Below are 50,908 nucleotides of genomic sequence, written 5' to 3'. Positions count from 1 at the left end.
CTGTTCTTGTTTAAAGTGTGAAATTGAATTAAATGTCAAAGTGCAGGAGCTGTCAGCTGGCTGACATCAGGCTTATACACTTATTTTGTTAAGATATTTTCTGTGTGGAAATTATTCTGATTCCAAAAAAGGAAATGTTCTCTTTGTTACATTGTGAATTGGAGGTAGGTAAACAAATTGGACCTAATCCATCAGAAGGATGAAATAGCTCTTTAAACGTGAGTCTAACAAATAAGAAACCAACTTTATTGTTGTAATTTACATTCTCCTTTCAACTCCAGAAAAGTAAAAAATAAGAACGAGCCGTGTTATAATCGGGACATATTACAATATTACTGTTTGTGTGAATCAGACTGCCACTAATTGGCCCTTCCTTGAGTGTTTTCTAGGCACAGTTTTGCTAAGTGATGTCATTTATTTCAGCCTGTAATGTCGCACTTCCGCGTTTAGGGCACTTCCGAAATGAATCACCTCTGACAATATGTTTCTAAAATAAAGAGAAAACAAATTTCTTTAGTGTAATCTCAGATTTACAGTGTGAAGTTTGGCTCATATGCCACATATGCCCACTGGTTGATGCCACACAAGCTGGGGGTCCTGCGTGGGCAGATGACGTCCCCGCCTTTACGCCCGTGTCACATCAGCTGCAGTTCTTAATATCACCAGAAATCCCTGCTCTATACGAGGTCGTTACATAATCACAGCTTCGCACTTGATTCATAGTAGCATCTTGTTATAGTTACAAATACACAAAAACAGATACAAATGTATCTAAGAGAAAAGTAAACTGACATCAATATTTAAAGGAATAGTGTGGGTTATGTCAATGTGGTGTTCAGATTAATATGGAGAATTCTGTTGATATAGGATAAATAAAAGCTATCCTGCCTATGTAAAGTTAAAATAAATGTTTTTACTTTATCTTCTTATTTTCGTATTAGTAGAATTTAATTAACATTTTACTTATTTGCTAATTTCAGAGCTTAATGATACACTGTTTATTAAGAACTTTTCCTTCCAGCCACCTTAAGACAAATGATAAGTTTTAAATAAAGAAAATGGTCTATGATTTAAATATTTGTACGAATTCTATTGTCAAAGAAATAAATTGTTAAACTGAGTTTCTATGGTACTACTTTTTTAAATTTGTTTCCAGAAAATATTTCTTGAGCAATTCTTAAAGAACAACTTCTAACTTCTTACTCATTTGGAAACATAGAAACTTTAGAGAAAATTAGAAGAAACAAAGGAAAATCCATAAATAAATAGTTCACTTTTAAGTAAACGTCTTTTTTCAGTTTAATGTTACAAAAATAAGCCTGAGCTCACAAAAACATTAAAAAAAAACGTAAATAAATTTATCGTCAACATGCACTGTACTTTAGGCACATCATGAAATAAAAAAATTAACTGAAGAAAATAATAACTATAACAAACGATGGAAAAGATCTAATTTTCGTATCTCTCCACTTCTATGATCTCACTTTAAGACGTACCGACATTCACGCAGCACGCACGGAAGTCCAGCCAATCATAACATGTAACCTCATCTTGAAGCGCAGGACCCCGGGTTGATCTGGCAGGCCGAGCCGAACCTATCTGGTAGCTGCACCGCCACGAAGGTCCAGTATTTGCTCGGGAGGAATGTGGTAGGCGGGGCCGCGCTCGGCTGGTGTCAAACTTTGGGAATGACAGGAGTGCTGCGGGATTCGCAAAGAAGGGGAAGTGTCGCCCTTGCTGGCTCTGTTTGGATTACTTTGACTTGTTCTCATTTGCAGTTTCTGGTGGATTTAGCACCTTTTCTACAGATAATAGCCTTAGCAGACTCTCTCAGCCATGTCCGAGGACCTGAGCTCCCAACCCTGGTCCATCGACAAAGATGATTACGACCTCCTGGAGGTGATTGGTATGTGATCATTAGCTTGTTAGCATGTTGTTAACCGGCAGTTTGTAAATGTCTCACTATTAGCTCACCCAAAGCGGAACTACAGCGCTGAACTCTAGCTTAGATAGCTGGAAAACGAAAAGACAAGCAATAAGCTTTTATTTTTCTAAATCTAGGCTGAGCTGAAGGCATTGGGAGAGTTGGCAAATCTAGCTGTGTTTTGACATGGAAACAGAATAATTTACGAGGCTGTAAACAGGCATTTTCAACGTTAACGTGCAGCCAGGATCAGACTATTTGCTGGAAAATAACCGCTTTTGTTTGTCCTCGTGATACTTTCTTAAAGGTCCTTTTATGTGCTAAATCAATTAGAGAAACCCGAAACAAGAGTTTCCTGCCTGACTTGGCCTTAAAAGTGAGCAACCACTGCTACACAGGGACATTGCATTTTAAAGCTTCTGTATCAGCCGTATTGTTAGTGCTGCATGATAAGACAGTTACTTAAACTGTGTTCACGCCCATCCCACTCACTGGGGAAAAAGCGATTCACGTTTCTAAGTTGGGAGTAGCTACGTGACTGAAAACAAAATATGCAACTTAATGAAGTGAAATAATATGCACACTACAGTAGAAGTATAACTTTTTTAAAAACGGTGTAAAAATGCAAGCACCATCTAAGTTGCAACACATGATCACATATTCCCAAAGTGGGGGTCGTGATCTCACTGTGGGTCGTGAAACATCCCGTGGACGGTCTTGTGATGAAGTCATTTAAAAGTCAAAGATGGTTGTTACACAGATTAGACGCACTGGCTCTTATGAGAGAGCATATGAGGCTAGTGATTTAATGTTTTGGGTTCACAAGGGAGCTAATTTTTTAATAAAAACTGAAAATGCCAATATGTATTTTTTTTTTTTTCAAGATCACAAACTATTTTTAAGAATCTAATTTGTGTAGAATAGTTCACTCCAGGTTTAACTTGACCAACTTAATTCTAAGGTGGCCCTAATTCGAGAAAAGCAAATAAATTCTCCCTGTTTGTGCTTTTATAAACATAATAGGGGCTTAATAAATGTCAAATGTTTTTTTTTCTGTATTTGGTTTAGAATTATTTATTTCAGTTTAACCAATCTAAGCAATTAAGATTTTGAAGTAGACATGATTGAATACAGTCCAGACTCATTAAAAAATGCTCAAACACAGCACTTTAGCACTGATAAGAAGCCATGTAGCAGATGCTAACTTTAACATTGTTGTTATTAACAGTTAATCAGCCATAGGTTTCTCACACTCTTTCTTGAGCCATTAGATTTCTTTTTCTACCAGTTACTGATGGGTAAAAATAATATCATAGTTGTTTAGACTGTTCATCTGAACAATTAAGACCTTTTTTAAATGTCATATTAGGAATACTTCAGGACTTCAATTAATTACTGTTGAGATCTCAAATCAACAGTAATTGATTTTGAAGCACAACATTTTGGAATTACTGCTATGGTGCTGATGCATTGTATAGCCAAGAATGATCTGTTTCTTAGCATTGGTAGACAGCCAAAATATTTTATTAGTTTAGCATTCAAATGTGTATTGTATGTTTTGTATCTAACATGCTATATCTTTTTCTGAGAATACTTCTTCTAAGTAGAAGTTGTCAACCTGCATCTCTGAAGCTGCATGGGGCTCTAAATAACTTTAAGCACATAATTTGATCAAAATTTGTAGTTTTTTTATACATAACTGATTAAAAAGGCTACTTTAAGCATGTGTTCTTTGGTTTCATTAAATATCTCTATAGAATTTTAAAATGGTGTCAGAAATAGTCTTTTTTTCAGGCTTTTTTTGTAATTTGGCCACAAGCTATTCTTCTTTTTATAATTTTTTTCCCCAAAAATACAGAAAGGCCCATTAAAAACATTGTTGTTTTTATTTGATCAGAAAACCTAGAAATAATTGTTTTCTAATGATAAAATGAAGTTTATATAAGCAAGATATATTACTGCTGCACAATAACTCATTGTCAGTGAATACAGCATTGCAATTTTAAAGGACTGCTTGGATGCAATATTTGGTGTTTCAATTGTCATGCATTCATATTCGCCATAATGATGACATATTTGCTTATTTGATAGAATCTAGTTGTCCCTTAATGTCCAAAGAAGATTAGAAGATGGCTGTCAAGATTGAAAGCTTACTGTAATATGTTTTTCTTTCCTGATATCAACTGTAGTCGGTGTACATCAGCTTGTAAACAATGGACTCTGAGTTAGATTTTATGAATTGATAGAACCTCTTTGATGACAAACAGGAAAGTTTTTCTATTGAAAACAGAATATTAGACATATTGACATCTGACTCCGTCTTCTAAATGTGTGTTTTGAAAGTTCTCCAGAACTGTTTGGTTGCTCCATGCAGACCAGTTGTGTTGTTTTCACAGAGTCCATAGACCGAACTTCCTGTTTGTAGGTATTAGAATTCAGATTATTGAACTGCTGCTTGAAATAAGCCAGTTATGTCAGAGCTTTTTTTTTTTTTTTTAATTTGCTAATCTGTGTAATGGGGCTTTAACCTGACTGAAAGGAATCATTTGACACTTTCCTAGTTGCCATCATGAGCAAGGCTTGATCTTAAAGTGGCATACTGGCTCTTCAAACTGCTGATCTTTCTTTCTTTTTAGACTGAGAGGAGAATAAAAGTAACATATAAGAAAAGTGTTGTCTTCTAAAATGAAATAGTTTGTGCCATCTTATGCAGTTTACCTAACCGACAAATGCTTCCTTTACAGAGGGTATGTATGTTTTCTATAAAGGGTGCTTTTTCAAGTCCTATGTCAATCTTAAAAAAAAAAAAATGTCTTTGCGAGTTTTAAATACTTGTAATTTTTCCTTATACTTTCTTGGAAAGTTCAAGCCCCTCAAGATAACAGCTTGTACTTTTAGCTTGCACTCAGAGATAAAGACTCTCTTGTATAGAAACCAGTTCTGTGGCTTTTTCCTGCGCTGCGTTAAGCACAACTTGCCCATATAGGTTTGAAGCTGTTGAGGTTTTGGACCTGTAGCATGGTGACTTTAAACATATTTAGGGATAGGGATCACTGTCTTAATGCAGGGCTTTAGCAATTATTAGGGCGGTTAGCCTAGATTCTATTTTATTTTAGGGATATGCTAAAACTAGCCAGAATTTGTTCCCTAAAAGTAAAGAAGGTCGTTTAGTTTATATTTCATCTAAACAGGCACAGATCACTTTGGCAAATTGTCTCCAGGGTTTCTCTGAGAACATTAAACAATAAAACTGCTATTATTACACATCTTCCTTTATTTACACTATTCTGTCTTCCCTCAATGTGTTTTTTTATTTAAAAGTTTGGTCTGAGATGTCTCAGTTTCTCCGTTTAGTCATCTCCCTAAACTGGATTCACTTATTGAATCCTGCAACCAGAGTTCTGAATCTCTCACAATTTTAGCTCCGTTAGTTGTTCAACTTTCAAGTGTTTTGAAAAGAGTACTGTAATGACTAAGACCTACGTGTCAATGCAGGGTTTTCCAGCTTCTTGTGTGTTTGAGACTAAACTGAAAAACTTAAAATTTCACTAAAATATTTCATGCTTTACTTTAAATCATAGACAATGTTACACATCTTATCTACTCATAAAGAACTAGATGTGAAGAAATAATTAAAAGACAAAGGTGGTAGATTCATTAATAAAGCTGAAGGTTAATGCTTATGTTTTAAGGCAGTCAAGTGCAAATGGTAAAGTTGAGCAACTTTCCTATAATACATTCAGTTGACTTCCAGCGCTCAGTTTTAGCAGCCGGAAAGATCAGATCATATGTCTCTGGAGAAAATTCTCAATTTCAGAAGGTCTTTTGCGCTCCTGACTTTACTCTTTTATATTTAAAAATATTTAACTTCTTTGCTCGGTAATTACTTCGGCACTGAAGACTGTTGTTGCCAGTACCATGTGGTAGTGGTAGTTAATGTCTCAGTGCATCTCCATTTTCAGTTTGTATGTTTAAAAAAAAAAAAAAAAAAGTTAGAAACACGCCCACAATTACTGTCTAGAACCAGAAAATATTATTTAATTTATTTAAAAAAAAAATCTCTTAATTTGTTTTCTAGATTTTTAACAATACTTTCTTGAAGGAATATATAGCACTTATGTGGGCATTTTTAAAGACAGCTAAACCACATTAACAGTTTAGACATTTCTTACATTATATCCCATCTTTCCACACATCTTACTGAAGGCAACACGCTTGATCGGAGTTTGCCATCTCGTGTGTGTGCAATTGTTGAATTTGAGGATGACTTTGTGACCAGCAGAGCTATTGTTTTGGTAACTTCCCGAGGGAAAAGGGGAACTTGTTATTACACGGTTCACGCCCACTCTTTTTCATCCCACTGAGCTCCGGACAGAGCTCATTGGAAAATAGCAGACCTGTCTCTTCAATCCTGGATCATACTTTGCATCGTTGGTCTTGGCAAATCTGCTATGGAAACTTTATGCTCCCACTGTTTGTATCCAGTGGCAACCAAGTCTCCTCCCTGTTCTTTACTCAGCCCTCCTTATGGTTTTAAAAGCCACAGCAAAAGGACTTCTGCTCTAATATGACGGTTCAGGCTGCATCAGGTTTTAACATGCTGCATCCTGCGCAATTGAGGAACACATGCTATAAATCAGTGGGTACTGATGTGGTTGGATGTTTTACATTTGAATACCATTTGGAAACTGAAATCAGGTATCTGAGAACGTATAATATGAAAGACGCCTGACGTCGAGCTCTAAGCTGGCTTGGGGATGAGGGGGAAAGATACTAAAAGCTGCTGCCACACTGCTGCTTGTTGCTCATCTTGGAGGAAACTCACACATGAGGAACAAAGTTCACTGCAAGTGTAAGAAATTAAAAACTAGGGAAATCTGAAATTATTTTAGTCTATTGATTGGGTGAATTTCCACTATGTGACGTGAGCTTTTTTTTTTACTCCCCTGTACATTATTTCCAGTAACCTTGTTTGACCGTGTCAGTCAATAGCGTGTTTTTGCTGTGGGGTCCACAATGGAGTTTTTTACGTAAATCCTGTCCACTGAGACTAAGAGTGTCCTCCTGAAAACGTGTCACTGAGCTGGAAACAATGGCTGGCAACCGCTGCAATGAACCATGGAGTCCCGCACGCAATAAAAAACAGTGAAATCAGACCAGTGCACCATTAATCTCATGTCGTTTCATAGCAGTTATGTGCAGAAATGTACTTTTAAATCGGCTGCTTGGATCCTGACTCCCAAGGGCTCCCCATTAACAGCAATGAAACCAAATGATTGTTTCACAAAAATGACCCTATATAACTCATGTAGAGTCATTACAAAACTTATGGAAATGTATAAAGTAAAGAAATTTTAAAGTAATTTTGCCATCACTATCTATGTTTACTTGAGGAAAGGAAAGCTCAGTCAGAGATTACAACTAGGGGTGCTAAAGACAAAGCGCTAAGTTATTTCACAGCGGTTGCATATAAAACCGAATCAAAATCACTTCCAGTCAAGAGGACGTTTGAAATAGTAATAAAAGCTTTAACAATGTGCTATGACGAAGCATAAAATCTGTAAATTGTCACAGGATTACTTTTTTGTTCTCTAAAAATGGCATTGATGAGCTCATTGTTGTGTGTGCTTTTTGTTACATTTTTATTGGCTATGTTACTTAGATGTTTCAATCTATTTGAGTACAAGCACTGCAAAACACTGTGCTGTACGGTAAGCACATCTAAACAATAAAAATCTAAATAATAGCGATTGCTCCTGTTGTGTAGTGTTTTTGAATTTGTTTTTGAAAATATAATCTGAGTTTGATCTGAGACTGGAAAATGCTCAGCTAATAAGAGTTATCTTACATCTTTCTATAACAAAACTACAGAAATTTTGTTGTGGAAATACAATTGCAGAATTTTTAAGATCCATTTAGGAAGTGCTTCCTCATTACCAAGAAAGTTTTTTCCTGGCATGTTTCTCAATTTTATGAAAACATTGCTTTCCCATTCTACAGCAGTTTCAAACCAGTTTAAGCATTATGTTAAATTTGTGTTTAAAAATGCAACACTTGAATAAGTTGCGGGTAAGGAACAAATTTAGCTACTTGAAAATAAATAAAAGACGTGTCTTTTTAATAAACTCTAAATAAATATTGATTATTACAAGCTCTAATTCAGCAAATGACTATCCCAAAGGCCATATAACTATTTAAATTATAAAATTGGCCTAAGTTCTTCTATATTATTGATCAATATGCATTATTAGAACACAGTGTACGGCTCTAGGTTAAAATATGAAACATGCATCAACAAAGTAGCATGTAAAAGAATAATTTTTGTTTGTTACTGCGCAATAGCCAGCCCCGCCCTCTCCTCACAACTCCTCGGGCTGACTACTGAACCAGTTCTCTGTCTAACAGGTCCGGAAAATCTCTAAGACCCGGGTCTTACCCTGAATGTGATCTATAAGAGATAATCTGTTTAAACTGGTGGCGAAAGAGACACGTCTAGCACTGACTGCCTCCGATCCAGAAGTTATGACCCTTTTCAGTTAAGGAACAACCAACTGAGTAGCCTTCGCAGCTGTATAATTCCAATAACCACTTCTGTTAACGGCAGTTCTCTTTCTATTGTAACGGGCACTTGTTACCGGCTAGATTTTATTTAGTGACTAAGACTAAGATAATCACAGGGTCATTATTTTTCTCTCACCAAAGGAAAGTCTGAAGCCACCACATTACTAGAATCATGAATACTGATTTTACTATAAATAGAAGCACTTTAATTCAAATGACTCAATTAATTTCAATGTCCACAACCTAATCAGAATTTTTAAAATATATGAATTTATTAAGCAAGCTTTAGCAGGGAAAATGACAGGCATACAGAATTTACTTGTGATTACCATACAAAGAAAATCAATATAGTTTAGATCAATTCAACCTTTACCTAACAACCTCCCTACACTGTCATCTATCTATCGAATAGGCTTTGGGGTGTGGCACAACTCATACTCATCGATGGTATCGGATCTTGGCAACCGGAGTCCTTGTAGTCCTTGGTCAGAGTCGTTGACTTTAAATCCTAAATCCTCTTTGGAACCGAAACAAAAATGAACTGTCTGCTTCATCCAGCCGAACAGCCCTTAGTCGATCCTGTGACTTTTGTTCAGTTCCCCAAGTCCGTTGAGATGTAATTCTTTGAAATCGCTGGGTAGAGTGCAGAGTTTGGAAATCTAATTAGGAACCAAGACAATGGGTCGGTGGATCTCGCCCTTTGGTCCGGCGTGAGGAGCTCCGTTGTCCTCCTTGTGAGGCGCTTTTCTTGGTTCCAGGGCGTAGTCCTCTGCTGGTCTTCTTACCACACTAGTGTAGAGTCTCAGCGCCGGCGACGAAGAACATCGTATCACCTCGGTCTCACATTTTTATACGTTTCTGCACTTGTGGGCATGTACCCCAGATAGAGAGAGAGAGAGCAGGGGTGCTGCTTGCGTTTGCCCGCCTCTACACTCAGGCCCCAACCGTTGTGGGAGATTGCACACCACTCTGGTGACATTCGTGACTTGGGTCATATTGACCCTGTTGCGAGATAACGTGCTTTTGACACCTGCGACTATTGGAAACTTTCTCAAGTGGCAGGCATACTTGTGACCTGGCAGTTGCACAACTAAACCCACTCTCATGTTCTGACATTTGCAGTTTGCACCCACCTCAGCCTTCCTTCTCTTTCTTTGATTCTATACTTTTATCCATATAATTAACTTTAATCAATAAAGTTTGTTTTATATAAAACATCAATTCATTACATTAGATTATTTGATTTTGGTTCATCGTTACAGAAAACATACTAAAATACAGAGATTACACATTAAGCAATCACTATTAATCAACACACAAAGCTGTAGCAGTCTCCTAGGCATTTTTATAGAAAAGAACATCTGTAAGCACATCCTCATGACTGCAACCAGGCCCCAACTCTTAGCTCAGGCCTTCGCCCTGGTTACTGTTGAAGGTTGCGAAATAATGCACCTGTGACACTTGTGACCTGGGTCACTTTGACCCAGGCACGTAGGACACGACTCCTTTCCGAGAAAAGGAGCAACTGCATCCTCCAAACTCACATCTTCGCACCGAGAGTTGCTAAAGTCGCACCCACACCCCACTTTTGCTCAACAACCTGTTTCCAAATAAGGTGTTGACCATCTCTGCTCTCCTGTTAGTTCCTCTTTCTCCCTTAACCTTTCACCTACAATCTACCTCCAACACATCAGTGATCTTTAATTGCAGTTACACCTTTGACACCATTTCAAGTTCAGAGTAAAAATCACATTTATAACATTTCAAGTTCAGAGTAAAAATCACATTTATAACATTTCAAGTTCAGAGTAAAAATCACATTTATAACTTCTTTTACTTCTCTGATTTATCATTCTTTTATAATGTTATGATAACCATAATTTATCAGTTACTCTTATTATAATCTTAATGTGAGTTATTACAAATGTTTTTTGTAAAGAAACCAAGAATAATCCATGATTCTTATTATTTGATATCTTTCTTTAAAACTTTCATGCTTTGAGATAAGTAATAGTCTGAACTATTTTTATAAAACTGCAGGCTGGAAACTTACTTCCTCTTTTTCCAGGAAACTGCTTTTCCTGTTTCATGACTTTCTCTGTCTTGACTATGATTTCTTATGATTAGATAGAAAAAAGTAGAATTAAAGCAAAGTTTGCAGGAGACAGAAACAACACACACAACCAAATTGATTTTATTGACATTTAAGTCTAATGTTGGGTCTAGATTTTACTTGAGTAATTAATTTTAAAGATAACTTTATTTATTTTTACTGTTAAACTAAAATCTCCAGCATGGGGAAGTGGGATGATCTCGGATTTTCTTGACACCCCCTCCACGAGGTCAGACCTTTCCCATGCTGGGAGACCATCACCCTCCTGCAGTTCTGCGTCGTCATCGTCTGGAAAGAGAAGAGGTTCTTCTGGGATGTGAAGTTGCAGATTCTTCATCCTCAGTTGTCACAAAGGGCTCAGTGTAGTCATCAAAACTCCACCTCTTTTGACACCCCCTCCTTGGAGTTTTAATTTCCCCCATTAGGTGATGAATGTCGAAGAGAACTTGGATCGCTCTGATTCTTCCACAGGAACCTTCGCTGGATGAACTGTCGTTTCTTCAGGATGTGGGAAGGAAGAAGGCCTCAAAAAAAAAAAAAATCTCGAACATTCAGCAGAGCAAAGCAAAAAAAATAAGCAGCATGACGCTTTCCTCGTAATCGTGGTCCTTTTCCGTAGCTGTGGTCTTTAAGGGGTACTGGAGTTGTCGGAGGCATCAGGAATTGTCCAATTAAAAAAAAAAACTGCAAAACTTACAGTGCTGAATATCCAGGACAGGTGCTCTAGATATCAGGACGAAACAGTTGCCAGATCCTTCTAGGTGTTGGGTCTGACTTCAATGCTTTGTTACAGGGTTGATCTTAGTAATTTCCTATGACGCCACTTCTTCCTCACGACTTCAGCCCCTTTTCCAGTTTAATCCATCAGTTTGTGACAGGAGTTCTTCTTTAGCATAGTCCAATTTCTTCACGGCCCTCCCAGTCCAAAGCCTTGAAGTTGTTCTTCTAATTACAACCACCCCCCCCACGGTGGCCAGTCCGAGATAGGGTGGAGTATTACATGATTCACTGGCCATTTCACCGGCTTCTGTTTCTCTTTAGTTAGGAACTGGAGTGAGCTGCTCGACTCCTTGGATCCCTTTCTTCATCTGTAGTACTGTGTTGCAGTTCAGTACTTACTTTACAAAATCTTGGGCGTTGAACCTCAGCTTCATCACCGTGGCTGTAGGCCGATCTTGACTCTCTGCCCTGTTTCCAATGACACTTTGAGCTGCAACTTCCCTTTTTCCTTCTCTGGGCAAAAAGGAGAAGTGTCTTCGCCTCCTGCTTTCTGTGACGTGAACGGAGTTCCTCTGCAGGGAAGACCTGCTCTTCTAGCAGCTGTCACTGTTACTGAGTCCATCAGAACCAAGAGGTATTTCTCACCTCTTTTTCCTGTTTTCCCCATGGGGCCCACAACATCCATGCAGACTGAGCCCCAGGGGACTGTGCTCTTGATGGTCAATCCCTCCAACCGCTGCCCTCGGCGACCTGCGTTGTATTGACCACACACTGCAGTCCCTCAGCACGTTGGACCTTTTTCACTGGGATCCAAAGCTCTTGCTCCTCCAGCTCACGGGTAGATCGCACGCCTGCATGTCCTAGGGCCTCATGCACACTGCGCACAACCTCGTCCACGTACTCTTCTGGGACCTCCCAACCTTTGGGAGTACTGTCCCACTTCTCGGTATCGACAAAGACAATCTTCCGCTGGTGGACATAACAGTCCACTCTTCTGGGACCTCCCGACCTTTGGGAGTTCTGTCCCACTTCTTCATTCCCACGCCAATGAGCTCCCTCATGCGTGCGCCGCTGATGCTCCTCGTCCGTGTTGTCCCCTCGTCGTCTGAGCTGCTCTCATCCTGATGTCGTGGTCGGCGCTGATGGTTTCCTCTCCGTGCTGTGAAGCTGCCGGGCTAAACTCGGACAGCTGGGCTCTCCGCGACAACCAGTTGATCGCAGCCGCCTCCATCCCTCCTCCTCAACCTTCCGCTGGGGTGCTCCTTCCGCTTCCTCCAGACGGTCGGTCGAGGACTTTCCTGGGCTGGTGACGGAGCCGGTCGAGACGGTCCTTCTTCCTCGACGGCGGTCAGGTCGATGAGGTCCATGTCCGACGTCCCCAGCTCTCCGACGGGGGTTCCCATCCTACTCGGGAAACGGGATGGAGCCTCAGCTACATCAGATTCCTCCTCCTTCGCAGCTGGAGCTGATGCTGGTTCCCGCTCTTTCTTCTCCTTCTTGTAGAAGTAGTGATGATTGAAGAACATGCGCTGATTTGGCTCTGTCCTGGTGCCGAATCCATCACAGCAGCAGCAACTTCATTGGAGTTCTCTGTAGTTGGGACCTGGAGAGCTTAGACTGCTCCCCTCCTCCACTTTGTTCCTCTTCTTCGTGGCCGGAGCCACTTTCTTGTGGAATTCCTTGCTTCGATTCAGCTCTCGCGTATCCATCTTCTTTTTTAGTATCCATTCTTGTTCTTTGTCTTCGAGTTGTCTATCCCCCAAAGCCTCTCTTAACGTTATCGAGCAGGGATGGGTCTAGACCGGGTTGGCTACTGGCTTCACTGTCTGGATCTGGTCAGGTATCCTCAGTAGAAGCTTTCCCTCACCTGTATGCTATACAGTTACTGCAAGGGTTGTGACTGACGGCCCTGCCAGTCACCACTAGCTCCTCTCCCTAAGAGCTAGCCACTAAGTGAGCTATTCAGAATCACACATCTGTTTTTACTGACTTAGTACCTGGGGCCCTCCTACTCCGTTGGACTTGGGCCCACCCAGGGACGCCATGTTTGTTACTGCGCAATAGCCAGCCCCGCCCTCTCCTCACAACTCCTCGGGCTGACTACTGAACCAGTTCTCTGTCTAACAGGTCCGGAAAATCTCTAAGACCCGGGTCTTACCCTGAATGTGATCTATAAGAGATAATCTGTTTAAACTGGTGGCGAAAGAGACACGTCTAGCACTGACTGCCTCCGATCCAGAAGTTATGACCCTTTTCAGTTAAGGAACAACCAACTGAGTAGCCTTCGCAGCTGTATAATTCCAATAACCACTTCTGTTAACGGCAGTTCTCTTTCTATTGTAACGGGCACTTGTTACCGGCTAGATTTTATTTAGTGACTAAGACTAAGATAATCACAGGGTCATTATTTTTCTCTCACCAAAGGAAAGTCTGAAGCCACCACATTACTAGAATCATGAATACTGATTTTACTATAAATAGAAGCACTTTAATTCAAATGACTCAATTAATTTCAATGTCCACAACCTAATCAGAATTTTTAAAATATATGAATTTATTAAGCAAGCTTTAGCAGGGAAAATGACAGGCATACAGAATTTACTTGTGATTACCATACAAAGAAAATCAATATAGTTTAGATCAATTCAACCTTTACCTAACAACCTCCCTACACTGTCATCTATCTATCGAATAGGCTTTGGGGTGTGGCACAACTCATACTCATCGATGGTATCGGATCTTGGCAACCGGAGTCCTTGTAGTCCTTGGTCAGAGTCGTTGACTTTAAATCCTAAATCCTCTTTGGAACCGAAACAAAAATGAACTGTCTGCTTCATCCAGCCGAACAGCCCTTAGTCGATCCTGTGACTTTTGTTCAGTTCCCCAAGTCCGTTGAGATGTAATTCTTTGAAATCGCTGGGTAGAGTGCAGAGTTTGGAAATCTAATTAGGAACCAAGACAATGGGTCGGTGGATCTCGCCCTTTGGTCCGGCGTGAGGAGCTCCGTTGTCCTCCTTGTGAGGCGCTTTTCTTGGTTCCAGGGCGTAGTCCTCTGCTGGTCTTCTTACCACACTAGTGTAGAGTCTCAGCGCCGGCGACGAAGAACATCGTATCACCTCGGTCTCACATTTTTATACGTTTCTGCACTTGTGGGCATGTACCCCAGATAGAGAGAGAGAGAGCAGGGGTGCTGCTTGCGTTTGCCCGCCTCTACACTCAGGCCCCAACCGTTGTGGGAGATTGCACACCACTCTGGTGACATTCGTGACTTGGGTCATATTGACCCTGTTGCGAGATAACGTGCTTTTGACACCTGCGACTATTGGAAACTTTTCTCAAGTGGCAGGCATACTTGTGACCTGGCAGTTGCACAACTAAACCCACTCTCATGTTCTGACATTTGCAGTTTGCACCCACCTCAGCCTTCCTTCTCTTTCTTTGATTCTATACTTTTATCCATATAATTAACTTTAATCAATAAAGTTTGTTTTATATAAAACATCAATTCATTACATTAGATTATTTGATTTTGGTTCATCGTTACAGAAAACATACTAAAATACAGAGATTACACATTAAGCAATCACTATTAATCAACACACAAAGCTGTAGCAGTCTCCTAGGCATTTTTATAGAAAAAGAACATCTGTAAGCACATCCTCATGACTGCGCAACCAGGCCCCAACTCTTAGCTCAGGCCTTCGCCCTGGTTACTGTTGAAGGTTGCGAAATAATGCACCTGTGACACTTGTGACCTGGGTCACTTTGACCCAGGCACGTAGGACACGACTCCTTTTCCGAGAAAAGGAGCAACTGCATCCTCCAAACTCACATCTTCGCACCGAGAGTTGCTAAAGTCGCACCCACACCCCACTTTTGCTCAACAACCTGTTTCCAAATAAGGTGTTGACCATCTCTGCTCTCCTGTTAGTTCCTCTTTCTCCCTTAACCTTTCACCTACAATCTACCTCCAACACATCAGTGATCTTTAATTGCAGTTACACCTTTGACACCATTTCAAGTTCAGAGTAAAAATCACATTTATAACATTTCAAGTTCAGAGTAAAAATCACATTTATAACATTTCAAGTTCAGAGTAAAAATCACATTTATAACTTCTTTTACTTCTCTGATTTATCATTCTTTTATAATGTTATGATAACCATAATTTATCAGTTACTCTTATTATAATCTTAATGTGAGTTATTACAAATGTTTTTTGTAAAGAAACCAAGAATAATCCATGATTCTTATTATTTGATATCTTTCTTTAAAACTTTCATGCTTTGAGATAAGTAATAGTCTGAACTATTTTTATAAAACTGCAGGCTGGAAACTTACTTCCTCTTTTTCCAGGAAACTGCTTTTCCTGTTTCATGACTTTCTCTGTCTTGACTATGATTTCTTATGATTAGATAGAAAAAAGTAGAATTAAAGCAAAGTTTGCAGGAGACAGAAACAACACACACAACCAAATTGATTTTATTGACATTTAAGTCTAATGTTGGGTCTAGATTTTACTTGAGTAATTAATTTTAAAGATAACTTTATTTATTTTTACTGTTAAACTAAAATCTCCAGCATGGGGAAGTGGGATGATCTCGGATTTTCTTGACAATTATAGCTAATTAAAAATAACAATTAAACCCTTGAGCTTTATTATTGGTCCAAAAATGTTGTCCTGATTATAACTCTTGCAGGATTTGAGCTACCTAGCCCTTTAAGACTCTGGATTTGATCTGTACTGTAAAATGTTAAGATGTTCCAATGACTTTTGTGCCAGAATAAATAAGTCAAGCTGCAGAGTTAAACACATAGAAAGTGAATACTGATCCTTTTTGGTATACCTCACACAGTTTAATATAAATGGCAAAAATACTTATTATGCGTCATCCAATACTTCCTAAAGTTTCCCCGTAAGAAGAGTTTTCTGCAGCTTTGCCAACCATTTGTCTTTCTTACACAAAACCCTTGAGTCAGAATAGAAATATCTCTACTATATTTCATCATTGTGAGCCAAATTACAGAGTCTGGGCCGGCGACAGATGTTTTTATAGACTTAAGTTGCGTTTTGTGTGCAGAGTGGAGCACATTGCTCTGACCAACAATGCTGTTGTCACTCAGCTTTTCACAATAATGCTGCCTCATTCTGTTTAGGTGCACTGATGTGACGCCAACCTGCCTCTCTTTGGTCTGTGTGAAAAAGGCCATTGTTGCTCAAACTCTCCTATCTTACTGGCCATCTCTTCAGGTTTATCATTCTGATTTCCTTTCATTGATCTCTATCAGTGCTTTGCAGCAGAACTGCAGCTCTAAATGCACAGACCTTGCAACACCTACAGTGCAGACCACTTTTGTTGGCAATAAAATAATGCGTTTTTCTTTTTTGTATTACTGTAGCATAATAAAAACCGACTTCTCATTTACATGCATTAATCTGCTAGTTAAAAAAAATGCTAATTAAGCTGCAATTATTGAAAAACAAAAGTCACCAGTGGTGCAGTGATTTTTATTTTAGACTTTTCAACATGTTCCCTTTTAGACAGAGACCTATATGTGTTGCTATAGAGTTCTGGTTCATCCTGTGTTCCACACCTGAATTTTGCTCTAGACCTTTCTGAGCATTGCTGAGCAATATCACTGTGTGTGTGGGGGGGTGGGATTTCTTGTGGTGAAAATTACAGATTTGTTGAACTCTGTGAACTTGTGTGCGCTTTGTAATCCTCCCATGAAATTCTATCTCTTATAATAGTCTTTAAGTGCCTCGTTTGAATGCATTTGCTGAGCCAGTATATTAAGATTTTACTCTGTTCATTACTCCTTTGGGTTATGCTGTTTACCCGGACAATAGGCTGCGTAAAAAAAAAAAAAAGGAGAATAATAGGACCGCAAACTGACGACTCCCCAAAGACCAAACACGTTAGCTGGGTTGAGCCCTCACCAGAGGGCACTGAGGCTGAAACAGTCAAGAACATTGTGGTTGTTGTGCTCCACTCATGTAGTGCCAGTTTATGATACAATGTTCTCTAAAGGGTTCTCATATCGAGGAAAACATGCTTACCAAAAACATTGACTGCTTTCTGAAAAGATCACGACTGTTTTGGCAATGTTTGTCCAACAGATTTGTGCACGCTTGGTCACATGATCTGCAGCCTTTAATTTAATATTTTTTTTCCTGAATGTCTGCATGTGAGGCAGGTTTTGGCACAATCTGAAAAAAAAAAATAAAATATGAGTCTATAAAATTTAAAAGTAAAAGACCTAATTTGGCAACTACCCTTCTTTGTTCTTTATTTTTTTACTTTCTCGCATATTTTTAAATTCTTAAAAATAATTTACTTTATTCTATTTTTTCAAGTAAAAATGAGAAATTGGGCCTCTACTTTGCTTTACGTATAACTAAATGAAAACAGTGTGGAAACTTTGTGTAGTGACTTTGCAGAAAAAAAAAATCAGACAAGCTATAATATTTAATGTGGTCTCTATTTCACCATGAGCCAACTTTTGCAATCTGGGAACATAAAATAACAAAGAATCAACTGTAGAGTTTTGTTTTTCAGCTTATATGATTAATACAGTTTAAGCTTTGAATTATTATTATTTAAAAAAAAAAAAAAAAAACTTTTCTACTTTTCAAGTTGCCTTTATGTCTCTGCCAGAAGGCTTTGTAGATTAGATGTTGGCCTCGATCCCGCCTGTGGTGAGTTTAGCTCCTTTTTGCTTCCTTTGGCTCTGATAGAATAGCTTGATCATCTAATTTTTTTTATTTTTTTCCATCTGTGACGTTGGTATACATTCCTTAATACAATTGCACATGGTGTTAACCTGATACTGTATACAGTGGCTGCAATATTTTTCACCTGTTTATCTTATTTTAATTTATTTAACAAAGGTATAAAATTGTGGCATGAATTTGTGTCACTGTGGAGATGTTAATTTCTCCTCATTATGCAGCCTCAAAAAGTCACACAGCCCAAAAATTTTGATTTTGGACTTTTCTGTACTGATCATAGTTCTTTCGCCTGCACAAGCAAACACACACACATGAAATTCAGATCAACCACGCAACAAATGCAACAGCTGCGACAATGAGCACTGATTTCAGGAGTTTGGCTTGACTATTCATAGCCCTTTAAGCCCAGCATTCCAATTCATTGTTGTAAAGGATTTTTACAACCGGTGCTACAGGGAAACGGGCTCACTGTGGTTCTGCCCCATCAGCAGCCCGTCTCCAGGTACTCGTTTGGTGTTGGTCCTGGCTAAAGGTGCTGAAGATGGGAGATAAATTTTCAGCCCATTAGCTTATCTTGACAATCCTGTTGAATGCCGGCCAGACAGAATCAGGAGAATAGACCATTGTGATCTTAGGAAATAGGCCTTGCATTTTTCAGATGTTGTTAGGGATAAATAAATGATGCTTAGTATTTGGATCTTCTAAGGAAATTGCTGTTTTATTAGATTATTTGAATCAGCAAGCATTTCTTTTTACCCCCTGCCTTTCATTTATTTATTCTTTAAATAACAGCCTCTTTTCTTTTTTTTCCCACTATGCTGACTTATTGCCTGAAGACATATTTCATTTGATTAAAAGAAGCTGGATTAAAATGGTACATATCTACAGGGACAGCTTTATTATTTCATTAAGATCTGCAAGCTTTTTTTTTTTTTAAACTCCTGTTTTAAACCTCACTCCATTTTTGGACCAATTAAATCCTTCAAACAATGAGCACTTTGTAAATGTTTGGCTGTCGCAGTTATGAAGTTAGGAAAAGCTTACTCTGACAGGGAAGGAAGCCTCCCAGCACATTTCTACCAGAGATCCAGTGAAAATAGCCTTAAGCTCATGGTGTAAAATAAGAGCCGTGAGGGGGAAGTTAACTGACCTCACACGATGCAGAAACAACAGGCATGCCTCTCCTGCAGAGGGTTTTATCAGCTTTTAACTCTTATCAGACGGCGCTCCAAACCGAAGAGCCCGATCTTGTAGGATTTACAAAAAGCTTCCTTCAAATAATGTTGTCATCCTTTGCTTTGCAGCAGTAACTCTCCATGATCACTTTTCTGTTTAACTTCATCAATCTTTCACCATAACGTGGAGGATTTTTGACCTAACTCCTACTTGCATCACCTTTTTTTTTTGTTCAAGATTTTCAGACATTCATTTCTACACAGCTCTCTAAAGATCTCACCACAGCAGTACAATCAGGTTGAGGTCTGACCTCCTTGATTCTTTTCCTTATCAGCTATTTTGTTGTAGATACCATTGAGTCAACAATGGTATCTTATTGTTGACTCAAATTGAGCCACATTGGAATACTTTATTAATGATGTTGCAGTATTTTAGTTTAATCATCCATCTGGGATGTAGAGATTTGACTGAGATGCAAGTAGAAATTACGCTTCATTAAATGAATAAAACTGGTGCATGTTAGCAAAATGACATTAAGGTCTCCCTTTTGTGATACTTTTGGACTTGGGCTGGAGGATTATAGAGTGGTGCATCCTGTTGAATTAACTGAAGGAGCTCCTGTTATTGGCCACAATCTTTAATTGAAATGTAATAATAACTTTATGAAGCTACTAGATATCACTTTGGTTCAATGTTGCAGTGATACTGTTTTTAGGAGAGATCATGCATAAATATGTAGTCTGATAAGGAATGCACTTACTGACTGCATGAATTAAAAAGGATCATCAGTGCCTCCAGTGCGTTACAAGTTTTAACCTTATTTACTCAATGAAGCGTTGTATTCTAGTGTCATCCTTTGCTTCTATATACTTTTCTAACTTTACCCACCTTTCCCTAGTTTGCCACCTTAGTGGTGATGTTTGAGTTTAAAGACAGAGGTTGCAAACAATTGTTTTTTGTTTTTTGGAGAGAAATTAGTTTGAGACAATGAAGCAAAGGGGGATTCTAGGGCTCAAACACCTAACACCAATTTCCCCGACAACAGAAAAAAAGCCTCATTAGAAGCATAAGCGCGTCTTACTGTGGTCTGGATCTTGTCAAGTCTCAGCTGGAATAAAATTAAGTGAAGAATTTGTTTGTTTGTTTGTTTTTTTCCCCCAGGGAGTGGAGCCACAGCAGTGGTCCAGGCAGCCTACTGTACACCCCGAAAGGAGAAGGTTGCCATCAAACGCATCAACCTAGAAAAGTGCCAGACCAGTATGGATGAACTCCTGGTAAGTTGGTTCTTTTTCTTAAGTCCAATTGTAGTTTTAGATTTAGTTTAAGAAATCTGTATTTGTTGTATGTGTGTGGAATTTATTCTACCCCTGCTTCTCATTACTCACTTTCTCTGGGCATGCCTCCAATCGATCCTGTCACTTTAGACACTATTCCAGTTGTTCCCTAAAAGTGGGGCTCCTCTTACAGACAGCAAGCTGTGGGAGCAGCCTCTCACAGCAGCGTCTTCATGTCAGACAGTTTCAACCAGTGTTGCACTGCAGGTAAATGCATATTTTACTGAACGACATGTGGCTGACTTGGCTCCAGAGGGAGTGACATTATGTCCCAATTCATAAACATTCTTTTGCACTTCAAAATAATCGGATGCTTGTTTGTGGCTCCGGTTCATGAACAGCAAGTGGTTTCATCTGTATTTGTCAAACCGTGTTGGCTCAAAAGAGTCTTTTCTATTCAAAATCAATCTTTTTATCACTTATGAGTGTCAAAATATGATGCTGTGATTGAAGTAGGTCCGGTTTGAGGTATTATAATTTAGTAGAAGTTAGATTTACCCTTCTCTTTCAGAGAAGGATGAGTAATGTGCGTTTACAGCCCTTCCAGGTACTCTACCAGAAATCCGAGATGGGATCTCACAGGAAATAAATATTGTGTAAGCCTACACGCATCCTTCGAAGATCATGGCCCGAGAAAACCGGCAGCCAGGCTGCTCAGTACTCACCGGCAACACTAAACCCTTCCCCACCCCCTTGAATCCTGCAGAATGAATCAGGGGAATGTTGCTCCCAGATTCTCGGTGGAGGAGGTCACATGGAGTACTGCGCGATCGGATTTCCTGCTTGTGGTTTTCCTCCCACAGCTCCAAAGTGCGCTGGGTGCCCACTTAAAAGGCGAGGATGCACGAAATTGAAGCCAGATTGTCCCTTCCAAGAACTCTGCTTTAAAGTAGGCTGCAGAAAGTTTTTTGCCAGAGCTTTCAGGTATTTAGCCACGTTTCTGAAAATCTTTGATGGTAGAGAAGCAATAGTACATCATTTCTCTGGGTTTACTTTTGTAGTTTTTCCCCTTGTATGATAATATACCAGGCTAGTGCTCTGGAGGGATGGAGTAGAGCAGATATTATGGGCACTTCTTTTAAAATGTAAGGTGGCAATATTTAAATATTCTCTTGCATTTATGGTGCTCGGCAAAACTTTTATACTTTCAATCATGTTAAAATCACAAGTTTCAATGTATTTTGTTGGATTTTATGTAATAAACCAACACAGAGCAATGGACAATTTTGAAGTTGAACAAAAGGACACATGTGTTTAAAGTTTCTGAACCCAGATTAACATCTCAGAAGTGTCATGTGCTTTGATGTCAGTAAATACAAAGTGCAACTGTTTACCTTCAAAACTCAGCTACGTCAGTCCAATTATGTGTTATTTTAATTTGATACAAGTCCAGCTTTTCTCTGAAAGCTTGAGATGTTTTTTTTAGAGAACATTAGTGAACAAACGGCGTCACGAAGATCACGGGACATGGCAGACAGGCCAGGAAAAAAGTTGTGCTGAAATTTAAAGCAGGTTAAATTCTAAAACAATATTCAAAACTTTGAACAATTCAGAGCGAACTGTTCAATTCTTTGTCTGGTGGATATGCAGAGATTCACAACTTGGGTGTTGACAGGACGTCGACTGCAAGTCACTGTTTTCAGTTTTTTCCAAAAAAAGGAAAATGATTTATTAGATAAAATGTAAGAAAAAAAAAAAAAGTGATATCGGAGGGTGAATAATTAAAAGTGAAAGTGGTTGTTTAATCTGAACAAGTCTCAGTTCTCATAAAATGACTAGTCAGCATTAAAGTTGCACTTGAGTATTAGGGATACAGAGTAAAATATTGCCCTTAATTACAATTTTACTCTCCAAGTCCTTATTATTGTCCAAGTATAAAAAATTGTTTCTCCATTTGAACGCAAAGCGGAAGCAAATCAGGCACTCTTTGAATCACTAATCTGAGTCAGAGGTTGCCTAGACTACTGATGATTTAGCATTGATGTTTAAAGTTTGTCTGAAGGGCCAAATCTGCTGACACAATGCCAACCAGAATTGCCAGTTCTACTTGAGTGTTTATTCTGGTCATTTGGTTTTCCTGATGCTGAGAGCACTCGCTTAACCGGGAAGAAATCCAACTGCTGGCGCCAAGCGGGCGCCCGTGTTGCAGGCACACATGTTGTCCTCAAGTCTGACGCTCTTCAATGTTCTACCAGCAACCGTAGTGGTCAGGGGCTTTATTACTGGCAGTCAATCTGTGGTTGGTTAACAGCATGGCTTTATATTGCATCGCTCTCACGCTTTGTTTAAATGATGGACAGAAAAGCAACACTGTGTTCCTATTTTTAATCAGTGATTCTTTTTATTATCATTTAAAAACCACTGGGCTATCTTCAGAATGGTTAGACTCTCAAATAATCAGTTTTGTTTATAGTTATATGTTTATATATTGTCAGTACATATTGAAATATTTTGCAGTACAGCACCCTCTTCATTTCCACATAGTTTTTGTGTGTGTCCTTGTGTGGAAGCTGCAGAGGGATTGAGTCATAGTGGATGTGAGGCACTCTGAGTAACCAGAGGTGATGTAATACTGCTTCTATAGAGGCCTCTCTGTGTGTGTGCCATCTCTATGGTTCTGTAGCACCAGTTTGTGACCCTGCACTCTATTCAGTTTGCTACAATAGGTCATTTATTTTCCGCTCACTTTCAAAGTTCTCAGACGTGGCAGCTTTTTAATAGATCTAAAGAGCTCTGCTGTCGAAAAATAGAAGTGGGAAGATTTATTTTTTTTTTTAGGTTAAACTGGTTCAAAGGCTGCTGCTCTGTTATCGTACACAACACGATGTTGCACCAATCGGTCAGTTTCAGTTCTGTTTATGAAAATAAACACATCTCACACACATTCAGCTCTGCTAACACTATTGTAAAAGCTGATTGTTTTCTTGCATTTGTACCTTCAGCTCAGAACTGGAATTTTGGCTATAAAAATATTAACAGTGAGTAGTGTTTCTGTGTAGGATAGATGTCAGGAGCTTATTGAGAAAGATTAGGCAGGGGCTGACTTTTAGCATGACCTGTCACTTTCTCAACTACTGGAAACGACGATTTTTCTTGTTGAAGTCATTGATATCGTAGCAGTCAGGTGATCGGTCATAAAAATAAACATACAAGAAGAAGCACAATAATAAAATAAATGCTACGGAAATATAGAGGAGGAAGGTTTATGTAATAAACAAAGGATGAAATAATACAAATTAATTAAATAAAAATGTTTGTAATATCCCAATAATGGTTTTCTACAAGTTTAAAACAAAACACTTTTGTGGATAACAAATTTTCAGCAACAAGGCAACTGAAAACGCATAACTTGATTAGAAGGTAAATAAAACAACAAAAAAGCAGTTGTCTGAGTTCTCATGAAGACCTGTGAAGACACTGATTCAACATATGGTTGAGATCTTGAAAATATTTTTCAGGTGATTGAAGGCTGATTTGGTAATTATCGTTATGTGTCTCTGAAAGTTCTGAGTCCATTGCTACACCCAGATTTCAGGTCTGATCACTAGTTTCTTAGGTCTAAAGATGATGATTTAACTTTTTATTTTAAAACGCACAAAATAAAAATGATATAAAGAATTTAATGGAATCAAATATTCTGTTTTTCTTTAAAAATACGTTTTTGTGTCTAGATTGACACCAAAAGTGGGACACAGTTGGTCATTTTACTTTGTCCTAATGGCCTTCACAGCACATCAGATTACACAGGTTAATGAATGACTTTAAGTTCATAATTTAATCAAAAGATAAGAAAACTGTTTGCGGTGTGGACGTCTTTGTGTGCAGAGACAGAGAGGTGTGTCTGGTCTACTTTCAAAGTTAGATAAAGGGGGAATAACAACTGCTGGGAATGCCTGGGTTAGTATTCAGAGCAGTTGTTGCAGCGCCTACTCATAAAACAAAAGCTGCATAAAAACACTGATAAAATGTGTGGGAACATGCGTTATTGTAATAAAACATTTTAGTTTTAATACAATGCCAAAACATCATATTATAATGTAGGATATTTTGATTGAAAGTATTATTTCCACAATTGTTTCAAAAGAAATTAGTTTTATTTAGAAAGAATTTGTCCCATTCTCAGTGTATATGTAAAAAGATAAGAAACTTTGCCTTGTTATTGCATATTTTATTTTTACAGGTTCATCTCCTCACACAACTGTCACTTTACAGCTGTGTGCGAGGTAGACCGAGAGGTCAGGAAGATTTAAGAGAGAAATGTTCAGTTTGTACTCAACCTTATTTTGTCTTGCTCTAACTTGTAGCACTTTTTTATGCTAAATGTACTCTGAATCATGAAGTTATCCTGCTGAAGGGATTCCTCATTGAAGTGCCAGACTGAGAGCCACAGCTTCAGTAGTGATGACTCTGCAGCAGAACCGCTCTGCAGCTAATGCACAATGTGTAAGCTAAGCATTTATGCTGATGGAGTATCTGACTTTGATTACATGCAGTTTTTTTTTTTCAGAGACATCTATTGACTGATGTCTTTAACAAGTCTGCTTAGCTTGAGAATTAAAATGCCTCTCAGACCTTCGGTGCACCGGTTATGTTAAATTAATTATTTTACACACACATAAAAAAAAAAAAAAAAAAATTCCCTTCTCACCCACCGCGGGTGGTGATTCTTCTTCCTCTTAGCTCGGGTCCTCTACCAGAGGCCTGGGAGCTTGAGGGTTCTGCGCAGTATCTTGGCTGTGCCTAGGACTGCACATTTCTGGACTGAGATGTCTGATGTTGTTCCTGGGATCTGTTGTAGCCACTGGTCCAGTTTGGGGGTGACTGCCCCGAGGGTCCCGATGACCACAGGCACCACTGTGGTCTTCACCTTCCAGGCCCTCTCCAGTTCCTCCCTTAGGCCCTGGTATTTCTCTAGTTTCTCATGCTCCTTTTTCCTGATGTTGCAGTCACTTGGTATTGCCACATCCACCACAACGGCTTTCCTCTGTTGTTTATCCACCACCATATATATATATATATATATATATATATATATATATATATATATATATATATATATATATATATATATATACACATATATATATAAATTCTGAAATTAAGAAAAATGTGGTAACTTTCCAGAGTTGCATGGATCTATCAGTAATACCAAAACATATTTACTCATTAATAAAGTTAGTGTTATGTTATATACATGGCCGGTGGTACTGCACTTTAAAAAGGTTTTGAACTTGATTTTTATTTAGAGAATAGAAAGTGAAACACAGGAGTCGCAGCATCACGTTGTTTGTTTTTGCTGATGGAGGATCTGGTACACTTTAGAAAATAGATAGGCAACTTGAGTAAAACGTACTGTAAAAATCAAAGCAGCATCTCAACATGTCACCCAGAAGTTAAAGGCCGGAGACTAATGGGTCTTTCAAATGAACATTGATGTTAAGCATGCCACCAGATTAGTCTAAAATTAGCTCAAGGATAGTAAAATCTTTGTTTTAGTGCAAGTGGTCTGCATACCTAGCTCAGTTACACCAGTTCTGTCTGTTGTTATAGTGGCGTTACAATGAACAGGGTTTTTAAACCATCTGATTTCACCACCTGTGTTTTTTTTTTCTTTAGCCATGAGATCCATCATGTCTAAGTATTCCAGTACACACACAAAAAAAACAAACCTCTTCAAATCAGTGATCCTACTGCCTAAAGTCGGCTGTATTTTCTGTCTCGAAGGAAGCTCGTCTCTCTGTGAACAACTTTTGGTTTGGTGGTAAAGTGATGAATTAGTCGGCTATGCCAGCATTACCTCAGCTCTGCTGCTTTCCAGGCAGACACACACACACAGGGACACACACAACCCACGTAGCAATACAGGCGATAACAAAGCTTTAAATCTGTTTAAAGAGCTAAGTGCTGGCAGTGTTTTTTATGCCTCTGCATAGCTGTGCATTGCAGTGACATAGCAGGTTTCTTTTGCTTGCTGATGTCACATCAATTCCAAACATCACATTAAAGAAAAGCAGAAGCTTTCGGGATTTGGTTTATTTCTTTCTTGCAGTAGTCTTACAGTGTACAAATGAAAGTTTCTGCATCTGCTCTGTTTTTTTTTTTTCCCTGTATTTTATTTTCAGACATATATTAGCATACTGCCCCGATTACATAGTGTCATTTTCTGCACACTGTGAGAAATGTTCAGATTAAGGATTGTCTCTGATTTAAAAATGTAAATAACGGAATGATGACCATCTTATGCCAAGACATTTCGGATTATTTATGGGGTATTTTTAACATGGATTTCTTTGTGTTTCCTCTAACAGAAAGAGATTCAGGCCATGAGCCAGTGCCACCACCCCAACATTGTGTCTTACTACACATCTTTTGTTGTGAAGGATGAACTGTGGCTGGTTATGAAGCTGCTCAGTGGGGGTAAGTGAACATCATTTGTCATCTCATATCTGCCAAATCAAAGTCCTGGCTACTCCAAATACGGTGCCTACATTATAAAATATATATATATATATATAACAAAACAAAAGAGGATGAGGATAGTTCACTTTGTCTTGCTAGTTTTAATGTGATGATTCTTTTAGATGTCGTTCCCGTGACGACAGGGTGCCAACCAGAGGAGCGGGTTGACTTGCTGCCTGTGATTTAACTGTTATTACAGGAAATGTGACGACACACGTTTTCATTGTATTCCCTATGAGCTGCAGCTCTCTGTGGTCTTTAACTTGTTTCAGAGCTAATGACAGTGCAGAGGTAATAACAGCCCACATGGCAACCATGTGGCAGTGCTGCAATTACCAAGTAAAAGGAGCATGAAGCGGAGGCCCCCGTAAGGAAGAGATCATCAAAATCAGACGGTTCCATTTATTTGCATCAGTTATTTAATTTAATTATTAAATTTAAAACATATGACTGATATGACTCTAGTTGTGGTTTCCCATTAGTTATGAAGTTATTCATTTTTTTCTCCAACTTGTTTTTGTTAGAAACGCACATTTTTTTCTGATTTTCATTGATGATGGTCTCTTCCATGAGTATTCGTGCTGCGCCCCTTTTATATTTTACACATTTTCTCATGTTACAAACCCAAACTTAAGTGTAAATTATCTGTGTTTTATTTGATAGATCAAGACAAAGTAGCGTATAATGAAGCAGAACTAAATTGAAATATCCTTTAAGACTTTGGAATTACTAAAAGTCTGAAAGTGAATACAAAATTAATGTCGAATTTCATTTGACAAAAGATGAATGGTAATTTTCACCTGCTTATGCACTTCTTTGGTTTGGTTTGCCACACAAACTCCAAACAAAACACGTGTGATCCTAGCGCTGAAGTATGAAAACTGTTGCTGACATTCTCAGCCCCTCCCTGTGTTAACTTTGTCCCGGTCTAACGGCTCATGCCCAGGTGGCACACCAGGCTTAGTTGCATACAAGCCCCTTGGCAGCCGCTCGGCAGCTGAGCTCAGGGCGCCGTGCCCACCAAGCGACGCTTGAGCAGACAGCCAGCCTCACAGCAGGAGCAGACGCAACCTAAGATGGCCTCGTTCCCTCTTATCCCCGTTAAACCGAAGCTCTTGATGTTGAGCTTTGTTGAGTGGAGCAATTAAATGATAGCCGTGGCGACATCTGCCATGGAAACAGACCTTGTTGAGGTTGAGTTTATTAGAGCATCTCTCCATAGGGTAGAGCATGCCAGACTAGAGAGAGAACAGCCCCTGCCTGATTGTCCACCCTCTAACTCCATCCTGGCTTCTGTCTTTTGCTTTTTTTTTTTTTTTTTTTTAAAAACGGTTAGCCAGACATTGCCCAGACTTTTTTTTTTTTAGTATTGAGAATGGCAGAAAAGAGCATACCTTCAGGTCTGATTCCTGATTTAAAAAAAAAAAAAAAAAAAAGAGTTGAACCGCATTTAGATTAGTTTAGCAATAGTTTTGATTTTTGGACGGATGAGTACAAGTTGAGACTCGTCAAAAATACTTCATATTCCCTCAAGACTTGCAGTGTCTGAGAACAAATGCTCTTTTGAATTCTTCTTCATGAAAAAATAAAAAATGTAGTCTGTTTTTTTTTGGTTTTTTTTGCCCAGTTATATTTTCTTTTTTATTTTACTTTTTCCTGTCGGCATGTGGTGCCAAATTTTGCTCAAATTTCAACCATCTCTGCTGAAAATTATCTTTTTTTTCACTTGCTAATCTTTTGAACTGGCATTGTAGTAAATGTTGATGTTGAACAGACTGAGTATCTCTCTGGGCTTAAACTAAAATGCTGTTCACTCAAATCAGTCAGCACTACCTGGACTGACCTGCTCTCTGAGCAACTCATTCAAGTCAAAACCTGCCGAGCTGAATTTCAAAATAGACCCACTAAGGCTTTTCAGGAAATTACTGTTGTGAATGTGACATGTAAGCAATAGTTTCATCAGAAGCCTTCATCGCCCTCCTCTGTGTGAGTTCACATCTGAGGTGTAGTCACTGAATCACCCAGAGAGAATGATTATGAGTCATTGTAAGCAAATGCATGTATTTCCTGGAGATCACATGCAGTAACTATTGACCTACTACCTTCATTTTCAGATATCACTTGGATGCCTCTTTGAAAGAATTCCAATAAAAACACATGATCCTCAGCTATTTCAAAAATTCTAACTGGTAGCTTTCACTCCAGCATGTCACTCAGTGCTGTAAGCGTAACTGTAAAGATCTGGTTATTTGTACAATGAGGATGTGCTGGTAATCGGAATAATGTTAAGACATATCTGTGGTTTCTTCAGACTGAAATGGTGGGAGAGAGCAAGACTTTCCATAGATAACAGGAAGACGGAAAACAGTGTGTGGGTGTTTCGCTGACCTTTTGAGCTTTAAATCTCTGTCATGTAACACAGATGGATTTGAAAATTTTAAGAATCATCAACATTCTCTTGTCAGCACACTGCTGTTTTTGCAATGCTGCCATTGTGCCAATGGCAAATAAAGGGTACTAATAAGACAATGGCTGCTTTTTTGTATGCAATGCTGCTGCCTTTGATCCTACTGTAAATAGCTAATAAACACTTGGGACATGAAGCTTAGGAACAAATATTTTAGTGTTCTTCTTTTGTGTAAAATTATAATTGGCAGGTCAAAGGTTCACAAAACTGGGAGAGGTGAAAAGACCTCGAATCGTCCAGACAATTTTGTCCTTGTGTCTGTTCTCTTAGGGTTATGCAATCAATACTCGAAATGGGCGCACTGCACATTTTAGCGATATTCTTGCAAATAATAGATTTAATGCTAATATTCTAAATTGCATAGACATAAATATAACAAGACAAATGTATCCCTCCTGGAAGCAACGCCACAGTTTAACACTGCATTTGCTCCATTTTCATTTCTAGATCTTTAACTCAATATGCTGATTTTTTTTAAACTGTTGCACTTTTTAATGGCTCTTTTAAAAAAGAGGAACTATTAAAAGTCAAACTCAATTTTGATAACGTATTCAACATGCATACGCTTTGTCCTCACTGCAAAGAGTTGCTTTTAGTGGTGCACATCATAAAGCAGAAACTCAAAGCTGTCAGCTGTTTTATAGCCACAGAAATTGAATGTGATCTCGCTGTCTTCTCAATACATTCCTCCTGAAGTGATCTCAAAAGTTAATTTTCCACTTTTAGAGGATGGCAAATAGAATTAGCCTTTTTTCCTTTATTGGTTATTGCCATTCATCTCCTGGTTTTTAGACTGAATAAAGATGCTAAGTTAATGAAAATAATCTTTGCTTTCTCCTGCATTACATTGGTCTCACCCCCTCAGAAAATGATGCAACTTCACCAGAGGCTTCCTTCAGTCTGAGCCAACAATGATATTTTTACACCCTCCACGCCTTGCTGCAGTTCCTCCTATGCCCCACCCTCACTTTCCTCCTACAGCTTCACTTGGCATTCCACAAAGGCCTTTATCACAGTTGGCACCAGGTTTCATGTCCTTCATCTACTTCCTTATCCTCCCCTCTGCCCCACATTCTCCCTTTGTTTCACAGCTGTCGCTCTGTTTAAAAGAACAAAACAGCTAGGAGGCGATGTTTCCGAATGAAGCTTGAAGTTCTGCCCAGTCGGAGTTTGTTTAAAATTCAAAGAAACCGAAATATTTGCCTAATCCGCCTTGTAACTGAAACTATGATTTGACATTTTCCAGAGTATTTGCATGCTCTATGCTGCTCTGCCCTGTCAGGACTTAATTTGCTTGCTGTGATTTATATAAACTCTTCCTCAAGGTTTTCGAAAGGCAGCTTTCAAATTAGGCTTGCGGGTGTCTTGCCTTTCCCATGCTGAATGAACCTTTCTACTGTTAACCCGTCAGTACGTGTCAGCATGCTGAAACAACCTAATGAGGCATGAGGAGTTCGATCAGATGAGTTTAATTTGAAGCGGGCTGACAAGGCTGGCATTTAGTGAGACTCCAAAGCCTGCGTCATGCTGCGTATGCTTCTGCCACTGTAAAGGGGACTTCACCGTTTACAGTCAGTAAAAAAAAGTGTTTAGCCTGCAGAATGGCTCCTTGTTTACAGTGCCTTGTAAAAGTATTTATTTTTTTCACATTATGTCCCATCAGAGTGAAAAGCTTTCATTTGCTCCGTCCAGGATGTTGCAATGTTTTTTTGTGATTGTTGTCGGCTAAAATACTACCCCAGTTTTGTGACACTCTTTTGAAAAGTTGCAGTCAAAGTTGCACATTCTGAAGGTTCATATTTGCCATTACCTCGTCTTACAAAACAGTTGAAATTGTTGCCTTTAACTTTCCTGAATGAAGACATGATTGTAACATAATTAATATTTAAAATGCAAGCAACATTCAAGTACCTTCTTGAAAAAGCACACTGGATGCAATTAAAATAATGTCCAGAGGAGTTGTCAAAGTGCAAAAGAAGAATGCCATTTCGGTCCTTATAGTTAACATGGACTGTATAAACATTATAATCAAATTCTACAGAACATCTTCAAATATTTTTTGCAAAAAATAATAACAATAATGTTGATTCATTTGTTTTTCTTGCCACACTTAGCATTATGCATAAAGGCCAAAGTGTTAAATTTACATCTCTTGTGTCATCTCACCATAGCTCATTTTCTGCTGTTGTTGTTGCTTTGCCCCTATGTTTTCTTCCACAACGGAGGAAATATGTGGAGTACATGACTAGACATCATTCTTGGAGGAGTTTAAATACCTTGGCACCATGTTCAGGAGTGATTGTTGGATTGAGTTGGAGCTGGATCAACAGATTGGAGTTTTATGTGCAGTAATGCTGGTGCTACTCAGATCTGTTGTGATTAAGACAGAGATGCCACAAAGCAAAGCTTTCCATTTACCCGTCTACTTACATTTCAACTCTCATCTGCGGTCAGGAGATGTCAACCATGCCTGAAAGTATGAGATTTTTCAAACATTGTTAAACATCTGTACTTTTCCTTCTACATTCATCACTGTGGTTTCTCTGATTAAAATTTTACCAAAATAGACAGAAGGTTATAGTTAAAACAAGTTCATGAGTCTGCAGGCCACTGGAGCTTTTCCTCAGCCTCTTCTTGTCACTGGTTCAATGAATCATGTAATGAATCATGAAGAATTCACTACACTCCCCTCTAGTTTCTCTTGTGTAGTTTGTGGCTCTGCAGTGACACTATCTAGTCTCGGGTGTCCTGGCATTATAATGCTGTAAGTGCTAAATTCTGTGCTGAAGGTTAGAACATCCTAAAATATTTAAACAAAATTAAAATCTTCAAACTCTGAACCAGACATTGTTGGTTTTTAAAAAAAAACAAAACAACAACAAAAAAAAAACAAAAAACAGCAAATTTGATCCTGGAGATTTGTCGCCTCTGGCTCATTTCCAGGTGGTGACAAACACCAGGCAGACAAATGAGGCAGCAGTCAGTGTGATGTTTATGCCGTTGTCTCAATGCAGCAGAATAAAGCTTGTCAGGCAGTTCACATTCATTTCAATTTCTCTGCTTTGTCTCTGTTCACCAGTGTTGCCCAGTTTTCTGCAAATAGTGGACCTCTCATCAGTGGCTTCCCGTTTGTTTGCTCGGAAAGGTGCACAAAGGAAATGGCAAACTGACTTTTCAGTGGGAGTTTTCCTTTGTGAAACTGGAGCCAGGGCGGGGGAGACACGACGACAGGTTTAGTCAGCAGAGCCCCCGCCTCCCTGACTCTGCATTCAATGAAGACAAAGACATCAGTTCAATTTGTAAACATAAATCTTAACCCAGAATTTAATTCATTCATTTATTAATTCGGCTGAGCTGCAGTGTCATTGCCAAAAAAGTCTCCAAAAACACAGAAAGAAACTCGCTAGGTTTATCAATTGTAGTTCTTTTGGAAAAAAATTAAATCACTAGAGGAGTGTGAAAAATTGATAAGAGGATAAGTGGACAACAGAGCCTCTTTCGTTCCCACACTTGGCCATGTCTCTTGGCTCTGCCCACTTTGGTAGAATTTTTCAAAATTTGCCAGGGGCGGGGTTTAGCTTTCAGAGCAGGTTTAGTTGATCTTGAACCTAGCACTTAATAAAAGGCCTGGTTCTAAACTATCAAATAGTTGTGCTCTTTTTGTTTGTTTCTTACAACCAAACAAAATGGCTATGATTCTGTTTAGTAATAAATTTATTTTGGAATGATGGGATAAAAAATCTTGTTCTAGAATGTAATTTACATCTATTGCAAATATTTTTACATCTAACTTAACTAAAGATCCAACATAATAAATTTAACATGATGCTTTCCACACTGGTGTGTTGACAGTTTTTTTTTTTTTTTTTTTTTTTTTTTTCCCCACAGTCACATCTGTGCAGTTTCAACAAATAAAAATCTGTGCAAGTCTATTTATGTTTTTGTCTTGTCTGTTGACCAGGCTCAGTGCTGGACGTGATCAAGCACATCATCTCACGTGGGGAGCACAAGAACGGTGTCCTGGACGAGGCCAGCATAGCTACAGTGTTGAAAGATGTGCTGGAGGGATTGGAGTACTTACACAAGAACGGCCAGATCCATAGGTAGGCCCACTCCAGCGCTGGTGCCACGATAAACGTGACACAGCGGCCTTTCGGCATTTATTTCTGTGCGTTTTATTGGACTTCACCTTAGGGACTTTCAAGGAAAGTAATTTGTTCAACTAAGCAATACTTCACTATTCATCCACCTATTCTTTCATCCTATTGAAGAAGTATTGCTGTCATCCATCATCATCTGTCCATGAACTTGCCGCTTTTTAATTTTTGAGGTGCATTTATCTGTTTCGTTTCTGTGTAGCATTGAAAACAAAACAAGAAGAAGGCATTTCATTTAGAAATCATTTGAAAATATAAACATGCTTTCACTCATATTTTTTAAGAATGAAAGTTATTTAACAAGATTTAACAAAATAAAAAAATATATGAAATAGATGCATAAATTGGGAAATAAATAAAGGTAAACTATGACTGACAGAAAAAGCTTCCTCTTAATTTAGTTTTTTAAATATTTATATATTATTTGCCTGTTTGACCTGCTGCCTCAGGGATGCACTACAGGTGCATCAAAACAAAAACAGACTCAAAAATGGCTTCTTCCCAAAAGCAATTAACACCCTTAACACTCATATGCGCACATTATAGTGTATATATGTATGAAAATTTTACTGATTTAATATTATGAATAATGGTACATTGTTTGCACTATTGGGGCTGACCTTAATCTCATTGTACATCTGTTCAGTAACAAACAATAAATTCTAAATTCTGTTTATTTTATGTTAATAACAGTATTTATTTATTTTTTTTATTTAATTTTGAATGAAACAGCTCTGCATACTGTCTCATTGCTATTAAGAACAACTAAAAGCAGTAAGTTATATCTGCCAGAACAAAGTTAGTTTTTATATCACTTTGATTAACGACTAAATCTACAGTCAGTGTTTGTGAAGTACAAGAGCAGACCAAGCAAGCTGAACATTTGCTGCATAATTTTTAGAAATAAGCAAAGTGACTCTGCTGGCTTCGGAAGAAACAGGTGGCTGAGAGAGTGGTGAATTATGAGTCACTCAGATGCGTCTCTAAAACTGATGCTTTATAAAATTCTGTCAAAGGGACATTATAAAGTGCCCTTGATTTAAAACTAGTTGCTATCAATCATTCTTAATTTCCAGGAATATTAGGCAATTTGGCAGAGACAGTGCCTAACTTGAATGATTCCCTTTAATGATTTATTCAAACTTCTTCAGAAAATTTTCTTGTCCATATAACTATTGTTTCTGAAATATTTTTTTTGAAAAAATTCAAAGTAATAATATGAAATGCGCTAACTAGGAGGTTAGAAATGCCCGCTCTCCTTTATGGCGATGTAAGGAATATCAGTGTCGGCAGCATTTAAAGTAGAAGGAAAACTGAAGAGAAGATTCTTTGTAGGGTCCTTCCGCCTCTGGATGAATGGCTTAACAAATCTGTGGCAATAAGCTTACATTGGGGATCAAATGAAACAAATAAAAAAGGCCAAATGAAAACAGTATCGCTGCTCTTTTTAAAAAAAATAAAAATAAATTAGGGAAATGTCAAAAGATCATGTCTTCACCAGAGCTCTTTATCCCCAGGCTCTTACATGTAGCTCTGATTCATGAGAAAGAAAAGTTGAGGTTGTCCCACAGAACTGAAAATAATGAACATTCTAGCCAAGGAGGGGGCCTGTGTTAGTTAAATATGTTCCAGAGGGTTTAATTTCACATGGCGATGGAGCCTCGGCATAGGGATGAGGAAGAGTTCAGGGACTGAGGTTCCACGGCAACAAGGAGACCGGGAGACAATGTCACATGACTTGCTCCATCCGGCACTGGACAGCCAGAAAGCAATTAGAGCCTCACCGCCTCAGCTGGAGGTATTTACCACAAGGCGGTGAAGGGTTTCACCTCCTCATTCTCAGCAGCTTGGAAAGTCATTACCGGGGGGCCGAAATGTTGACTGCAGGTGGACGTTATGTTACATGTATGAGAGGAAGAGGAGATTATTTCTGTTAAATTGAGGAAAATCAGCTTCCACGCCTCAACGTTCTGTCATATTACATCCACAATCTCCAGTGTAGTTTGGGTGATTTTTTATGTAATAACCAACACAAGGTAGCGCATAATTGTGAAGCAGAAGAAGAATGATGCAAGGCTTTGTCATAAAATACAAAAGAAGTGTTGCATACATTGTAAACATCTTGAAATGCTTTAATAATCCTTAGTGAAACAGAACAGTCAGTTGTCTTTCGAAGTCACCAGGAAGTTTGCAATTTTATTTCACTTACAAATTCATTGTTTCTATGAAGGCTTTAGAGCAGAGGTGACCAAATCAGTTCTCATCCTGCACGTTTTAGTTCTCTCCTTGGTAGTAAAAAACAACCTTTTCAGCATGTCGGTGTTCTTCTTAGGCCTTCTAACGAGCCATCATTTGATCCACGGAGAGAACTAAAACATGCTGGATGCTGGCCCTCAAGGACCGACTTTGGGCGCCCCTGAATTAGAGGTTTGATAGAGAATATAAGAGAGGAAAAAAAACCCACATAAACACTATGGAACAAAACAGACAGGTTCAGGGGAGACAGCTGTGGAGAAGTTGAAAGCAGAGTCGGGTTATAAAACAATATCCCAAGCTATGAAGATCCTATAGAATTCTGTTCCATCCATCATTTAAATTCAATTAAATTCAATTAAAAGACTTTAGCAAGACTTAAATATTAATTTTCTGCGTGCATTGTGATTAGTGAGTTAAGGTATTTGTGAAAGAGGAACTGGCATGAAGAGGAACTAGTGTGGCTGTACAAACTTTGATGTGCAAAGTTTGTACAGGCACACCCTGAATTAAAAAAATATCCAGAAAACCATTAATAATTTTCCTCCTCCTTCGCAGTTATGCAAGACTTTGTGTTGATCTATCACAAAAAAAATCCAATTAAAATATATTTGAGTTGCTGTCGCTCTAATGTGCCAAAAGTGTAGAGTATGAATAGCAAATTACTGATATTCATTGTCTGTCAGAAGAGATGCTTTAGATGAATCTGTGTTAACATTGAATAGAGTACAGGAAAGAAATCCAGCAGTATGAAAAGAGCTATCAAAATATAGTTCCAGAGGAAAGATCATTTTACGGCCATTGGGGTATTCTTAAACAGGGGTGAGGATGGAAAAGGTTATTTTATGTCCATATATGGCCAACAAAGCATCCAATAAAGCCCCTTTTACAGCCCTGTTAGGAACATGGTGAGCCAGGCACTGGGATGTAATGTCTTAGGAGGTGACCTGTTGGTGCTGCAAGGTGCACGGCTGCCAGATGAGAATGATAAATCTCCCTGACAGTTTCATACCACGGCTGTTCCCACCTGGCCGCTAGCTGGCTAATATTTCACTATGTCATACCTTTATGAGGGCACCACTCGTGTGCTGTTCAGTTTTCACCTTCTCAATTCAGGCCAAATGTAAGAATTTAGATTTAATTTGCATCAACACATTAAAATCAATACCATCCAACAACTGCTGTTGGAATAACTCTGGGGTGGAAGATTGTTTTTAAACCCATCTGCTCCAACTTTTCTTTGAACGTGCATTGTGCATTGTGTCAGCACCTTCTCCTCCATCCTCCTTTTCCTCTTCTGTGAATGTTAATGACTGCACAGAGTCTGCACTCTGCAGCCTTTCTCTGAGCATTATGATCTGCTGCAGTGAACCATAGGCGCCATGGATTTTAAATGAGTGCACCAAGATTAGATTGATCACTCTTCATAAATTATGTGTTTTTTTCACTTACTGTAGCATGGAGTAATAAAGCTTGAATGCACATTAAAGTAACGGTTTGTATCTGCAGCATTCCTTTTCAATGAATTTTAACAAGCTGAGAAGAAGCAATTCACCATTACAGAAAGGGGGCTTGTCAAACAAAGATGTCAGTGAAAGAAAAAAAAAAACATACCCAGTTTAGAAAACTTTTTGTAGTCACTAAATCAGGGCAAGACATAAATTCAAAACTTCACGCAATGTGTCTAAGCAGTATGTGGTGTTGTAGGTGTGACGACTATTGTTTTCTGGCCAAGAATACCACAAGCAGCTCATCTAAACTGTTTCCCTCCCTAAATACATATAATCTATAAGGGGACAAATACTTTTCATGGCACCTACATCATGATGTTTTGCACTTTTTCAAGCTACTCCAACATTAGCTACAGTAATGAACCGAAGAATTTTCCTCCCTCTCTCTTCTATCATAATCCATCCTTTATATTTGCATTGACACACTACCATGTTACTCTTCACTTAACTTCTAGGGCTGTTTTAGCATCAGATAATTTATGTCTTGCTCTACATGATGTGTTCAATTACCATACATTTGCTCTTAAGATGATGCCAATTATACAGCCTCAACAACATTCTCAATATCATACCAGGGTCACTCAATGACATGGCATTGGAATTAATCCATTTTACATCAGTTTTTGTTGACATACAGGTTTTAAAATGCAAATGTGGAAACTTGGAGCTGCCTTTTAAATTACACGGAGATCAAGATAAACTCAACCCATCAAGTTAATTGTAGGTTTCCTCCAGCTAATGAATGAATGACTGACTTTAAAACTACATACAAAAGCTCAGCATCCAAAGTAGATGGAGAAATTGTGACTTTTTTTTTATTTTTTATTTTTATTGGAGATTTGCTTTCAAGTTTACTGCCTAATGTGACGATGTACAAACCATTTTCTCTGAGGGCCAAAATTGCCAAGATGAATGTATTCATAGACCATGATTCTTATTTTTCTTCTAAAAAACTCCAAAAGAAAAAAAATATTTTGTACTAACCATGCATTAATTTGTACCACAGACAATTTAAAAGCAAAGTCATGTTCTTTCTCCCATCCTAAGTGAACCCCATAAACGTCTCATCATGTTGTGGAAAATAATCTCCTTATAAATAACGCCTCACTCATACTGAAAAAAGATACATTTGAGGGTTTGTTTTTTTTCCTTCAGTAACAAATTCAACACAGAAGAGTGTTCTCTTAACATGTATAGCTTAGGTATGGTGATTTCAATGTTTGGAAAAAGAGGACATTCTCTTTGTTTCTAATCTGTGAAAGTTATTGCTTTTAAATTTCAGTTTTTAGATTTAGTTTTTTTTGTCATTATTTTAATTTTTGTTGAGCATTCACTTAACAAAACCACGTGTTGTCCCATATGACCTTTTTTTACTTGTTACTGAAAGCCAAGTGTGCTCGTATCCAGAAAGTGCAAAAATCTGGAAGATAATGCAACCTGGTATCACCCAGCTGCAAAGTGACTGACACTACAAATATTTTGAGCTCAGATGTCTATTGTACAGCTCCATCTGTGGTTTTACAAGCCACTTGCACTGAATATCTTGTCTTCTCATTTCGTTCATCCTTATCCCCTTTTTTCTGAATCATCATCACCATCATGACAGCTGAGTAATTAAAGTTGCTCATCAACATTTCATCACACGTAGAAAATGATCAGCTTTTTTCTTTAAAAAAAAAAATAATAATAATTTTAATACACTAGATCCATGAAGGCAACTATCTACAGAAAGCATTGAAGCATTCCCTGTCTGCCTGTCTGTCTGTCTGTCTGTCTGTTCCTTAACAGGGGAATTACCTTTTTTTTTTTGCTGTTAGGAACATTAGCTGCCTTCATCCCTGTGGTGTTTGCCACTCCCTGCTGTTGTCGCTTAGACACGTGTTGGTTGTGTGCTAATTTTCTTAGTGAAAGTAGCCTCTTCACTCAAGCATACAGCAACCTTTAAACTGGGATCTGAGCTCTTTGTGAACATCTCTTCAGTAAATAATGTCCCATTAGTTGCTTTTATGTGGAGATTACCTTTAATCTTCCTTTTTAATTTGTTTACAGGAAGACATCTATGTTTCTAGATGATTTAGTTTCTGTAAAAATATATTTTCTTCAATATTTATTGGTATAATGTGTCCTGAAATACTAGCACAAATTTTATTTTTTCCTTTCTGAAGCAGCAGAAGGATCAATTTTCTTGCTCCAGCGCCCCCATCTGGTGGCAACATAAAATTGCTTTATGGTTCAGATTTCTTTTCTGTCATTGTTTTTTTCTAATGGTGTACTTTTAAGTCCGTTCAGGACAGATGCTTATATAAACCAGAACATCTGGATGTTGTTTCTGAAATGCTCTGCGACGGTTGTGTTCTCTGCGCTGTGTGGAGTATTCATTCCTCTTTTTGTCCTAAATGCTGGACAGCAGAGAAACGCGTCGATAGTGACACTTCTGCTGTCCTAACTATTACATCCTCGTCTTTTACTTGACCGGCGGCCTCTATCTCTAAAAGTCTGTTGCTATGACGACACTGTCTGGCTGGCGAGATGGCAGTATGCGCTGCGTGTGGTATTCAGACAGCTGTCCCTGCTGAATCTTCTTATCACCAACAGGGGAGGCAGAGCAGGGATGAAAATTTTAACGACAGACTATGTAAGAAATAAGAGAGCTGCAGCGTATGTGATTCAGAGCTTATGTGCCATTTCAGGATGAAGAAAAAAAAATTAGCAATTGTCACTTATTTCTGATGTCAACCAAATGTCAGCTTTTTATTCTACTGTGTTGTAAGACATTTGCTAAAATGAGGTGTTACTTACTTTTGCAGAGATCTCAAAGCTGGAAACATTCTCCTCGGAGATGACGGTTCTGTGCAAATTGCAGGTATTTTTTTCCAGCAAAACATTTTTCATCTGCCTCCACTTGTAACACATCAGTTATAAAGAAACTCTTTATCTTCCTCCAGATGCTTTTGGCATCTTCGATAAATATTTATGGTCATAGAAAAATTATCTGTCTTGACAATACTACTATTTCCTGCTTGCTTGGGATTCTTCATTATTATTATTATTATTTTTGTCTCCTATCTCTCTGACCTTCAGACTTTGGCGTCAGTGCCTTTCTAGCTACAGGTGGTGACATGACCCGAAACAAAGTGCGCAAGACGTTTGTGGGAACGCCGTGCTGGATGGCCCCAGAGGTTATGGAGCAGGTTAGTAGTGTTTAGAATAAAAACAGGTAGTAAACAGAAAAATGTTCTTCGGGAAGTAAAGCAATCTGTGACAAAGCAACCATTTAGTAAGTATTAAATAACCTGAATGCAGTCTTTCCTTTTCGCAGTATTTATCACAGCAAAAGCTATTATTTGTGAATTGTCTACAGTTTAAAGTTAAAGATTAACTTTTGCTATTTTGACATTGTGAAATATAGGAAATCTCAAACCTTTCTATTTGCAAAAGAAAATTGTAAACAGAATTTTTAATAATTGTATCATCTAAATATGAAGGTAATTTTTAATTTAATTGAAGCAACATATAGGGACATGTTAACTTTTTTGTTGAAAACCTTTCTTCCTTTTAACAATAGTCGGTAATGTTCTAAGAACAGAATAGACTGATTTCTGAAGTTTTTGGCAGGGAATGTTATGTTTCGGATTCTGGCTCATCAACAATCGTGCATCTTAATTGATGAATTCCTAGTTTCACATTGTTCCAAATCTTTTTTTTTTTCATTATTATTATTGTTGAGAAGTGTAGACTGCAGTAAGAATCTGCTGCTACAAAGCCCAGTATGCTGTTTAGCATCGTCTTTCTAGGCTCCTGAATATATAGTATGCGTAAAATTGCCAGACTACAACTCTCGTATGCATCCCAGCTCAAAAACACTTGAGTCATCAGCATGTCATGCAACTCTCCAGAGGCCTGATAAATCATTTTATCAAGGTAAGTTGGAAAGACGAATACATCTAAAAATTAAAGGATAGCGACTCTCAAGAACTGGACTTGGGTATTTGAGTGAACTTAAAGATTTCCTCCATTTTCCCATGAAAACTCAGCCATTACTTGTCAGTGCAAGTTATGGCTACACAACACAAGGGCAACACCTGATCATATGTGACTATTTATCAAGATGCATGATTATTATATTAGATATAATACCTAATAATGTCTAATCAGGAGAATGATAGAACACAGAGTAGTGATGCAGTTGAAAAATTGTAATGTGGAGACAGAGGTGAGTTCTTAAATTAATTGAATTAAATATGTATTAACCTGTTTTTACTTTTTAAATATTATTTTATCATGAGAATAACTGGTGCACAGAAGAGATAGGAGAGCCAGGTGTGAGAGAAGGTATGAAAATCATATTTAATATAATAGACCCAGAAAGGAGAAGAGGTGAGGACTCATGTCGGGTTGATTTTTTTCAGGAGCTGTAGCTTAGATATGCATCTCTGAAGCCATTTTGTATGTCTAGGAGCAACAATACAGCAGCAGTAGTAAGGAGACAAGAAAAGGAGAGGAAAGAAAAGGGCTTGAGGTGAGGTCTTAAAATAATGAGTGAAAACATTTCCTGTAGGGCTAAGTTATGCTATAAGAAGATCAGGCAGCATAGAGATGTATAATACAAATCAGTTGTTAAAAATTATCATTCTGTATGATAAAATATATATATATTTGTAGCTTTATTAAGTCACATGCTGGTACTGTACATTACACTATGTAATGTTTTTAAAAATACATAAATGTCATTCAGAGACATCAGGGCCTTGAGGCAGGAAGTCAAAGTGAGGGAGAGACAGGAGCAGAGCAGGAGGTAAGAGAGCAACACATAGCAGTGAATATTTAAGGCAGCAGTTTGTGGCTACAAATGACAGAAGAAAAAAACATTTCGGGTCTTTTGCCTCAGAGATTTTCAGCCTTTCGTGCCACAGTTCATATTTGGCAAATTATTGAATGCTGAAAAGTGAGACAGCACATTGAATTCCCAGTGAGTCACTAAGCTTGTCTATTTAGGTGTGAGATGTATCATTTATTTATTTTTGTTGCCAAACTTGCACTGATCTAAAGAGTTGCTGGAGAAGAATAAAACAACTTCTTTTTTTTTTTTTTTTTTTTACACTTTCTCGTTGGTGAAACTGCTGTTTTGAGTTTAAGGGTGCATTCACAACAGCCATGTTTAGTCAGCTTTAATTGAACTCTGGTTGCTTGTCTAGGGAACCAGTTCATTCTGGGAAGTGTGAATACGCAATCACACTGATGCAGACCCCCCCAAAAAATCAGCTTTTTCTAAAAAACCTTAGTCTCAGTTTTAGTGAAATCTGGTGCAGTTAGAATGCAAACACCGGAGACTCCTTCTCAAGCGAGCTGTAGCGAACACATCCTGGGTAAATACAACCTAAACAAACGCAAGAGTCTAATGCCAGTGGGAGAAGTAGGTTGGGGTCTTTTACCAAAGAGAAACCCTAAACTCTGAGGCCATGCCATTTTTGTTTATATTTTGTGAATAAGGAAGTTGTGCTCGTGACTTCTTCAGAGGTTTTGTGTGTTGTTTCCTTTAGGAGTTCTTGGTGCAGCACCACCACAGGTGAAGGGGTGAACAGGTTTTTCAAAGGGCTTGAATTGTTTGACACAGTGATGTGAAAAAAAGTTACAGAGGACTGTGAAAAGGGTTTACAAAAAAGAGGAATTCATATTAGTTCACGTGAATCTAAATAAATACAGCAAAAAACTTCAGTTATTATTTTTCAGTTATAGTTTTACTGAGTGCTTTATTTGCTTTCTCAGGTGAGGGGATATGATTTCAAAGCCGATATTTGGAGTTTTGGGATCACGGCTATTGAGCTTGCCACTGGAGCCGCACCTTATCATAAATACCCACCAATGAAGGTAAGGACACTGCTGGGATGATCTGTTGTTCATATTAAAAAAATAAAGACAAGAATATTAGTCATCAAAAACATTTCTGGTGTTTCCAGGTCTTGATGCTGACACTGCAGAATGACCCACCATCTCTGGACACTGGTGTGACAGATAAGGAGATGGTGAAGAAATATGGCAAATCTTTCAGGAAGATGATCTCCCAGTGTTTACAGAAGGATCCAGAGAAACGGTGTGTTGCTGTGAGGAAATCGTATATAACACATACTTCTTTAGAGAAGCAACCAGTCCACATCAATCTGTTTTAGCAGTGTTCTAGTTAGCTCTTTTATAAAGCAGAATGTGGTACTTAGTTAACAATAGAGGATTCACTCTGGCTTGTACATAAAAAGGAAAGAGGCTTATAGTTGTCATTTTATTACTTTTGAATTTACTGGGTTTATGTGTTATAGTATTTTACAGAGCTGTCCGTAGGTCTTATTCTTACATATGGTGTTTTTCAGGCCAACGTCATCAGAGTTGTTGAAGCATAAATTCTTTCAGAAAGCAAAAGTAAGTGTTTAATTTTTTTTAAACTCCAAGAACAAGCAGTGAACCTGTACTTTCTTGGGAACATTCAAATCTTTAAAATAAGATAAAGAAAGTTGGTTCTTACGGCACAAATATTTTCTTCTTTATTTAAAAAAAACTTTCATAACTCTTGCTTTGTTAGTTTAGATCAGCTGCATTTTTACTGACATTTCAGGCCTTTCAAAGACATTTCAGTCTAGAAACAGCAAATTTATTAACTAGTTTTGCTGCATCACCTTGTGTTCACTTATTTCTAATTTTGGCTACCGGTATATTGTCTGGGTGGACAAGGGATTCCCTAGATATATGTTTTTAATGAGAGCATTTCTTCTTTTGGGATTATTTCAGACAGAAGAAAACAAATAAATGTCATTCTCGTCTCAATAACTGTGAGAAGTTCATTTGCATAACAAAAACTTCCGTCCAAATACAAACTGGGGGAATTTGTTAGATGCAATTCTGAGCTGAAGAATCTTGTGTGAACAGTAGATGTCAGGCTTTGTCATTCATTATTTTAAAGCAAATAGCAATTCTCTCTCCTTTCAGACCCATGAATACTTGCACGAGAAGTTGATCCAAAGGGCTCCTACAATAACAGAGAGATCTAAAAGGGTAAGGTAAAGCAATGGATTTGCTGCTTGCCCTTTATAAAATCATCAGAAGGCAAGCTTAGTTGTGTTCTTGTGTCAGGTACGACGAGTGCCTGGTTCCAGTGGCCGGCTCCATAAAACGGAGGACGGCGAATGGGAGTGGAGCGATGACGAGCTTGATGAAGAAAGCGAGGAAGGCAAAGCAGCTGTCGCAGCTTTAAGAGTGAGTTAAACCCTACCTCCTTCTCTGTCACCGGCACACATTAACACTTTTTATTACTCCACATGCCATGTCTCTTAATCGCTGTACTCTGATGAAGTTGTCATCCTCGTGTCTGTGCAGTAGCATGTTCGTCCATTGTCTCTCCAGTGAGTCTCTCTGTGTGTTGTCTTTGACGCAAAGGAGCAGCATGTGAAGCCTGTTAGTGCCCCAAGGCGACAAGTGCGCTTCGCCCACCCACTCGAGCTGCCTACATCCAGGGTTGTTCACTTGTCACAGAAATACAGATGGCATTGCCTTAACAAGGAAGGACTCTCACATGTTGGTCCTCACAGCTAAGAAAGACAGAAAAGAAAGTCAACCGCCATTAGTGTGAGACAGCTGCGCAGGTGTCTTGATTTGCTCAAACTTTTTGTTGCCCACACAAAACTTTTTAAAGTATTTAATTGGACTTTAAATTAACAGACCAGTACAAATAGCTCGTAATTGCAAAGATGGAGATAACCGATGTACGTTTTTCAAAAGGTTCCTCCCTCTTTTCTCTGATAAAATCATGTGCAACCAGTCGCTTTCAAAAGTCTCCTAATTATTATCCACTTTTGTGTAGTTTAAACTTGGCATAAGTCTCAGGCACACATTAACACTTGTTATAAGTGTAAACTAGACCAACTCTGCCTCAGGTAGTCTAGAGGTTCACCCTGCAGCAGGACAAAGCCAGGAGCTACAATGGAAGAACAAATATCCTCAATCTTGTGCTGGTTTATAACATAAGATCTGATTAAAATGCATTACATTTTGTGCTTTTATCGTGACAAAATATAAAAGTACAAGGTGTGTTAATACTTTTACCAGGCACTGCCGATTCCTACTGTTTCTGTTACAAGCTAGATCGTTTGAAAAGTTGCAGGTTTTTAATGTATTGTCAAAATCTTGTACAACTGTTTTACACAAAAGGTACTTTTCTCTGTGTGTGTGTGTGTATTTGGTTGTTGTTATATGTTTCCTAGTCCCTCAAAATTAGCAGTTTAAACAAAAGCAAAAGTAAATACTTAGCCATTGGTTCATCCATGGATTTGGGGAAAAACTACTTAAACAATCAAATTGGACAGTGCATTTACGACTGGTCTTGCTGAAAATGTAGTTTAGCTCTGTTTTCTTTTGGTTCTTCCAGAAATACCAGCAGGCATTGGGATCTTTACAATCAATTCTTGTAGTAGAGTGTAGGATAGATTAAATAGTTTGCCAGTGAGAGATTCCTGTCCTGGAAGCCATCTGTATTTCTACTTCTTTTTCTCTTCCATCACTGTTGTTTTTACACTGCCTAAATTTAATGAGCAGCAAATTACTTACCTTTACAATGACACTACATTGACCTCCGAACCAGTTTATTCTCAATCAATCTTTATTTGTGGTAACATGTTGGCACACTGGAATTTCTGCCATTTATTTTAAGTTTAATGTTAGATCTGCATCCTTTTACAGGTAGCGGTGTTCCCAAAAGTCGAATCAGTTTGCCTTCATTCAGCCCACAATGCTTATTCCTCCTTACTCCTTTCAGTTTGATGAACCTTTGAGGCACCTTTTAGTGATATCTATTTATCTACCCTGAGCCTCAAAATTATTATTCTAATAAAATTGTGATGAAATTGCTCACTTTCTATATACAAATCTAATTTTAATTATAAATACATCACATTTTTTAAAGCCATTTCAGACCTAAACATGAAGATTTTCTTAATGTTTTTTTTTTATTTATGTTTTTAACTTCAGACCTATTCATAGATATGTATATTGTATGTGTTTTGGGGACTTTATGTGTTTTTTGTCATAAAATGTCATGTCTTATTACTTTTCCTTTCTATGACTCAAAATTTTGTCACCTGTCAAAAATGTCTTTTAGCTTAGCTTATTCACTCCACTTTTTATGTTAATGCCAACTTATCAAGATCGCCTCTTTGGTGGTTAACTTTTTTTTGCGCTGCATTGCATTTTGCAATAAGAGATTAAGGCCTCCATTGAAACATTATTTGAAGAAGCTCCTCTGCCCCTGGTGGTCTAGGGGAGTGATCACACCTAAAATTGTTTTCCTTTCAAGACAGAAGGTTACATTTACTAGTTATTTATAGGAAAGCGTTAGAGTAAGTGAATACAGTTAATGAAAAATATGTGGTTACATTGGGCATCAATCGAAGTTTGCAAAAATGTTTCTTTTCTGAGCCTCAAGGTGCCTCATAGGTTCAACTGGACTTTTTTTTTTCCAGAAAATCAATTTGAACCTTTATCCATCACTTTTTCGCTTCTTTAATCCCCTTTAATACTTCTGCTCTGCTTCTTCTACTAAATCTAATTGTGCGAGATGTGCCGTCACTCGTTTACAGGTTTGAATTTTCAAGTAGAAAATAAAATAAAATAAGGTTGTCATGTTATTAGAAAGGATTTCAACAATAAAATAAACAAATCCTTTAATTTTTGGCAATAAAATCTCTGTAGCCAACAACAAAAATCTTCACTTGACTTCACTGTAGTTGGAAAAGGGAAATGTAAGCCCAATGGACACGTCCATGAGGAAAGTAAACGAGTGATCCGTTTTAATGTGTTTACTAATTATTGTTGCTGTTCTTCTGACGCTTCTTCCATCTGTCATCAACAGTCACCAAGAGTGAAGGAAGGTCCCCAGAATTCAGAGGTAAGTTTAAAAAGATTTAGTTGAGTTTTCATGGGAAAATAGAGGAAAACCTTACGTTTTATCTGCTAAAGTCAATATGTTCCGAGTTGAAGTCTTAAGTTTCGAGTCTGTGAAAAAATGTTTTTGAGAGGATCAACAAAATGAATCTCTTTCAGATTTTCCAGAGTCACCTCCAGCCAATTCCTCCAGATCAGGCTGAACTACCTCAGGCTGCAGGTCAACATCTACTGCAACCCACGCAAGTCAACACTCAACCCCCAACCCAGGCTGCATCGCCCTCTCTCAGTGTTCCTGCTTCTGCTGGTGTTCCCACTCAGGTCAGTCTCCCCCAGCTTACCATTGTGAGTTTATTATTTGCAACTTTATTTGTTTTTGTGGAACTTTGAGTACAGTTGAAACAAGACATTTACATATTCTGTGGGTTCAAAAGAGACGTTTTATTCTCACTGTCTGACAATAAATCAGAATTTCTTTTGAACATTACAAGTTAATTTTAACTTAGACGTTTTCATTTATTTAATTTTTTTTTTTACTTTTTACCACTTTCTTCAAATTTCTGAGTTTACATTTACTTCTTACTAAGTAGCACTGCTTTCAAATAGTTTGACTTTTAGCAAGCATGTGGATATCCTTCCAGAAGTTGGAATTTTGGTCCAAAAATTTGTCATGAGAATTTTGAGGAAACTTTTAAAATGTCACCAAAAAAAAAAAGAAGTGAATTAGATGGGTTCCCATCTACTGGCTTAGTTTTACTCAAATTAATTTGTTAAATTTGTTTCAACAGATCCCGGCTGCCTCAGGAGATATTAACACTCCCATTAGTTTGGTATTAAGGTTAAGGTACATCTTCTAAACTCATATATTTGTATCTAACATCTTGTGAATGCTTTCTGTTTTCCCACCTAATTTTTCATAAATTGTTTCTCATCAGAAATTCAAAGAAGGAGCTGAATGACATCCGCTTTGAATTTATGCCAGGAAGAGGTGAGTGTAGTTTATTTTTGAAAATGACTCAGAGAAGCTAGACTCCTGTCTGATTGTGTTTCTTTTATGTTGTGGAAGTCTCTTTCTTTAGTCATGTCCTTGTTGGACCCCTTCCTATGAGTGTCACAAGATGTTCCTCTCTGTGCTGCATCAATACCCTCACGCTAAGCTGTGTGGGAATTGCCTAATGTTATGGCTTTTTTCAGACACAGCAGATGGAGTGTCCCAGGAGCTGGTGTCAGCCGGTCTGGTGGACGGGAGGGACTTAGTAATAGGTGAGTTCAGCAAAATTTTCTGGCTTTGGTTATCATTTTAAGGTCTTAGCATATTTGTTTAAAGATTAAGAATTAGCTTTTGACCTGCTTTAAACAAGGTTCTTTTGCATGTTGTCAATAAGCCTTCTGCAGATAGAGCTATCTGCTGTCAAACCCTGAATAGCTTTGTTTTGTATGTGTAATACAGGTCCACCATAACTAGGCTTTTTACACAGTCTTAAAGTATAGCATTTTATTCATTATTCTGTTTCTTTGTCTAAAAGTTATATTCTTCTTTCCGTCCTTTTCTGTTCCTTTTTTCCTTGTTTCTTGTCTGGGCCCCTAGTCTTTTCAGGTTTCATATTTAAAGCGTGTCTACTGTACAACCAACTTCCATTAATTCACAGTTTTTCATAATTTAAGGTGGAAACACAGAAAAGGTTTATTTTAGACAAGTCTAAAATTTCTTAAATAAAAAATGTGTAGGGACCTTGTGTAGCGGTGGTCGTCCAAAAATATAAACTCATTTATTCTCGCTGTCACACAGGATGTGGCTTCCTTTTGGAGCTCAGTCCCTAACAGGCAACAATTTATTTATTTATTTTTTTTTCATTGAGGGAACATATTATAAGAAATAAAAGAAAACCTATGTTGAATGAAATTGTTTTTTTATTTCTGTTTAGTTAGATTTTCAAATTATCTATTAGCCACCGAATATCTATCCTTAGAGTCATTCAAAGTGCTTTACATGATGAAAACATAAAGGAGTACGTTGTAGTAGCAAAATGAAGAAAAATTTGAATACAGACTAATGATGTTTTAGTTATTAATCAAAGCCAACACTAAACAAATGAGTTTTTACCCTTAATTTAAATGAAGTTGGTGTTTCGTCAGTTTTAGAAGTTTATTACGGATTAGTGGAGTAGAAACCTGAAGCTGTTTCTCCATGGTTGGTTCTGATTCTGGGGATGGAAAGTAGACTTGAACCCGAATACCTCAGTGGTCTGGGAGGCTGTTACAATAACAGATCTTAAATGTATTTTGGCATTAAACCATTCAGTGATTTATAAGCTAATAAAACTCTATTCTCTGAGCTACAAGAAGCCAATATAAAAATTTCAGAACAGGAGTGATGTGCTGCACCTTTTTTTTTTTTTTTTATGATAGGGAGAATTCTAGCAGCAGCATTCTGAATCAGCTGTCTGATCATGAAGACACTGTTGCGGTAATCAATTTGACTAAAGATAAACTCCTGAATGGGGTTATTGAAGATTTTGCTGGGACATTAGTCTTTTGTTACAAAACTTTGTATTAGTCTTTATTCAACTGAAAAAGTCATGGAAAATCCATGCATTAATTTACTCTAAGCCTATACTCGATGCTTGAATGGGTTCAAAGTTGCATGGCGATACTGTAATGTTGAGCTGTGTATCACCTGTGTAATTCTGCTAACAGCTTCAACAGCTTGCATTTAAAAGCAAAGAATAATTCCAGTGTAAAGTCAGCATACAAAACTGGCAGTGAAGCCTTGTTGAATTAGGTGTTTCTTTGTACTGAAACTTAATTTCTCTTTCAGTTGCTGCAAATTTGCAGAAGATAGTCGATGAGCCTCAAGCCCATAAAAATGTAACATTCAAACTGGTGAGTGAAACCTTTTTCCCGTGTTTGTAATATTATCAACTGCATTATTACAGTAACAATACTTCACTCATCCAAGGAGATTTATTTTTCTCCCAGATTTTCCAAGAATAGTAGTTTAAACCTTTTGCTTTGTGATAAACCTTACTGCTGCTAATACCTCATCAATATATTTGGAAACATAGTGGGAATATTACAAATATTCCCTCCAAGTTTTTTCTTCCAAGGAGTACACACATAAATTTATTAAAACTGAAATAATCCAACTTAGTGAATATTTCCTGACTGATTTCGATCTCTTCACAGGCTTCTGGGGTGGAGGAATCTGAAATACCAGACGACATCAAGCTGATGGGCTTCGCTCAGCTCAGCATTAGTTAAACTGTTGTTCTACCTGGAACCGTGACTTGCCTAAAAATGTGAAAATTAAAAAAAAAAAAATAAATAAATAAATTGTTTAATGCATTTTTTTTTCCTCTTTCCATGGCTGTAAAGAAACCACTACTGCCAAAGAAAATAGTACCATTTTGCCATTTTGCTACCCATAGGATTATACAATACCACCTTCTTGAATTAGGTGGTCAGCCGTAGTATCGGAACGTACAGTGTGAGAATCGCTTAAAGTTTACAGTGTATATGTAGAAGGATTTGAGCATTTACAAGGCAAATGTTTTCATTTAACATTCTGGTTCCTTCATC

General features: G+C 38.0%; 1 protein-coding gene across 3 annotated transcripts; it reads left to right on the top strand.

Moving 5' to 3' along the window:
- Positions 1–1,512: 1,512 nt before the first annotated feature.
- Positions 1,513–50,665, top strand: oxsr1b (oxidative stress responsive kinase 1b). Of its 3 annotated transcripts, XM_044105395.1 has the most exons (21): positions 1,513–1,649; positions 1,779–1,906; positions 20,389–20,501; positions 26,870–26,978; positions 33,449–33,590; positions 40,216–40,271; positions 40,490–40,599; positions 41,865–41,927; positions 42,144–42,203; positions 43,175–43,276; positions 43,366–43,499; positions 43,771–43,819; positions 44,384–44,449; positions 44,528–44,650; positions 47,298–47,333; positions 47,489–47,650; positions 48,118–48,173; positions 48,265–48,317; positions 48,524–48,592; positions 50,148–50,212; positions 50,516–50,665. In XM_044105395.1, the coding sequence occupies exons 2-21, from the start codon at positions 1,837–1,839 to the stop codon at positions 50,588–50,590; spliced, it is 1,713 nt and encodes a 570-aa protein (XP_043961330.1). In that variant the 5' UTR covers positions 1,513–1,649; positions 1,779–1,836; the 3' UTR covers positions 50,591–50,665. The 3 variants fall into 3 exon arrangements, with proteins under 3 accessions (XP_043961330.1, XP_043961329.1, XP_043961331.1); XM_044105394.1 differs by having other exon boundaries at positions 1,513–1,906; XM_044105396.1 differs by lacking the exons at positions 41,865–41,927; positions 42,144–42,203.
- Positions 50,666–50,908: the final 243 nt, after the last annotated feature.

This window comes from Gambusia affinis, linkage group LG21, assembly GCF_019740435.1.
Source record: "Gambusia affinis linkage group LG21, SWU_Gaff_1.0, whole genome shotgun sequence".
In the NCBI taxonomy this organism is placed as follows: Eukaryota; Metazoa; Chordata; class Actinopteri; order Cyprinodontiformes; family Poeciliidae; genus Gambusia; species Gambusia affinis.
Note: the sequence above shows the minus strand (reverse complement) of the source record. Positions and strands in the feature narration are given on the sequence as shown.

Coding starts and splice junctions, on each gene's coding strand:
- oxsr1b (XM_044105395.1), top strand. CDS start 1,837: ATGTCCGAGGACCTGAGCTCCCAACCCTGGTCCATCGACAAAGATGAT. Junction 43,500..43,770: donor CAGAAGGATCCAGAGAAACG/GTGTGTTGCTGT, acceptor GGTGTTTTTCAG/GCCAACGTCATCAGAGTTGT. Junction 50,213..50,515: donor AAAATGTAACATTCAAACTG/GTGAGTGAAACC, acceptor ATCTCTTCACAG/GCTTCTGGGGTGGAGGAATC.